The sequence below is a fragment of the Gymnogyps californianus genome, chromosome 2 (assembly GCF_018139145.2).
Source record: "Gymnogyps californianus isolate 813 chromosome 2, ASM1813914v2, whole genome shotgun sequence".
Lineage (NCBI taxonomy): Eukaryota > Metazoa > Chordata > Aves > Accipitriformes > Cathartidae > Gymnogyps > Gymnogyps californianus.
Window position 1 is genome coordinate 148,199,590 of NC_059472.1, and position 72,089 is coordinate 148,271,678.

Consider the following 72,089-nt stretch of genomic DNA (forward strand, 5'->3'; position numbering starts at 1 on the left):
TTCACTGTCCACTCAGGTGTATAGTGCTTTTTCTCTTCGTGCACAATACCAATCACTTACTTCCTGGAAACCTGAAACAGCTGTCTCCGCAGCAGAGCTTTACACATGGGTATGTGTGACCAGCAAGCCTGTACTTACAGCTTATACTTGTAATATACATATATATACAAAAGTAGCAAAGAATTCAAAAAGTTCTATATTTGAAAAAAGAAAAGGATACAGGTGAAGTGCAGGCAGGTGCATGAGCCGGAACCTGTCTAGGATAAAGACATTTAATACATCTCCTAAGCATTTATAAAATATTTTGTTTTGTGGGACATTAAACTAGAATATGATTTTCTCTTTTACCTTTAAAAAGGTTTAACATTAGACATCATAAATTTTAAATAAATTTGTATGGAAATAAAGAATCTATATTGAAGCTAATAAAGTGACAATTAGTTTTACTATAAATTCTGTTGTACTATTAAACTTGTATATGGAGGCAGACGATTGGGGGAAGGGATGCAGCACTTGAATCCCAAATTCAGGAACTTCAAGAATAGATAAAGTAAACCATTCACTTCCTAAAATGTACTTGATTTAGATTATCATACATTCCTAAGCCCCTGTTTTTTCACATCTTTGCTTAAGCAATTATTTATTTCATTAAATGTCAGCAAACTTATTCACAGAAAAAACTATGCATTAAAGCACTGTGTCATTTTCTTGTTTTAAGAACAATTTCCCAAGTTCCAAAAAATGAAAAAGTCCCAAACAGTGAACTCACCTGAGATTTACTGCAATTAATCCTACCTCAGTATACGCAATTCACTGGATTTATCCATGCGTGTGTGGATGCAATCAAGAGATGATTTCACTGGTGCTTTGACGTGGAGCACTGCAACTGTTCTCACCTCCATACTGTTTGCCAGTGTCATCAAAACGATGCATTTCACCATTTTAGAAAAGAAATTCACTTTCATTTCACTAAGTGAAAATTTATGAACTGATGTAAATAATCTTTCCATAAGTCGACAGCTTGCAATAAAATCAATCAAGGATATTTTAAATAAGAATCATATACCTGAAGCCTTTCTTTATGTTTGCACCAGTTATGAGGGCCTCAGTATCTTGAAGAGAAGTTCTAGCTTGTTATTCTTGACATAGAACTGATAATTTTTAAATCAATTGCATTTGTACCATATAGACATTTCTTTCTTGAACTGGGGTAGCAGTATTCCAAGTATATTTCCTTGGAAAGGTCGAACATACTATTTTCAGTTTGGAACTTACCAGAGCTTTTCTCCCTGAACATCTGATCAGATGATTTGAAGCAAATCAAGCGAATTTGTTCTGTTATTGGAAGAGTAAATCCTTGCCCAGTTTGGGACAGACTATCTACTGTGTTTGATAGTTTAAAAATCTTGTTTCAATAACCTCTGTTTTCTGACTGGTACTTCTTTATTGCTGCTGTTTGTTAAGATAGGCTGTCTCTCCGTTACTGTAGATATACAAACCCAAGAGCTCAAGACTGGGAATGTAGGGAAGCCCTTTCCTCTTCCTCAGCTCACACGTATCATAAGCTCTGGGAAAGAACATTCTGGTGGCTTTTTTGGGTTTTTTTGGAAAAGCCTTCAGAGGACTGAGAAGATGAGGCAGGAGGGCAGGTTGGACCACAGGGACCTGCATATGCACACACATGCAAGAAATTAATCTGAAGACAGAGAGTTACTGATAACTTTCTTCTTTTGGTGTGTGCTTATATGGTTTGTGACTCCAAGCAGTGCACCTCCTAGAACTCCATATATCCAGAGAAAGCTCATGCAGTCAATATTGAATAAGGACTCTGGGACTGTCCTCCCATATGCAGCATCATGTGTCAATTCTTCAGCAATAACATAGGTGGAAATGAGACATTCTGCAAAGAAGCAACTTAACACCACTTGAATTCTATCCGTACATACTATGACAGCTGAGTGTTCAAAATCTTCACAGAAAGCCTGTGGCAATAATCCCATGACAGAGGAAAGGTAAAGCATTTTGTAAGTGTATCTTGCAATTAAAGCTAGGTAGGTCAATACTCAAAATAGCGAAGAGGTGAGAGAGAGTTTTTTCTTCTTTAAAAATTGTTCATTTTCTTAGTACCTTTTGTGTCTTGTTCATTCCACCACCAGCAGTGTCCATGACAAGAGAAGGCATAGGGGCACAAAACAGAAAATCCATATGGCCAAATAGACTGAACACCTTCTAATAATTCACTCAGATATGGAAGCACGGATGAGGTTGGTTACTACCAACTATTCAACACAGAGTTTATAATTTGTCAAGAAGGGACTTCTCAGGGCAGAAGACTCATTGAAAATATCAAGGATTCCCGCAGAATATCCCATATCCTCTTTGAGGGGAACTTGTAGGGCAGACATCACCCAGCGGTACGAGTCTGTCCTGGTTTTGGCAGGGGTAGAGTTAATTTTCTTCCTAGTAGCTGGTATAGTGCAGTGTTTTGGATTTAGTAGGAAAAGAATGTTGATAACACACTGATGGTTTTAGTTGTTGCCAAGTAGTGTTTATACTAAGTCAAGGATTTTTCAGCTTCTCATGCCCAGCCAGCAAGAAGGCTGGAGGGGCACAAGAAGCTGGGAGGGGACACAGCCAGGACAGCTGACCAAACTGGCCAAAGGGATATTCCATACCATATGACGTCATGCCCAGTATATAAACTGGGGGGAGCTGGCTGGGAGGGGCGGATCGCTGCTTGGGAACTAACTGGGCATCAGTCAGCGAGTAGTGAGCAACTGCATTGTGCATCACTTGTTTCGTATATTCTAATGCTTTTAGTGTTATTATTGTCATTTTATTATTATTATTATCATTATTATTTTTTTTTCCTTTCTGTGCTATTAAACTGTCTTCATCTCAACCCACGAGTTTTTGTTTTTGTTTTTTTTTTTCTGGTTCTCTCCCCCGTCCCACTGGGTGGGGGAGTGAGTGAGCGGCTGTGTGGTGCTTAGTTGCTGGCTGGGGTTAAATCACAACAGGGTCTATAACTGGAATGACATTATATAGCACCAGTAATTAGAACAATTATTTCTGTATAGCTTCAATTATGCATGCAGACATTACACTCTACAATCTAATCAACTATTAATGAGAAAGATATCAAGCTCTATGCAGAAGACAAAAAATCACTATATGTTGGAGGAGTCTTCTGTTGAGCCACAGTTTTCAATATACTCCTTTGCATAACTGAACTGATAAATTTATTCTATTTTTCAATTGTTTTTAAGTATCAGGGTTAGGATTGCTTTAAAGGAAATTAATCAAGAACTTTGTTTCTAATAATTTTCTCTAGGTCAGGGAATATTTTTCTTTCAGTAAATCGATGCTGCAGTGAATATTCTTGTTTGGCTAACTAATGCCTTTTTTTTTTTTTCCCCAAAAGTGCTGAAAAGAAAACACAGTACCACATCAAAGAAAACCAGTCCCTGGGGTGGCATGTAGAAACTCAAAGTTTCTCAGACCTTAGAAGCATTTTCCAGTGAAAGAATTTGGGTTACAGGAACATTTCCCACTACTACTTAGTGAAAAATAGTTTGCTTCTTTAAAATAAAAAATCAGAGCAAGGCATACTAACATCTTATGTTCTAGACTGCTATGATGCCAGAGGTGGATCCTACAAACAGTGGGATCAATTCATCCGCTACCCCAGTTGGTCACCTTGTGTACTCCAGTAAGTTCCAAAAGTAACCTGAACTCTTAACTTTGAACCTTGCTACATATGAGGTCTAAAACAGCTTAGAGCAGCCATTTACAAAGTATCTATGAATGCTATAAATAGCTTCATATAATATAAACATTGAGCATCATCAGAACAGCATGAGCAGACAAGCTGGTCTTGTTAAGGAAACAATTGCTGAAGTATTTCAAAAATAGGAATATTCTTATTCGGATTATTTTCCTTTGTGCTCCACGTTGCCCCACTGAAGCTAGCAATGGTTCTTTCAAATCACCAGCAAAAACCAATAACCTTGTTGCTGAAAGTGGGGTTTCTTTCTAGTTCAACAGCCACAATTCAGCTGATCACCTTTCAGTATCTCAAAAAAAAATCTACATTTTTTTCTTCATTCAGCCAATATTCAGTAAGAGTGATGGGTTTGAAGAATTAAAACAAGTCCATATTACTATTCTGTAAGCTGAAACATGCTTCTGGCTTGTTAAAAGAGAATGGAGAAGATTTTCCATGAGTTCTCGATCACATTGAAATGCAATTACATTTATGTTTTGCTACGCTTTGTTTGAAGCCCCATAGCTTCCCTCTTCCCCTGAGACTTTGGCAAGCAAAAGACTGTGAAGACTAATAAATAACATTCGGCACCTAGATATGGGATGGAGTCGTAGACTGCACTTGGAAAAGCAAAGAATCACAGGCTCTGTTATGCCTGGTTTTCCTCTGCTCTTCATCTGTGAAAAACTCAGGTGGAAATTACTGTAGTAATGGTGGTAGAAAGAAGGTAATGGCCAGTCAAGAAACTCTCCAGATCAGTCTCAAAAGACTAGCAGTTTGCTGTACATATTAGAGGTTGAAGAAAGGAGAAAAGGAAGGAAGGCAGTTCAGAAGTCTTATCACATAGATGAACTTTTTTTTTTTTTTTTAAGAGGAAAAAATGATACAACATTTGGCTCAAATTCCCAGAAACATTGGCAGTTACCAAGAAACGTTAGTAACAGTGCCTAGTTGGACAAATTCCTGCTTGGTAGGTATCTGCAAGGCTTATGCATTTGTTAGACAGTCTTTGCAGAGTAAAGGAAACTGGAGTGAAACCTCCGGTCACTGAAGCAATCAGACTTTTATCTGCATATCAAAACCAGAAACCACCTCATTCGCAATGAGTCATAAACACTCAAACATCCCAAACATCCCCACTTACCCAGTCAAAATAAAATGTTCTCTTAGAGGCTGCCTCCAAGCCTTCTGATCCCATGTCTTGAACAACAGAATCATGTCTCTGAGACAATCATACTTTAACTTAAAATTTGGAAACAAAGAACTCTTTTCCCTGCTCCCCATAGACTCCTTTGCTTGAATTCTGGGTCAGATAAAATACTCGTCGACAGCACAAATGCCACCAAATGTAATAGATTCAAGTCCTTTTGAATGTAACCATCTCTGTTCTTTTTAATTTCTTTTCTTTCTTTGCCTTCTGCATGGGAAAAAATTTTACAGAGACAGTGTCCTGGTTTCAGCTAGGACAGAGTTAATTTTCTTCCTAGTAGCTGGTACAGTGCTGTGTTTTGGATTTAGTAGGAAAAGAATGTTGATAACACACTGATGGTTTTAGTTGTTGCTAAGTAGTGTTTATACTAAGTCAAGGATTTTTCAGCTTCTCATGCTCAGCCAGCAAGAAGGCTGGAGGGGCACAAGAAGCTGGGAGGGGACACAGCCAGGACAGCTGACCAAACTGGCCAAAGAGCTATTCCATACCATATGACATCATGCCCAGTATATAAACTGGGGGGAGTTGGCTGGGAGGGGTGGATCGCAGCTGGGCATCGGTCAACGAGTGGTGAGCAATTGCATTGTGCACCACTTGCTTTGTATAGTTTAATTCTTCTAGTATTACTATTGTCATATTATTATTATCTTTATCATTGTTTTTCATTCCTTTCTGTCCTATTAAACTGTCTTTATCTCAACTCACGATGGTTTTTTTTCCTGATTCTCTCCCCCATCCCAGGGGTGGGGGGGCAGTGAGCGAGCGGCTGCGTGGTGCTTAGCTGCCGGCTGGGGTTAAACCACGACAGTCAGACACGGAAATCATGCTCCAAAACCATACAGAGCTAACTTAGCTCTTTGTTCATAGCCTCAGCAAACAGCTGACTAGAAGAAGGAAAAAGAAGATGGTTAATCAGAATGGTAAAGTACTGTAACGTACAACGTATTATCTCTTTCTTCATGGTTGACCTTATCGCTATTATTTATCAATCACAGCACAGCCAATGCTATCTCAAAACCAGCAAAGACGACTAAATGTTTCCAGGATCAAGACTGTCCCAGGGACCGAGCCTGTCAGAACAAACACCATACCCATGCTATCTCTAACTCATTCCAAAATAAAAGTAGCTTTTACGTACAGAATGAGAAAAAGGTCTGGAGAAGAGCTACAGAAACAGAACGCAAGGAGTAGAGCAATGCCCAAGGAAAAGGCTTACATTGGTTAAAGTATATAACAAGACCAAAGAGAAATGTTTAAATGATATTCGTGCATTTAGAGATACAAATGTAGAAAAGGTAGCAATTCTCTACATTTATAAAGTCAGTGAGAAATACACATGTGAAGAATTACTTAAAACAAAACATTTAAGAGTGCATACTTGGTTTTAGCCGTAAGAATAGACACTGGACTAAAAGAGTGCTATCCACACGCCTGATATTAAGCAGATGTTTTTAAACATCTTGCTGGAGAAGGAATCATAAGGCTTGAGTAAAGAAACGGTGACATTGTATGTCAAAACAAAAAACCTGCTAACTAGCATTCTAAGAGACGCAGTGAACAGTGTTGGGCTTAATGGTTATTAAGCTTTTTATTTTTTAATAGTAGAGATATTGAAAAGAAGAGAGATTAGTATTACAGTTTTGATGCATTATTGTTGAAGTATGGCTTTGATACTTACCCCATAGCAAACAAAAGTAGAGGTTAAAAAAGTTCTCATAATGTTCTTCAAATACACAGTTTCATGATGATATTATTAGAATTCAGTATTGAAATGAAATTAAGTTCATCTGTGATTTCTCATGAAAAGGGATGACAATACATCAAACCCTTATAAAATCTTACAAGAAAGAGAGATCTGGAGAAATACTATCATGTTCAACTATATGCTAAGCAGTTAGAAAGAAATACTTAAATTGCAGAGTAAGTTACTACGCATCACAAATTTCAGACTCACCATCTTCAAACACTGTCCATTTTTGTTGCATTTGGAAGTCTAAGAAATTAACCTTTGTCTTCTTTCCGCTCTTCTGTAGACTGGGAATATATTGGGGGCTTGAGGAGAAATATTTTCTTATCAAGGTTGATTAGAAGCTATTGGTTGACTAAATAACTAGAAAGCCAAGTTACAGTTAAGTTCATCTGAAATCCAGGAAAAAGAAATAAAATTAAAACTTCTTAAAACAAAGAAACACTAAAACTCTATAAAATACAGAAATGCGACTTATATAAACAATTCTCATGCTTAGCTTAGTAATGAGTGCTTGAAGAAAACCCCCTGAGAGATATTTCAGCTACCAGCATTTAAGCCAAACCTAATATGGCCTTAATTCTTGAGAGACTATTTTAGGGCCTGACTCAATTTTAATTAAAATAAGCATAAATATTTCCACTGCGTTTTGAGAACCGGAATTGTTTCATACATGCCCTTTTTGCAGGATAGAACATGAGGAATTTAATATTTGCATGCATATTTACAGATGTATATATTTTTATGTATTTCAGACAAATATATACGGACAAGTCTGTATTTCTGTCTCTCTCTCTCTCTCCCTCTATCTACATGTATTTCTGACCGGCAATTTGTTATGACATGAATAAGGCACATTTCTATCATCTTGCTTAAGAAACTAGTTTTATTCAGTTCAATAGTTCAAAGAAGGTCATGTAATCATGGATACAGTGAATTCGACTGCTGTTAGAAAGAGACACACTAGCGTACTATGTAGACTATTAATACCCATAATTTTAAGCACTTAAGCATCTAATATTTGTTTTAAATCATTTCACTTTTTTTAAAGAATTGCTAAGGTTTTTTCATGTTCTTTTCTGAGAGAAGCATCTGGAAGTCAATTAATCCTTTGCTATTTGCAGAGACTTGTTTAGAGAATTGAAAAGTGATTCTTCAGGACGCTTTTCACTGAAAATTGTTCTTTATTAACTTTATGTGAATTGATGGTTAAAATGGAAAGCTCATTATTTTTGTAACCTTGGTATCTTTTCTGTAATTACCTATAGCAACCTGAACAATATCTTATTCTTCAGTAGCCTTTACTTAAATGTAATTTTTTTTCCACTTGAATATCTTCTGGCGCTATGTTGGTGCCTGGATCCCTGTCATTTTCTGTCATAAATAATTCTGTCATATAGGCCTTTATGTTCACATTACATTAGATCTCAGAATTTCAAACAATAATCCCAGTTGAGTGACATGTATTTCTCATAAAGATTCTACCTGTGCTCACAAACTGGGTATAGAATTCTCCATCCCCTGAAGTAATCTGATAATCTACCCACTGAGGTTGAGGTATTAGGCTTAAAAGGTAGCAAGGCAAATTAAACTCTTACCAGTTAGGCAACTGGTGGTGTTCATAACTTTAGAAACCCACTCATTTCTCATTTAAGTCATTTTCGTCTTCTCATTTATTTTAGTATTGGATGAATCAGGCTTACACTGGCCTTCCTAACCACTGAGACAATACTACTTCAGTTCATAAGCAGATGGTTACAATTGCAGCCACCTAATTTTTTTTTTTTTTTTTTCTAATATTGCAGCTGGCTTTAAAGCTGAAGCTGGCATGCTTTTCACAAATACTTGTTATTGCATGCATTTGAAAAGAAAAAACTCAGAAAATTTGAATAAGTTAAATATTTCAAAAATAAACAATAACATAAAATGCATGTAAATAATAATAATTCATATTGTAGAGAAATGGGAAATTCCATATATGTCTGCAGTAAGTCATTGTCTGACATTAAGAAACTCTCCCATTGAAACAATCTTCCATTATGCAAATGATAAATGTTGACTCTTGGATATATAAACGTTTTATCCTATGCTTCACAAAATTGTCAAAAATGTTAAGTACAGGACATATTTAAACATTTTAACATTTATGTTTAGAAAGAAAGAAGTTACATACCAAAGTTGAAGGCCAATATAACCCAGCTCTGAATCCCTTCATATCTCTTGTATCATTTTCAATACAAACAGGACAAGCCACCTGTAAGTAACATGCTAATCACATACTAAACACATTTCAAAAAAGTGTAGCTTAAGACATATAAGCTGATAGGTGAGAAATCAACATTAATAAAAGATTTTAAAAAGGACGTAACATTTTGTTGACTCTAATTGAATATGGAATTGCCATCACTATATAATAATTCTTAAATCAGGGGAATACGTTTTACCTTGACTGTACCTGAATTGTACATCTTTTACATTGAGAGTTGAATACATTTGCAACTAAATTTGATATATGACTTTAATCAGGAAAAAAAAATCAGTGGAAAGTACTATTCTAATGCAACTCTGTGTTTGAACATTCATTATGCTAGTGATGGTAAACTCAAAGTGTTGCTTTCAATTTCAATCACAAAAGGGGAAAAAACACAGGCAACTCTGTATGAAGGAAATGAAAGCAATTCTTCTGTTTAAGACCAACTGCCTTGCAATAAATGAATTTTAAGCATTTACACCTCTCAATTCTGTTCTGCCAAAAAAATTTTCTTAAATTCCTCCAAGCATGGTGTATTGTATGTCTAATTTGCAAGAACACAACCTGATGTGAGTTAGAGACAATATGAAGTTGTGCTAATCCACGTCCATCCAAAGGAGGGTTGACTGAAGATCTTTCTGAAATCTAGAGGATTTAAATTAAATCCCAAAGGACTCCGAGTTACTATGGAGCCTCCTCCCCTGATCCAGGGAGTAAGCAGTCTGTGCTAGTCCTCTACCTAGACTAGAATATATCTTCCCCTATTTAACTTCCCAGGAAAAAAGAAGGACCAAAATTTCACTCTTGCCTGCTGTGCCCACTTGCATAAGAGGAGGATAGGTGGCTTTTTAGGGGCGGCTATCCTTGCTGTGTTAGGACTTACAATGTGAGTAGCCCACAGAGTAATATGCCAAACCTCATAGTTCCTGGTTTCTCTACCTTCTATCAGGGGGCTACAAGGGGCAACCTACAGTCTGAGTCTGAATTCACAAACTAGCTGAAAAAGTTATCATTATGATTCATTCATGTACTGCAGATGGATGTTATGTTTACCTAGTGATGTATGCCAGCGAAGGCACAATTCATGTGTTATTTGTACACACAAATTATGTACACAAGATTGTACTGCATGCGGCTGAGCATACCCAGCTTTGACAATCTGCCTCTGTTGGACTTATCATTTCATAATTTTCACTATCAAATCTGTTTGACTTTATGGTATGAGCTGGCTTCTTTTTCAGGCCTCAGGGGAAATAACTAAGCAAACACAACCGATCAGCAAAATCAGAACAAATAACCAGTAAGCGTTCAGCAATCCATGGGACATACATACATTAAAATGCCATTAATATATTACATCAAATGTATGAGTAAAGTAACGGACCTTATGCAGTGGAAAAATCTGTGAGGAGTAGAATACACACTTTGAATTTAAAATACCATTCTTTTCCTCTCTGTAAATTTACTATAACTTTAACCACAGAGTGCTGATGTTTTATCTAATCAATGAAAATTGCTACCTGATTTCTCAAGGTCCAGTTCATGAGGTAATTTGAACAGTTGTAAAATTTTTCCTATTTCTTTACAAAGAAAAGTATTACACTGCAGAAACAGATCTTTTTAATGAAGGGAAGCAAAAAACCTCAAAAAAGATGAAAATTATTGTATCAGGTAATAAGAATTTTTCTTAAATAAGAATATGTAGTTCGGATGGTTTGGATTATTTTCTCTTGAACTTGTGACAAAAGAGTGATAAGTGGCAATGAAATATAGTCTTCTGCCTCAAAATCACCACAGAGTTCAGCTCCAGTTCAGTAATAACTAAAAGACAACTCTGACAAAGTCATGTTTGGTCCTATGACTCAAATCATTGATATGTATGAAGATTTTAAAGTAAAAAACCCCTGTATCGTAAAAAAGATCTTCACAAAACCCATTTTACATTAACTAGCACCTTTCACGGCAATTATACCAGAATGGACAAAGTTATTAGAAATCTTGGAGTTCTGCGTCCTGTTTGTGTCCTGGTTACAAGCCCAGAACTTCATGGGCATTTTAGCTACAAACAGTAAATTAAGAAAGATGTAAAGGAAAACTTAAATGGATTTAATTGTTATGAAAAATGAAGGAGAACTGACATTAGAAGTACTGACTAAACAAATTTACATTCAATGTTCTCTACATATTTTTCAGGCACTTCATTCACCAGGCTACACAGTCTTTGATGATTTCATAAGACACATAGAAGATATTTTGGCCACAAGAGGGCTCACATATTTTATAGTTATTTTAAAAAAAATACGAGTATAATAAAACTATAACAATATACAGGCTAAATTAAAGACAAATATCTGCTGCCCAGATAGTCACGCTGTCATGAAAAAATAATTTGCATGGTTCTTTAACAAACTATCAGACAAAAAATGAAGCAAAAATAAAGATGTTCCTATAGTCTATTTAGATCTCACCATTAATTGGCTTTTCATCAAAATGAATCTGTTTCTATGATGTTACAACAATCAGCTATGTATAAAATGACAAATTCATCTCTTATTTAAGCAAGTAATTTTAATGGTCTCTGTTAAAAAAACCCTCCAGTACCTACCTATTCAGGTAACACAGTGTATACTCATTAAAGTAGACCTGGTAAGAATAATATAGCTTTATTTTTCTACAGAGACTTGCACTATGGCTAAAAACACTGATAACACTGTCGTTATATTATCAGCATAGTCTATTCTCACCGTTTTCAGATGAGAAGATAACTTGGGGCCTATTTCAATGAATACTGAACTTAATGAGAAACTATCCATTGACCTTAGAGATATTGTATCAAACTAAACAAGCATGAAGTACAATACAGAGAGTTTGCTGTGCGATGGATGTACCTTCATTACAGTTCACCATTTGTAGGACAGGAATTACTGCATTTCCACACCTTTGACTGGTGCTGTGGAGATAAAAAAAATACAGGAAAAGAACTGTCTGAAATACAGTAGAATGTGCAGTTGGTGGGAAATTTTGTTCTTTAAAATTTGGTATCAGTCCAGATGGATTTGAAATAAACTTGAAATTCTGGGGGAAAAAAAAAATCTTGGAAAAAATGAAATATGATTGTTTACAAGATTAAATAGATTCCATCAGGGCTCCATAAATGTGAAATTAAAGTTTGTCTGATTCATCCCTACAACAGTAGCAAAGATACCACCGAGAACATATTAAAGTCATTTGGCATCTGCTAGGGCTCTCCTATCCTGCCATTCCAGGCAACACTCACATACAAACTACCTTTGGCTGTAAACCCTACAGTTTCCACATCTTGTCCCAGAGCTTTCAGACTGCATTTCCGAGGTTCATAGTACGGACTCTGGAAGCTCCAACAACCCCCGTTAGAATGGAGGCTACCGAGGTTTTCCACCCTATTTGCGTGCTGTGGAGTTCAGCCTTAGTACATCCTGCGTGTTTCTTCAGACAGTGACAATGCTGAGTGCACTACATAAGATATGCACTACTAAAATATTTTGCTGCAGGGAGAAAATCATAGACCTAAGACATGCTGCACAACTTGTTGTCCACACTGATCAGTACTAGTGACCTCTAGAGTGGACTGGTTGCATTCATACTGGGCCAGGTTGGGTCCCATGGGGCACATGTGTGGATTTTAGATATTTTTAGTCTGTAGTTTTCTACCTAAAATAGCACTGGGCTATGTCATGGCCTATGAGAGAGGTGTTTTTATAGCATGGTGCCAAACACATATGTTGCATGTTCTGAGATGTGGCCTGATGTTATGTGGGCGTGCCATCTCATCTGTAGTGCCTATAGGGAACAAACCAGCACCACAACTGCTCTAGGGTTTTGCCTTGAGGAATTGGTTGCTCTATTCCAAAAAAGAATATGAGTGAAGCCATAGAGACACACTGAGGCTGACAGAGAATGAAGACCCAAGGACAAATGTGAGTATCTACACCATTAAAAATTATTTGTCAGTATAGACATAGTCCTAGCACATCTGGCTGTCGAAGTGCTACTTGCCCAAGAAACAGCATAAGGCTTTTTCAATGGGTAAGATTTATACTAGGACCAGCTTTAGACCAAGGGAATTCATAGCTTTACATGGTTTTTGATCTCAGTCACAGCTTTATGGCAAATCAGAAAGCTATGTCCCGAGTAGTTGTGCTGGAGCTGTGTGACCTAGAAGCACTACAATTCTCAGCCAGTCTCTATGACTGAGCAGAGCTCCATGGGAACCTCCATGTTCTTTTACTGTAAGTTCATTGCATTTGAAGATTAGAGGCAATTTGTCGGTTTCAACAATCAGCATTTTTCAGCCAAAATGTTTCAGAATATAGAGAAGGAAGGTGAAGCTTCTAGAGAGGATGGATACAGAAGAGGAGAAAACTGGCAGAGTAAAAAAGTATGCATAAAGGAGAACTGTCATCACATGAAAAACAGAAGAAAGCACTATGATTCTGGGACAGAGAAAGTGTAGTGACAGAAAATGGTGCAGTATGAAACAAGGGAGATGAAAAAGAATTCTGGGAAAGAGGGGCATTAGGAAAGAAGATAAAGAGAAACAAATAGGCTAAAAAAAGACCATTAACAGCTTAAAATCTCGTTCAAGACTGCCATAAGAAAGACATTAAAGAAAATGTAGTGTAACAGCACACAAAACAAGTTTTGTTTTTAAGAACTCTGAGTACTGTTAACACAGTCGTACAAAATTACCTGTCTGAAGTGTTCATAATTGTTACAAGCAGGTTAACAATATATTATTCAGTCCATTAGTATTTAATTCCAATCTTTTAAACCTAGCTATTACATCCTCAAATGCTAATGAGTAGGTAACTGAATAATGTATATAACTACCTTAATTTTCACAAATACAATTTGCAAAATCTATAGACCTGAAGTATTTTATCAATGCCATCAATGCAATAATACTAAACCTGTTGTGTAGAATCTGGAATTTCTTTTTCCATATTATATTACTTTGCTCAGCTTCCTTTCTAAGAGAGAAAAAAAAAGTGTAAAGAGAAGTTAAATCAACACAGAGCCTTCTTAAATGTCTTCCAAGCACATCTTAAAAATTTTGGCCACTACCTTTCTGTGGTTTGCCTTTCCTGACCTTTATGTTTCTTCAGTTTCTCAGTTTCAGCAGTCAGGGTTCTTTCAGCAGCTTGCTGCTCAGGTACTACATACGTTATCTGAAAGTAAGTAAAGCACTGTTTGTTTTCTTCGCCAACTATGCAAAAACAAATACAAAGCTTTGCTTATACACAGTGCTATTCTTAGGACAAGTTTTCCTGTTTGGGGCTGTTAGATATTTCCAGTATCCTGTTAAAAATTGAAAGGTTTTGTAACCTAAGCCAGTAGTTCGAAGTCAGCTCATTTTTTTCTTTGTTTCTAAGGATTGTGACAGTATCCCGGTTTTGGCTGGGGTAGAGTTAATTTTCTTCCTAGTAGCTGGTATAGTGCAGTGTTTTGGATTTCGTAGGAAAATAATGTTGATAACACACTGATGGTTTTAGTTGTTGCCAAGTAGTGTTTATACTAAGTCAAGGATTTTTCAGCTTCTCATGCCCAGCCAGCAAGAAGGCTGGAGGGGGCACAAGAAGCTGGGAGGGAGCATAGCCAGGACAGCTGACCCAAACTAGCCAAAGGAATATTCCATACCATATGACATCATGCCCAGTATATAAACCGGGGGGAGTTGGCCGGGAGGGGCGGATCGCTGCTTGGGAACTAACTGGGCATCGGTCAGTGAGTGGTGAGCAACTGCATTGTGCATCACTTGTTTTGTATATTCTAATTCTTTTAGTATTATTATTGTCATTTTATTATTATTATTATCATTATTATTATTTTCTTCCTTTCTGTCCTATTAAACTGTCTTTATCTCAACCCATGAGTTTGTTGCTTTTTTTTTTTTTCTGGTTCTCTCCCCGATCCCACTGGGTGGGGGAGTGAGTGAGCGGCTGCGTGGTGCTCAGTTGCCGGCTGGGGTTAAACCACGACAGACGGTTAGGCAACATTTTGGCAACTATAATAAAAACAGTACTGCAGATAATTAAATGCAATCTTGTCCTATGTCTATGTGTCTGAACCTCATCTTACTGCTATCAGCGGTAAAATTGCCATTGCCTTAAACGGACGAGGACTCAAGACCTATCATTACAAATTTTGCCCCACGGCCAAACCAGTAGTTTGTGGGAAGTATATGGTCAAGTGATTAGAACAAAGAATTGAACTCCTGACTCAGGCCTAACCCTGATTTTCATGATTATGTCTATACTTGGGATCCAGGAATGCTTCCTAATCTTTGCTTTTGACTCAAATCAATCCCATGTCAAGTGTAAGAGCTAGGAAAGCCCAGGTACACAGACTAGAGGGGAGCAGTGGCACATTTCCAGTCTGGGTGATTGGATGGAAGTACCTATGCAGGTGCCCATGGAGCATCCATGCCATACAACTTAGACTCAGTCTGTGTGGCCTTGGATCTTCCCTCTCCTTTCTGGGAAGCTGATTCCTGTTTCTCTCAGAGAAATGTCATGAGAAATTCTGTAAGGTCCTGGGATCAAGCTGCTACATAAATGTCTACTAATACCATTACTTTAGCAACTAAAAAGCTAAAGACACAGTAGTTCTGTGCGATCCGTAGACTTTAAAAAGGTCTGTATATAAATATATATATAAAATATGTACCTAAATGTATTAGCTTGTTATAATTAAAAGATCACCTTGTTAGTAAGTTCTTTCTTTTGTTTTGTAAGATATTTCTGTTTCATAAGATGTTCCTTTTCCAATTCTCTTTTCTCCTCAAGCATTTTTCATTTCAGTTTCACTTTGCATTGGCAGATTGGTCATTATGACTTCTTTTTCTTCTACTTGCAGTGCTGAAAACTGATAAAGTCTAATGAGCACACAAACCTGTTTCAGTTCCCTGTAATACTTCTATCATTCAGGGAAAGAGAGCACCATTGGCCAGGCATGCCATATCAGAAATCTGAAACAAAATAAGTAACCTCAAATCTTCCATTCTTTCTCAGCAGGGTGTCATATATATTACTTTTCCAACTGTAAATTGTATTCTACATAGCACAGAGCAAATTCGGAAAAAAATAAAGATGAGATGCTTGTTCAGTCCTCTCCCCAGCCATCTCCTGCTTCTTCTTCACACCTCACACAAATACATATTCCCTCCCCAAAGAGACATTTCATCCCTGTTATATTTCCACAGGTCTCCACACAGACACACTGGACATGAGCCTGGTAAATCAAATACATTATCCCCCCGTCTGTTTGAACAGAACTTCCAAGCTTTCGGTGGTGTTTTGTATTAAACCCTAGCCCTATCCAGATCAAGTCATCATTTTGTTTTTTCAGCTGCAGATACATTCCACTTTCTCTCACATACACATGCTGGTAGCTATGTGGCCAGTTCAGAGGTGTAAACACCAGCGTGAAAGAACAGATAGTATTGCAGACACATTGCAGTATCAGGCCTTTTTAAACAAAGAAAAGTCATTTTATCTACATACTATGAAAGCTGCAAATGAAATTCACTGTAAATACTAATTATTACTAAATGACTGCAAAACCGATCACATGGTCAAATTCTCCTTTCACACATGGATTTTATACTGGTGTAACACCCTAGATTTCAGTGGCCATATAGTTGGGTAAATGGAGAGTTTGTAAAAGCAGATTCAGACCCACTGCAGCTATACACAAAAAAGGGCTAAATCTCAAGCCATGGGATAATGGTGCAAAGCAGCTCTAAAGCCACAAGATTTTATTCCCAGCTGATTCTTCTTATGGATTACAGCTGCTTGAAATACAAGCATAATAGGGCTTCCCTCAGTGACTGTTGGGACACAGCAGGGTAGAAAAGACCACGTCTAAGGACTTTCTACAATCTGAAGATCCCTAGCTCTTGGGATGGTTCCCTGATGAAGCAGTAGCACTTCCAAACTCCGGTTCAGTATGGCAGTCAAAAAGAAATGAATGACAGTTGCACCTGTGCTTCCTTTAACATTTTCTGTGAAAAGATGGTAAAAAACCCCACTTCAATGCTAATGGCAGCTACTTTCAAGGCTTCAACCAGTTCAATTTCAAACATATAAATTCCCTCCATTATATTTTTCCAGCTCACTTCTTTTCTTCTTTGCAAACCATTATCATGTTTCTCATTAGATCACTTTAATCCCTTCTGCGCTTGGATATTCTTTCTACTTTATTTTCTCCTCTGAAAGCTCTGTCATAACATGTATTTCTCAAAACTATACTCTTCCTGGCTGAAGAGCAAACCTCTTTTCAAATGTGGAAAGCAACCATAAACTGGATTAAAATTCAACTTTTGAAGACAAGTGAGACTCTTGCCCCTTTTCAACAGCATCTCCAGCTGATTGAAGCGTATTCTTAATACAGAAGGGGTCTTGATCAATCTCATGATCAGAAAAGTCTTTGCTCTTTAAACTGTATTTCATATCCTTCAATTTTAAAACCTCAGGCAGGCCTAATTAAGATTTTATTCAGATTTATACATAAAAGTGATAAGAAACACTAAACACTAACGTAACAACTATTAGTGCATTAGTGCATTTACATTTTTGCTTTTCAAAAGTTGGAAATGTAACATTGTAAGTATTTATTACTGTCACTCATTCAACTCACTGCAGAATGTCGGGACTAAAATTTATACCCTCTTTAAGCTGACTGAAGCTAATGAAACAAGTTTCGGCCCCGTATTGATCTATCCAGTGAAACCTGGGTGAAGGGCTAAGAAACTATTGCTTTCTTCCTTCCATTCAATTTAAGTTCTCATGGTTTTTCACATTAATGTTGTTCAGAGCAGGACACCGGGACACCCCATAACCGTAAGCCTACTGAATATTGTCCACTGTGAGCTTCAGCTCTCAACAACCACCCTTGGTACATATGCATGGTCTTTGGACTGCCTCAAAACATGACCATCTGTCGTGATTGCATGGTGCCTCTCCACAACTGGGTCGGATCCTTGCCTGAGGGCATTAGGTTCCAGACAATGCTGGTTTAGATGAACAGTTTGGTTAACACTACAAGGGCCATCTGTTCTACAGGAAATCCTTTCTCTGTGTCATTAATGAAGTGTTCCCAGCACTTAACTATATATTTGTATACTTATGTAAGCTTTTATGTAATAGGAATTAGAAGGGCACGTTATTTGCAAATGAATAGTTTGCAAAAATACCAAATTTCATTACATAGGTTTGTACATCTTAGTATAGATGAAAACTAACCACATATTTGGCAGAGGAAGTAATTGCTTAGCTAGTGTTTCAGCATGGTTACAACACCTCAGTACCTCAGGCAATGTAAAAGAACTGAACCTCCATCTAAACCTTGCAAATAAAGTCTATTGCCTGGAAATCAAAATACGAATCCTTGAAGAGGATTCTAAAATTTAACTTTGATAAGTCGAGCTCTTTGGTAGCATAAGTTAGGATGTTGCATATTAGCATGGTGATTATAAGAATTATATTTCAGGGAAGACCTTTCATATATTTCCCATATGTAATCAAATACATAATTAATTTTTAGCAAATTAAGCATGGCCAGAATCTAATAACTAAAGATTTTCATGTTCACTAAGCTTTTGATCCACTGTTCAAATAGACTTAACTTTCAGGCACTGGAACTGTAACTTACTGAGTAGGAAAGAGAACTCTGCAACTAGTCTTTTGGTAATACCTTCCTCTCCTCTCAATCTCATTTTCATCTTAAAAGGTGAAAGTTTGAAATATAACATATCCTACTTATCTCAGTACAAAAAGCTACTTATATTACTAAAAAGTATTACTATTGCATTTCAAAATATGATTAGATTTCACCCTCAACAAGACTCCCAATTGCCTAGAAGGTTCTAAAATGAAACACTGTTGGCTGAACAGCCACGAAGGCCTGGAGACAGATGAAGATACAACGGGTTTATAGACTTGCTCGGAAGGCTTGATAGGCTTTTGCTTTATGCCCAATGTAGAAGAGTGTTGTAAATATCAGACACAGTGACCTGACTGGGAATCTTCCATTTTGGGGAATTTCAGGAATACTCGTTCCTCTTTCCTAAGTCCTGAAATGACAAATACTTGAGCCATTTTATAAAAAAATCTAGAACCTTGAGATTTATGTGCTAGCCAAAGGTTACCGTCCTCGTTTTTGGGTATAGTTATAGCTTCCACTACTTGCAATACAAGTGGCATCAAAATGGTTTTATAAATATCTGTTAAGATCATATAGAAAATTCACTCCTTTCAGTCTACTTAAGTTCAGAAATATCTGGCAAACTTGAATGAGCCTCAACAGTACTAATAGGACAGATTTCAACCCTAATAAATATTTTTTCCCATTAATTATGATATTATTGTAAGGTTTTAGGATAACAAGCAGTAAACCTTGAAGAATATAAATACTAAGGAAGAAAACCATTCCGTATGTACTAAATATAAGGAGTTAAAGGATGAATTTAGGGAAGTTAGAAAACAGAACGAAACCAAGAAATTGAACTACAAATAAGAGACATGAGGCTATGAAACAGATTTCCGGGGAACTGTGGCAATCCCATTACCTGTGACACTATTTCTGCTCTATTATTACACCCTTCCCATCATGACATTACTTGGATATGAATTATTTGCTCTGAATGAAGAAAAGCATGAAAAACATTCAATAAGAAAAACCTCCCCATTGACGGGACTAGCTAGAATGATCTAATATACTTTTCCATCTCTAGTCTCCTGTTTCTGTAATAAACACTAATTCTTATTGCATGTATCTCCTATTTTATCAACAGTGCAGTATGCAGTCATCAGCTACCACTGAAACAGTATAAACAGATATCCTATTATTTTCAAAATCTTAATCTATAACAAAATGGATTTTCCAGTGTAAATATAATCCCTATCTAGTTACATAAAAATTTCTAGAGGTGAATGCAGGTGTCCCCTGCTCTATCTACAAAACAAAATTACACAACCAAATCTGCTACAGTACAAACACTGAGCAAAATATCAGCTAAGATCATATGTGTACTTAATAGTAATTGAACAGTAATTGAAAAGTAATTGAACTTTATTGAATGTGCTATTGTGTGTTCCTTCAACCCCCCATTCAAAAATTAAAAAACTATACAGCAGAACCTTACCAATATCATTTAGTCTTGCTCATTAACAGCAGATTGTATTTTGAAAGCACTTCAGGCTATGCCAAAGTCTACATGGTTTCCGAGAGGCACTGTCCTCCCAGAACTGTAGAGCTATGGGCAGAATGTCAGGTTAGGCCCGGACATCCCCACATCCCCCTTGTGATGGCCGGCGAGGAGTGGTCAGGTCTGGGCATTTATTGGCTTGTTTAAGAGACTGAAGGGAATAAATGTGCTTTGCTCTTTTCAGAAGGGTGCATGGAGGAGGAGGATTCATGTACTCTCTTGCAGGATCAATACAGTATTGATCAATATCAATACAAAACCACACAGCTCTGATAAATGAATTTTTAATTCACCGGGTTAAAATCCTATTATCTCTGATGTGTTTTAAAGCACAATAGCAATTATGAACGTTGTAGGCACTAGAAAGAACAACAATATGAGTATTAGTAAAAACATAACAGAGCTATGGTTATTATGGATGGGATATTCTTAGAAATTCAGCCAACAGGAAAAAAGATTGTGAAATAGCAGCAGTAAATTGGTCAAAAAATATTATACAGCCAAGGATGATGACAGATAAAACAGGAGAATCAGGTATTAAAGGAACACAGAAAAATGTTAGCAGTATTTCAAACTCCTCAAAACATTTCTGACAAGAGAAGAACTAGGCCAGGTCATTTTAAAGGTGAAACTATAACCAAGTGCTCCTTTGGTTCCTCAGGTATATTCAGACAGGTACAGACTTGGTCCATGGATAGTGGATTTTTGACACATTTATAACAGGAAAATTAACAAAATGCATCTTGAAAGATGCAAGAGGAAAAAAGCATTTGCAAGCACAAAAATTATACCTGATAGAATACTGGGAAAACTGAAATTCTTATTTTATCCAATTGTACTTGAATAAAAGATGAGATCTAAAGAATGATTCATGCACAAACGTTAAGTGCTATTTTTTTTTATATAAGCTGGAATTTTCTTTTAACTTTTCAGTTTCATATCTTTCCTTCCCTGCAACTGGCCACATTACCTTTAGCCTAAAGCTCTACTCTTTTCAAACAGACCGGCCCAACACTGGGAAAAGTTTGCTGGAAAACAGCCTTCAGTAACAACCCTTCAGTAAGAGTCTAGGCATGCAAAAACACTTGAATGTAGGCTTTTCAAGTACAGAAATGACGTAACTATTGCCTACAGCTCTTTATCCCCTATATCACTCAACATCACATCTGTATGAGCCAAATTTCTAGTGAAGACCTAGTTTTCAACCCCTACATAATGTTTAGGGGGTAGGATGCGCATCTGTGCAAGAACAGGGAAAATTCTGCAGCAAAACATAGTATCTAAGCATCTTTTTTGTCTTTGAACAAAAATCTCCACCTGCTTGAGGAAGATACTGTCCTTAAAAGGAGAGAAAAAGGTTTTAGAGATAGTGTGGAGGCTGATTTTCTGTTGAAATTTTACATTGTTGCTACTGAGATTGAAATTTTATGTTATTGCTGCTGAGAGTTTACTGTATGATTAAAGCATTAGGGCAAATAGACATCTGGGTAAGTGTCAAAGTAGTACTTAAATGATACTGAATCCATTAAACATGAATATAAATTAAATTCTTCAATAGAGGATATTCCTTCATGCCTATAACACTTTGAACCATAAGTCTAAGTAACAAATAGATAATTACCAACAGTATACCAATTTTTTGTTTTAATACAATCAAATACCACTTTCAAACATCACACATATTTCAACTAGCCTAGATGTGCTCCAGTTCAGTTTATCTCAGCATATGGCTTGTTCTCACCACATGCCATAGATTTCCAAATCTAACTATGATTAATAGGATATGTCAAATAACTGTTGAAGGAAATCCAGCTTCAAAAAGTGAGGCTGATTAATACATTGATTTAGATATTAACTTCTAAACATTGGCTTTTTTTTTTTTCTATTATTTGAAGTTTTAGGAAGATCAGGGATATCAACAACCTTTACTCAAATAAAGGCTTGAAACCTAAATTCAATCTAACTTTAAGAATAATAAGACCATAAAAAAATCCTTTGTTCTTATAATGGTTCACTACATTTATTCTGTATTATAAAAATATTCTGCAAAAGTTAGAGAGTGTCCACAAATATATATATACATTTTCCCAGCAATTATTTTTCTAAAATATTTAAAATATAATCCATAGCAAAGGAGAAATCCAAACAGCTTAACTTTCCTCATGCCTTTGGTAAATGACAGGAGGTAGTAATAGGTACAGATGACAAATTACATTTTTATTTGATTATGGTCACATTCAGAAACCTCATAGTAGAATGAGTTTTTAAATAGTTCAAACAACTAATGGAAATTGGTTATAGATTTGTAAGTGCTAATCATTCTTACAAAGGAGGAAAGAGCATTTTTTAAAGGAAAATCTTAAAATCCTATTAAAATATTAAAAGATTTTCCCTTATTACTCTTACATGTTTTTCTACTTAAAGGATTCAAAAGTTGGCAAGTGTGCAGAAGGACTTACAAGAGTAAGTCTTTGGAAAGGGAAGATGACTTATGTAAAGCAGATCACACTTTCTTTCTCTCCATAAATCAAAGTGGTTTTGGTCATTCAGCACAAAAAAAGGAAGCATAAATAGAGAGTTACTCCCTAAACATCCAGAATAACACAAAGACATATAGTTTTCTTGTAAAATGAGTTAGGCCACTGCCACTGGAATCCCCTCCCATGACATTTCAAATGAAGGTAGAATTTCATGAAGGACAAATGAATTGCCTGAATGAACTGCTTTGTCGAGTTAGTACATTTACTTGACCACGGGCATATTTTAAAGTGTTTGGGAGATAGATGACTATAGGCTTTTGAAAATTACACTAAGCATTAAAACCATTAAAAAATCTAGTTATGTATATATTTGCAGACTCTTGTATACTCCGATAACATTTCTTGTTTTGCAATAATCTTTACTTTCATCTCAAGAGAATTCAATGGTTTCTTAATAACCTGAAACAGCCTTTGAGTATGGACAGCTACAATGCAGTAAGATCACTTTATATATATTTATCTGTTTGTCAGATTTCCTTCAGCTGTATATATTTATGATGCATATATTATTGTTCCTTGAAGGCTGGGACAAATTAAGTGCATATGTTTGCAAGAATAAGCAACCATACCTCATATCAGATATAAAAATGTAGAGGAACTGGAGGACCTCCATGGCAGGTATTGTGGTCATTTCTCAAGAGCCTCCTAGCACCACTTAGGGCTTAGATACTTAGGATTTTCCTGCTAGTTACTAACTCAGCTGCCAGCTTTACCCAAATGCCCTAGCAGCATTTTAAATTCTGCTTCTATTTCCACAGTCCCTTCAGGATCACATCCTACTTAGTCAATCTTGATGAAGTAGAGGAAATATTTTTCACATGTGGATAAACAGGATTCTCAGCTTAAGCTTCAGAAATAAAAGTTTATTCAATACCTGGACTACCTTTTTTTAAACTTACTGTGTGAAGACACTGTTGTAGCACAGTAAGCTGTTGGTCTTCTGCAATACTATGGCATGCGCTTAAGGTAGAATTTGTGCTGCTTTTGGTGTTGAAATACGTAGGTATTTTGTCAAACAGCAAGCATCCCAGTTTTCTGTCCCTGTGCTTCATGGCATTGTATTTTTTGGTGCAGCATTACAGCCTGTGGACAAAACTAGTATTTGGGATCTAGTGTTTAAATGTTTTTCAGTATTTTTAGCTATCTATAAGGTACAATGCTAATAAAGGGATTTCTTGCACCAGACTCCTACCTTGTCAGTTGAACTGATTTCAGCTGGACAAACCCTGAGCTATGCTTACCCACTAATTATAGCTGTCAAACATCGTGCCCTGTGATCTGCCGTGCTCACTCTACATTAAAGGGCAAGGAACAGAAAGTGTATGTTTCAATTCAAAGGGGTAGTGAGTAGAAGATAAGGACCTAGTCTAGTAGTGATGTTACTTAACTCCATTTAGATTAAATGGAAAAAAAGACTGTTTAAAAGAGTATAGTTGTAATGAAAGTAGACTGTTACTAGTGCAGTGTAAGGAAAGTATTTCATTACACAGTTAAAACGTAGGTTTAAGAGAAACTAGACTAAGACAAATAAAATAGAGGTATAACACAAGCAAAACAGTTTGCAATATTTGCTAATAAAATCTATATTTTATGTAGGAAATAAAGTTAATTGCATACTTTTTTCTCTGCCACACCCAGGACACTTTGCACCTTTGTCTTGGTGTATTCTCTCTTCTGCTGCTGCTACTAAAAGGAACCACCAAGAAATATGAACAAAACTATAGGCATAAACTTTTGGAAAAAGCCTAATATTAACTAGCATTATAGTTTATTGAAAAATTGTATTAAAATGAGAAATGAAGACATCATCTGTAAATAGTATATTCAAAAGGCATACGGCTTTTTGCAGATTTAAAGCTAATTGTATTAGCACTTTGACCTATGACAGGGAAAAACTGTCTTTCAGTTCACCATCTGGGGACATAATAACTAGAGAGAAAAATACTTACACTTTTTCTTTGAAAACTCTGTTGAACATAAGCTGGGACTGTCAACAACATTAGAAAGTGACAGCAACTCCTTGGCTTGTACTGAGTTGTAACAAAGTCAGTTGTTTCTGTGTTGCTGCTCAGCATTGCTCATGAATTTGAACTATTCAAATGATGGGAAAGCAACAATATTCTTTATAGACAATGAAATGAAGCTGAATATTGATAGAATCATTAAAGATGACAAAAGGGGAACATTTAATCAATTGACATTTTTCCCCCTAAGATTTATTCCAGGATTTTACTATTGATTCAATTTTGAGTATTTTGCTACTGATTCTGCTTTGTAATTGTTTATTTTCAGCTAACATTGTTACATTTTCCAGGATTTAAACCATTAGGAAATGTCATTTTATATCACTAAAATTTTTATTTATTATGATAAAGTCAAAATATGCAGAATTGTAAGGTAATACAGAAAATATTATGTTTATATAATAATCTTCATGAAATAGCTTTAAAAACTTGTTAAAACTTAAGAGAAGATCTTTTGAGAGTGTAAATGCTTTATTCCAATCATATGTCATAGGATTTATATTTTCAGATTCAACGTTACTTACAAATTACTTTTTACATTCACTGTTCATTCCTCTTTCTCTTGAGCACTATGTACTCTGAGAGTGTTTCTGTTCTCTTGTCCATCTTTCATTTCCACATTTGTATGCACTCAGAGTACCAACAAGAAGTCTCAATGAGCAAAGCATTTAAGTTCTCACTGAGTCTACTCCTTCCTTGCTGTTTCCCAGAGGATAAGCATTCCACTTTAAATGTTATTTCCCATTCACTGTGCACATTACTGCTCTGATTTACCTGACTTAACCACATTACTGCTGTATTTCTTTTGTGCTTAATACTAATTTGTTTGATACTATGCAATGAAAAGATAAGGCCACAAAAAGTTGCATGCTAAATAATATTAGGTATTGCAGATTAGTCAAGATATCTTCATCACATTTCACAATTACTTGCGATGCATACTGTCTGCGTTTTGGGGCACTTAAAGACCTTAGAACCAGCCTCCCAAATATGTTCTAGATATTTGACAACTGTGTGCTTGATTTTAGAATTAGGAGGAGAGGGAAGAATGAGGCCAAATCTCACTCTCACCTTTGCAAAGGTTGGACTCCTATGTGCTCGTTTGTTTTGAACTCAGACTATTACTACATCTGCACAAAGAAAGGTTTGCCCAATTCATCCAAGAAGATCCCCTTAGATGAAGCATTTCTAGGTAAAAATTAGAACTAACTCTGGAATAATAATAAAAAAGAAGTAAACATGTCTAATAATCAATATTTTAAAAAATAATTTTTTGACAACTTATTTTTCTCCTGAATTAATAAAAGCTTTCTAACGTCTAGATTTTTTTAGATACATTAAGGATACATCAAACCTGACTACTTGAGCTTTGATGTTAAAGGTCTCACTGGAATTTCTAGAACTATCACAACTCAATTTGTGACTTAAACTGATTTTTCTAGGTGCCTCAGCTATGATCCAGAAGTCTGTCTGAGCTGTTTTCATGTTACATACCAGTTCACAAACAGACTATGAGGCCAAATCAACCCTCAGTTATATCATCTTACAATAATGCCTTCAAATGCATTTGGTAAATATACAAATCAGACTGTAATTTTTAGCATTAACTAGGATTCTCTGCTGGCACACTCTTATCCCAAAAGATTTTCCTTGAAAGAGCAAATTCTATACCCTGGCCTAAATTTAGACAATCAAATTTTAAAATCTTTTATTTTTAATTTCCTAATTCCAATACAGTCCTGCTGACGTCTTCAGGTTAAAGAAATTTTTAAAAAATGTGATGAGAATTATAAACCATTTTCATTATGAAGGCGCTTATTAAAATTTAATAGGCAACTTATTTTGTAGGTTTTTTTTAACCTTCACAAACTGATTTGAAAGACCTACTCTATAACACTATATTTTGTTTTTTCTCTAATTTTCAAAAAATGCAGTCCTACAGTACTTACCCAGACTCACTGAAACTGAAAACTGAGTAAGTACTGCAGGACTGGCCCCCTATTAAAAAAGCCCAAGACACATGGTGCTGAGATTAACAAAACAAAGTAAAGCAGCTATGACTTGGCACAAAGTTTGACAAGCTGCAGAAAAGCAAATGTTTAAATAACTGAAGTGGTACTGATTTTCTATTCACAACCTTTTCTCTTCTAAACAGTATCATATTCTTTTCCAGCACATTTAGATTGCAAGTCAAGCTGTGTTTTATTTTTTATTATAATAAACCCAGTCAGTTTACTGTAACAAAGACATACTAGTGGTGATCAGTGTGAAAGCCAGTACGAAATCAGGCTAGGAAAAAAAAAAAAGTCAAATGGTAAAATAAAGGACCAGCCGTCTGGAAAGTTCCTGGATCATGTAAAAAGAAAATAAAAGGCAGTGTTCTTATGAGACTAATGCAGAATACAAAAATATTTTAAGACAAAACTCTGTATCATTGCCTATGACATTTGTAAACAGCAGCAGCAAATCCTTTCAAATAATGTTGCATTTATTAAATATTTTCCAAGTCCTTCTAAAGCAAAATAGTAGCACTTAAAAAAAAATATTTCTAGTAGCATTGTTTACATCTGTTCCTCTGAAAATACGGTAAGAACAAAATAAAACTGTAAAGTATTTTTGCTATCTTTTTTCACACGTAAAACAACTTCCCTACTTAAAAAATAAGTTTATTCATTCTATGGAATATTAAAAGGGTTTTGCATATTTTATTAGATTTGCAATAAATGATGGTTTACAAAAAATAATGTATACATAAGTATCTTACCAGATTTTTAACTAATGGTCTTTCATTTTCAAGTTCTGCTTTCACTTGTTCTTGAATTTCAATCAACTAAAATATAAACATGTGAGAATTAATGTTGGATTTCGTACTACAAACAGGCATAATTCTCTAAAAATCCTTTCCAAGTACAGTCTCCCTGGTCAAGAGACTACATGTGGACACACACATATTTTTGTATTATAACTGGTAACAGATAGACATCTTCACTTAGAGCTAGATACTTTTATGTGGAGTTTAATAATATCACAAGAGTCACACATCTAAAGTTCTTTTGACATAAGCAAAATAGAGTGTGATGTCACAGGAGGTAGGAAGATGACAAAAACATTAGAAGTAGAGACTTCAATGACTTAAACTCTCAGAAAAGTGGATATTTGTGGAAACCTGTTACAGTCAAACAGCAGTGGCAGTTTGGAGCCGCAGGGGCCATTCCACTGTTCTATTGTAAATTTGTAGAAAGATCAGCAGACATCTATATCATTTGCAGCAAGTGCTAACGTATCCTCGGGAGACAAACATTGTCAGGCAAATTACACATCTAGTCTCACCGAGGACAAAGGATTGTGCCTAAAGAGCAATTTAAGCAGAATTCTTTAAGAATTCTTCAAGAATTCTTCAGAAGTTCCAGAATCAAACTCCCTTAACCAGTTACATCGCACGGCAAAGCTTCCTTGGTTCTGCTGGGTTTGAGCTGTCTGGGACTTCCGTCAGAGCTACTGTCACTTGGGACCTGTAAGTTAAACATCTATATTTCTCAGTGTCACCGGGAGCAGAGTTTGTTACTTACTGAATTTGCATTTTGAACATACTTAAAACCAGACGATGTTGAGTACAACACTGACATTCATTTTCTTTCATAAAAATGGAGAAATGCTCCCCTTCAGCATAATAACCTAGAAGCTAGAATGCTCAGCCACAAATCAGGGCAGCCGACATTGTATGCCACTGGGAGTTTTATGGGGCTTGATTACAATATCCCGAGTCATGGAAAAGTAGCCTAACTACCCCTCTATGATGAGAATAAGCCACCAGTTCTGTTCAAGCTGTGCCATTGGACACAAAGAATATGAAATTCATGAGACTAGATACAGAATACTCATGCACAAGCTTGATGACATACCAAAGCTGTGACTGCATGAGAAAAGGACAACCTTGTGTTTTGACTTGCTAGATCATTTTTGCATTTTATGTTAGACTATGAATTACAAGAAAACAATATACAAAACACGCCCCCCCCCCCCAAACCCAAGCAAAAATACTCAGCAAAAATCCAAAGAAAGAAAGAACAAATCTATAGAAAAGTCCCTTCCTCTATGCTGAGTATCCTATCATGTAGCCTAGAGATAATGGCTCTTCTGTGCTTGCTCTCCCTGTACCCAGCTTTAAAAAGAATATTTTCCCACCAAAACACAGTGTAAACTAGCAGTTAAATCACTGGTATATGAAGCTATGGGTTCAAAGGTCCTGAAGTTCAATGATCAGAACCCTGGGCAAGTGCTCCAGTCCTCACAAAAAACTTGGTCCTTGCCATCTCTTATGATGCTTTGAGAGAAATTAGAGAGGCAATTGCCCACAGCTAGTGCACAGCTTGGCTGCCTGGACACAGAAGGAAGATCCAGACTCCAAGTCCCACCTACAAGAAATCAATCAGTAATTTCTGGTTAGTCCAGGTAAGAGACAGTGCTTCCAACGTGTTTCATCATCACTTATTACTGACTGTGTCTGCTTTGAATCCCATTTTTAAGTGTTAACTTTTCCTTATACAGTGTATATTGGATACTGGTGTCTGTATCAACTTTGTGAACTCCATTTCTGGAGTGAAACATCCAACTGCTAGGCACTATAGCAGTGTGTGCCTTCATGTCCAGCTGCTCTTTTTAAAGATCAAAGCTTTTTACCCAAAGAAGAATTTATGCACATTCTGGCTATCGAGAGAACATCTTCCAATGGGATATGCAAAGGAGGGAGGGGAAAAAAGTCAGAAACTTCGATGTAGTTAATCTTTTAGAATTGTAGTTTTTCTTTCGGGAATGGAAATATAATTAGATTCATTATCAGAATTATAATGAGAAGAGAAGGACTGCTCCAAAGATTTCCCACAGCACTTCGGTCCTACAATTTAGCTCACTTGACCGACTACGCAGTGACTGTGAAGAGCTACCTGTACGGGTAGCTGTACTGGAGGCAGTTTGGGAGGAAGGCGCATGATCCAAATGTACACAAATGTAGCGCTTCCAAATCATGTGAGAGGCATACAGAAAAGAGTTCCTATGCTGTTGCTCAAATCCACCGACTGAGGTCGTATCTATGGGAAGATGCTAGATGTAAGACAATGTCCTCCATTGTATGAAGATGAAGGGAAGGAAAGGAAAATACAGAGTAAGTTTCAGGAAAAATTTCCTGTGAGTGAAAGGATGAAAAAAAAACCCCTATTAAAAATATTCTTTGGACTTTGCAAATGAACTAAGAAGAAACGTTCAGTATAGGAACAGATGACTGGCCTTTTTTTCCCAGCATAATGAGACTTCAAACCTAAGTGGGATTCCTGAGCACTGTCAGACCGAAATAGAAAAAGAGAAAAACTACCAGAAGACACATCCCTTCTTTGATAGACTAGTGCATTAGACAGACCGATTAATATTCCACTTCTGATTTTGGATTTCCTGTACAGAATCCTAATGAACTTACCCTTTCAATGCTCCTGTAAAGATCAGTAGGTATCACTACTTTCAGAGTGGGAAACTTGGTCATAGAAGAAAGATTCATCTAAGGTCAAAAGGAAAGGCAATGAAATGGATGATTTTAGAAATCCAGTGCCTCAGTCCCCACAAAATTTATTTTTTTTTAAACATGAATTTGCATGAGGATTTAGTAATCATGGAATTAGCATACAGAAGTATCTCTATTTCCCTTATATTTCACCACAAAGAAGTGAGTTATCTACAAAACATTTAGGAAACGTTTCACAGAAAGAATGTTTGTTATAGGAAGAAGTTCTGTGTCTATTTCTTAATTTTCAGAATGAGAACTATACACTGTAGAAAAAAGTCCTTTGAGAACTATCACAAGATAGGAAGCCCACTGGAAAGATATCTAGATGTTATACTGGGAAAACATTGAGAGCTGTCAACCTATTATTGAGATCACTTATTAATAAACATTGGCTTTAGAAAGTTTTTTTAAAATAGTTGACTTTTATACCTTGTTTAGCTATTGTTTTGCTCAGATAGCGTATAAATAATAATTCACATATACTAGCAGCTCTGTCCAGGAATAGTGGAATATTTAGCAAGTCACAGGTTACAAAAAATAACCATTTTTTTTTTTGAAGTTACTAGCTATTCACCTTTACAAATCTTCTTTCACTGCCTTCAAAAGCTTACTGAATGTGTTACTTTTTTTATTGAAGTATTCAATCATTTTACTGTAGTTTATTGAGGTTCAGAATTTTCACTGTGTTTTAACAACATTATGAAATATGACAGGATGAGAAAATCAAAATCATGATATTCATTAAAGGAATACCAATTAATTATTACTCTACCGTGAGTTATACTACCATAAACCAAAATGTAACATAATTCAAGTTAAAGTCAGCTTTCTAACATTATTTGGACTATACACTGCCAACAGTCCAAGCTTGTTACTGTTCTACAAAGAGTGTAGCTTACAAAAGTAAACATCACAGTACCTGTTGAGCAGTTTGCTCATCAGCTTCCATTTTTGATCGCATTCTTTGAACTTGCTTATCTGAAAACAAGAGGGGAAGGAGAAAACCCATGAAACTACATGTCTGCATTAATGTATTCAAAATGTTTGCTTCAGGTCAGTTCTCTAAACCCAGCGGAATGCACCGGGGATGAGAGTCCTGGCAGAACTGTGACCTTCACCACCGCCCTTGACATTCACAGCCTTCTTCCTGCTGTTCAGCCGGCTGGTCAGATAGAGATGAAGAAGTAAGTTCAAGAGCCAAGTGTGACTGAGTGCCCACAGCTTTTCATTAATACTAATTCTGGACATCCTTGCTGTTAGTCACAGCCAATACAAAGTGTTTTAGCAGGTGGTTCTTTATTGCTCACACAAAACTACCAAAAGATAAGAAGCATGATTGAATCGGATGATAAACAGGAATCAGGAATATTGTCTGTGTCAAATTCATCTTGCCGCTACTAAAGGTGATACTGGGTCTAATCTATATGGACATAACGAAGCTAAACAGCCAAATTCTACTATATTGCTGTAGTTTCTAGTCCCCCATTAAATATTTTACTCTGGCGATACATGAGAAGTAACCTGCAGGTAAAGACTGTACATTGTACTTACCAGGAAAACCCCCTCCTTTTAAGAACTGTAATAAAGCACAGGTATCAAAAGTAGTGATGGCTTATTTGAGAGAAACTGATTCTGTTAGAAACTTTCACAGAAACACAAAAGTAATTATATGAAGAAATGTACATTCAATATTTGCAGAAGCTCAAAAACTATTCTAGAGAGAGAGTAGGTTTTAATACAGTTCCCTTAAGATAAAATAGTAGACCGCCATTTAAAAATATAACTATCTACATACGACTTTCTTCTATTTCAATAACTTTACAGCGTGTATCTGTCACAAAATATGAACTCCAGCCACATTGCTAGGCAATATTAGAAGTCTCAAAAGCCACAGCAAATATTCCTTTGTCATAAATTAAAAATATGTAAATATATGCATTAAAATTAGAATAAATATGTATGAATTTCTCTACAAATACATACAAAATTAGCATTCAATACCAGAAAAAGACAACAGACGAGAAATAAGTCACCATCCTTCTGAAGCATGTTAACAATTAATTCCGAGTTTAATGGCATTTCTTACATGCTGCATTTAAATTAATCATCTTGATCTAACATCAGTTTAAAGTTTTACCTAATAAATATTTTTCTTTTTCAGAGCATTTCAGAGCATTTTCAAGATGAGAAATCTCATTGTGCAGTTTAAAAACCTCTTCTTTGAAATCCTCATTCTCTTTTTCAAGCATTTTTTTTTCATGGTCATCATCTTCAAAGACAATCTGAAAGATTGCGATGCCTTGAATTTATAAGTAAGGAATCAGGGATTTAAATATGCTGCACTGGTGTAATATTATACAACACAGTATCATATAATTTCTGAATTCTATTACAGAGTCATAATATGAATAGAAAAAAGTCGAGCCTCTAAATAGGTCCCCGCTAGAAGAAAGGCTGCAGTACATTATATACAAAGACCATAACACATGGGGACATTTTATTGACAGGAATAATGCATATCATACTGTTTGTGTGCCCTCATCATTCAGGTCAATTTATTATGGAGGCTGTGTCCAGGAAGGCAGCTGGGGCCTATCCACCCACTCTTCCCCCCGTGTTTATGAAGTGCTGTCCGTAACTAGGCAGGCAGGAGAGACCGTGGACAGGCAACACCAGGGGGTTGCAAAGTGCATGGCGAAGGAGGGGGGCTTGTTGCCTTTGTGCCATTTCTCAGTGACAGTGCTGCCAGTGTCATGAGGAGCACATCACATGTCAAAGCGGTGAAGTTTTCAGGCTGGGAGCCGCATGGAGTCCATCAGGCCTTCTGATATCAACACAGTTGGTTTTCTACTTGGTGTCGGAGCCACCCAGAGGCAATTCATATTCTGAACATTAACATGGCTTTGCATGCCTGTCACACATAGACCGTGCAGGGGTTTAATGCTATTGAAGACTACGGTTTAAATCTCTATGCAAACAGTGATTACCTTGTAAGAAGGTTCCAGGATAACATGCAACAAAAGACTTTAAAGTTATAGTTTTAGTAAAGCAAACTCATTTACATTTTTATTATGCGTGTCCTTTGTTTAAATCTTGCCACGTCCATTATGGAAAAGACTTCTTATGCAACTGAAGCTTATTGGGACAGCTACTCTTTTTTTCTTGTTGGTTTCAAAGCTATTGAAAACATTTGAATATATTGTCTTATGGCTGTCTAGATTTTACTGCCACATATTTCTTTTAAAATTATAGAAAAGCTTTCAGAGCTGGCACAGATCTTTATAGTAATACCAGAATATTAACTAACTCCTGAAACCATTTAAAATATTAACACAAAAGAGAAGACTCAGACAGCAGTTGTTTTGCTTACTAAAGAAAATTTAGGATATTATTTGCTTTGCTTGGTAAAAATATGAACTCTTTTTAAAAATTGCTTCAAAATAAAAATGTTTAAGACCTTTAAAAATTAAATTCCAAGGTTTTCAAATGGCATATAAACTTAAACTATATTGTAATGATGGGTAAAATTTAGTCCATAACTATTTGTTTTTCCTCAAAAAAGACATTTTTGATCTCCAATTTACCAGAACAAATCATCAATGTACATGAAGTTTTGGCCACAAAGTTTTCACTGATTTTATAAGAAATCATGTAAATAAAATGCCAAGTGCTTTGGACAGTAATTTGTATTAGTTTGTGCTTCCCCTTGCTTTACTGAAGAAACAGTAGCAGTTTACATGAAGACCAAGTATGATTAACAAAAATGTTACTTTTAATGATGTAAATTTTTTATAAATTCTAATGAAATACTTCAACAGTATTTCATTTTAAACAGTCTTTATGCAGTAACATATTTAAAATTAATCCTCTGAGATAATTATCAGGGTGCATGTTCTATTGTAAACTTTTACCAAATCCTGTAGACAGAGGAGCACGCTCTAGGGAAAACAGTAGCGTTAAGGAAACGGCACATGCAATATTTAAGTAATTAGCTGACACCCTACTCTGGCAGTGGTCAACTCTAAACCACTGCAAAACAAGCTTAGAATTTCAAAAGACCTTTTAAGTAACTGTTACAGCTCTTAATAGGCTTAAGTATTTGTTCCTTTGCTCTGGCTGTATTTGAGCATCAACAGCTGATGCTCAAAGAAGAACCTTTACATAAAATAAACAAAAAGATTTTAATTAATCCTGTGGCTAAGTTTTAAATGGTATCTCAGATATAAGTGTAATCATAATCTTTTACTGTTTTAAGGAAAGGATATAAAACCCACAAAAGACATTTTCTTCACAAACTTGTACTTTGCACATTACTCAGATAACCTTTAGCTCTAGCTCCACCATCTGCTAAAACCAAGAACTGCAAGTAATTAACTATTCAGTCTCCTGCTGCAATGAGGACACTCATTAGCAAAATGAACAAAGGGACAATTTTCTGTAGCTACAGTCATCTGTTACACTTTGAGTGGCAGGTTTTGTAGCAATGTTCTCTCTACCATCTGCCCACAGCGGTAGCGTTTGGCTTGCTTAAACTAGGGAACTTTTAAGTTGGAAGAAAAAAGGGCTAGAGGTTGGAAGGCGATTATAACACGGCTTATGTAGGAGGCTTCAATATTTCTCACCTTTTCTGTTTTATTGCCTTCATTCTAGCAGATTTATTACTTCAAGTAAAAAATATGCATATCTTAGCCTTAATAAATTCTACTATATATTTGCTAAGGTTATGTATTGTAGACTGTTATGATTGCTTTTCTAATAACACTAGACAGATATGCATACATAATTTTGGAATATAACAAACTTCAACTAGATTCATCCACCTATACTCATAGTATTCAAGCCAAATAGGTAAAGGTGAGAGAATATAGGTATTTATTATGCAGTTGAGAAATATGCATTTCCGTTTGGTACCCTGCAGTATTTAATATACACTCAAAATAATCATTTGGCCTTTTGAATAAAACAGCTATGATTTTTGCACTCTAATTGCAAAGAAATATGATGCAAATTACAGATGCTCTCCTATGACATGGAAGAAGAAAATATTTGAGCATATTCTAGTTAAAATTATAAACTGAAGTTGTTACTGTTGTTGATTTACTGGGAATTTGCCCTGAAAACAAATCCATTCTCTAAAATCTGTCATCCAAACCATTACATACCTTTCCATTTCCAAGCGCTACTTTAGGTATTTAAAGTCCACATTATGTACACCACAAGAGGGTGCAATTGTACAAGCTGTCATGAAAAACACTCATTTACAAATACAACCGCTTTGAGTTGCAAGAGAAACGATCGTTTCGATATTTATTTATATTTACTGTTATTACCCATAATATGTTACATTCGTATGTTTATAATTTTAATTCTTTCACAGTTCATATCTACACATTTCAAAGAAATGCACTTTAAGGTTGAATGTGGGAACCAGTATGGCCACTGGTTGAACATAAGCCTTTACATTTCAGTCCCTCACTCTATTATTACACCTGTATCTTCATTTCAGCTAATGCATATATTCTATAAGGGCTTCCAGTCTTGACAATTTCAGAAGACCAAGGTGCCATCATTCCTTTGACAGTATGCTCTAATCAGCAATCATTCTCATAGCGGTTTCATCTTGTAGCCGCTATATTGGATTTTGTCATCCATGGAGGTCTTTTAAATGTAACAAAAGGTAGACACCAGCCAGGAAGGGACTGACAAGTTGCTACTGGCCCAAATAGCTCCATTTACCTTTTCAAGGCATGTCAGAGCTGGAAAAAAGATTAAAGGCCGTGTAGCTTTGGAGGGAAAATAAGCATTTCATTGCAAACTCTTTGACAGAAGAAAACAGCAAACGGTTCTTGTTTCTGTTTTGTATAAATGCAGAACTCCTGGAGAAGCAGCTGGTGATGACAAACTTTTGCCTTATGGATCAGCTAAAGATTGCATAGATACTGAAGTAGTCCTTGAAGTGCAGCCTAAGGATGAAGGGTTAGCCAGCCAATTTGTTTATTCCAACCAGCCTCCTCTACTTTCCCATTTTTCATCCATTCAGAAACACGTCTGGGACAAAGATCAATTAAAGAATTTTTGTGAACTGTTGTTGGAATACTTCTTGTGACCTGGAGAGAGATTGAAGTTTTTGTGTACAGTACCTCTTAAGAGAATGCTGTATAGATCCCAAACCCTAGGCAAATATCCCTAAGTCCTCTCCTTGGCAAGATATTCAGATTCTGCAATCAAGTAATCTCAAACTATTTGACAAACAAATTTAAGCTGAGTTTTTCAACTTCAGGCGTTTTCTCCAGCTCTTAAAAATGTTTTGACTTTTTCTTGTTCACTTCCCTAACTGTGCAGACTAGGACTAGTACTCACAAGATTCCAGAGATCAAGTATCTCCTTACACTTATCTAATCATTGAAGGATTATATCAACCCTTTTAAAAACTGTTGTAAACTATGAGTCTGTGTTCAGTTGCCAGTGTACTCCAACTCCTCCGCCCCCTTTTTTTTTTTGGTAGATACTGAATTCCTGAAGATAGCTCCTCATTCTGTAGGTATGGGCTGCATTCCTTGCTTCTAGAGGTATAACTAATCATTTGTTTCAATGGACCGAGTGCACGACAGGTTGCAACAACTGCCATGTGCTGTCATTACTTACCTATCACTCTGTGTTGCCTACAAGTTTAATCAGCAGTGTTTTAATTTAATTCCAGGTCACCAATGAATAATGTGGAACCTTTATTAATTATTATAGACCTTTACTAGATAAGAAACAAACAAACAAACATGACCTATACAATGTTGATTCCTCATTTACAGGTATTTTTTGAAGTCTTTCATTGTTGAACTGGAGCTTTGCCCAAAGAAAATGTCTTTATCATCTGGTTCATATATTATGCAAAGTGCAGGACCTGGACAGCATCCCGTCTTATTGGAGTTAAAAGGACAAATGGCAACAGTAGATACTTACCCTACAAGCTCCACAGTCTATGTAATTAATGTAACTTTGACTGAAGTTCTTGAACTGAAGCGAAAACTTCACTGCTGTGCCTCCTGGTTTTGCCCTGTAGGCAAAGGGCCTCATCCATGTATGCCTACCTCTACCCTAGGTTTGAAACGACAGACTTTCAGGAGCTTCCCACCCCTTAGGGAAGATCACAAAACTAAATTTTAAGGCATGACATATCTTACCATAGCATATTGAATACTATATTTTAAACAGTGCTACTAAATAAAACACCTTGCAAAAGTCTTGTCTTCACAGGTACCATTCAACCAAACTTGTATTCTACTGAATAGTCAAATCAGCTTTGCTGGAAAATATCTATTTTGTACAAAGCCTTTAGTGCTGATTAGGAAAACCCATATTAAGTTTTCCATTATCTTAACATATCTGACATAAACAGGGCAGCAGTCTCTGGGGGACCCCTGGATCTAAGCTATCTGGGTTTCCTCATCTAGAAATATGTACTCTCCGTAAATATGTAAAATCCTTTCTGGAGGTTAATAAATCAGAAATTACTTTTTAACCTGGGATACAAGCACCTTATTCTGCCTCCTCCTATATACAGGACATCCTTTTTTAAATTGCCCCAGAATTTTCACGTTATTAATGATTCTATAATTTTTACCTAAGAGTAAAGTCATACAATTGCAGCCACTTCCTTTGCTCCCAATACATTAAGATTATTTTGTCCTTAATGGTGCCATTTATAGTTCTTTCCTTGATACACTGTCCATTTTATACCCTTCAAAACCTTCTAATTATATTAATTGCTATATTTTTTCCCTTTTCCCAGTTTTGTTATATCTTTATTTCTTATATAACAAATATAACATTTGTTATATGCTTTAATTTCTATCATTTGCTAATGTCATCTTGCCATGGAAATAAAATAGGACTTTAGTAAAAGCTGTTCTCTTCCCTGATTACGAGACTACGGCTTTTTGGTCACATAATACTTTTTTTCTTAGAGATTTCAGCTTTTTTGTTCATATTACTGCGTTCAGATTTTAAGCCTCAGTTAGTTTCCCTCACCAATGTAAATCAAGCTTTTGAAATATTGCATGTATGTGCATAAAAAACTGCTTGCATATGCAAATGTGTTCATATACTTATGGCATAAGTCATTAACTTATCATTCACCTTGGCCTCACCTTGAGTACTGTGTGCCATTCTGGGCCCCACAATTTAAGAAGGATGTGAAGGTACTCGAATGCGTCCAGAGGAGGGCAACAAAGCTGGTGAAAGGGCTGGAAGGCATGTCCTGTGAGGAGCGGCTAAGGACTTTGGGTTTGTCTAGTTTGGAGAAAAGGAGGCTGAGGGGCGACCTCATTGCTCTCTACAGCTTCCTGAGGAGGGGAAGTGGAGAGGGAGGTCCTGAGCTCTTCTGCCCAGTATCCAGTGATAGGACGTGTGGGAATGGTTCAAAGCTGCACCAGGGGAGGTTCAGACTGGACATTAGGAAGCATTTCTTTACTGAGAGGGTGGTCAAACACTGGAACAGGCCTCCTAGAGAGGTGGTTGATGCCCCAAGCCTGTCAGTGTTTAAGAGGTGCTTGGACAATGCCCTTAACAGCATGCTTTAACTTCTGGTCAGCCCTGAAGTGGTCAGACAGTTGGACTAGATGATCACTGTAGGTCCCCTCCAACTGAAAATACTCCTATTCTATTCTATTCATTCCTTAGAAAACTACTATCAGCAATAAATTAGGAGGTCAAAAGCAGCATTTGGTTATGCTAATTTAAAGTTTTGATAGAAAATTCTCATTTCCTGAATATATTTCAGGAAGAAAAAATTTCTAACATACCACCTGTGTCTTCACATGATATGAAGGAGTGCTTCAAGAGTTACTCGTCCTCTTCTCCAGTTTGCTGCTTGTAATAGAACCTCACCAGAGAGTTATGCTAGCACAAGTTCAGGATTACACGAGTCTTAATGTACCGTTACCAACAATTTAAAAACCAAATTGTTCTTTGATATTGAATACCACTCCTCTCATTTTTTATTTTTTTTTTTAACTACTTCATCTTTCCTATAAAGCTGTTTTAGTCAAAGATTTCAACTTTACAGGTACGGTTCTACCAGATTTCAATAATGTCCCTTACAACACATTTCTTGATGGGAGTATGACTATGCCCATTTCCCCTCCTCCTTGCTTAAATCCTATTATTAGTATATAGTCAATTAACATTTTGCTTCTCTCCACTTCCTCCGCCATTTCAAACCAACATCATTTGTTTGTAACATAAAAAGTTGGAATACTATTTACCTTCCCAGTTTATTTATTAGTGAGAATCTACAAGTATGATTTTTTTTTAAAGACAGAACTCAATGTTTCAAATACAATGCATGCATATATATCAGTATACTGTATCTGGCTCCAGAATGACCACCAGCTGACAGCTTGGGTGTCTTTACAGTGGGTTTTGCAGCCATTACAGTGGGTATACACATGCCATTTGGATAAGAGTCAGAGTCCAAAATCTGCATCAAAATCCCTGATGATGCACTAAAGAATTCTGCATTACAGGCACTAAAATCTACAACTACCTGAACTTGTACCACTAAAAGCTGCAAGACAGTTTAAGTACTGCTGCCAAACTATTTTGAACCCTAATAGCAACAAAAGGTTTAACATCTAATTTCCAGTGGAAGTTACAAACGTTTCTTTACAAGCTGCTTTCTGATCCAGCTAGGTGTTCTAAAAGTACTCCTGCCAACTGAGGAGGTGATTCTGTACCCCTAGAATTCCACAGCCTGCGGTTGTCATTATACTGTGATAATGACAACCCTTGTTCACATCCAGCCTCCTCCTCTTTTGGAGAAGAAATGTGAGCCATAAAGAATGCAATGACAGCCTCTTAGTATATTCACATGGGAGCCTGGATTGCAGTCTGCGCTACAGAGAACATTTAAATATACCTATTTTCATAAAGTAAAACAGCCTCACCAGGGCTGACCCAAATGAAGCAAGAGAGAAATAAGCCATATCACTGTTGACTGTTGTAGCTAACAGTTTGTTGCAAGAAGGAATTAGTATGACTTCCTTCCGTAGACAGGAATGACTGACCTGGCTTAACAATCCAGTTCTAGAACAGGTTGCGTAACTGTGAATTTCAACTGGCGAGAGATACCTAGTTTCCTCAGAGGGTACATCATAGACCCCATATTTCTCCTTTACAGGCCATACTGTCTACCTTAGGTGGCTGCCAGCACAGTTAGATGGCATTTTCAGATCTCATTAGTACTACACATCTCAATGATGCATAGAGAGCAGAGATGAAAAAGCATATGTGAAGTTTTGAAAAAGTGTTACAGATTTCTCACACTTCAGTGAACTGCAGATGAGTACAGTTAATCTGGGGAGAAGGACATGTTTATGTTATAAAAGGGATACAAAGATATGTATGGACATATGAGACTGAATTGTGTTTCCCATTTGAAGACTACAGACTGAATAAGCAGGACAGTTCTTAGCCACTATAACTAGCTATTTACATTTGCATTTGGGTGGGGAAAAAGATTCATAATTGAAAAGGGCTTCTCATGTCTATTAGTGGTTGTACCCAAGTAGCTGTCATACTCCATGAACTTCTATTGCAGGAGTTAAGAAAAATCAAACATGAGGGATTTTGTATTTTATTTTTATATTTTAAATGAAGATATATCTTCAGTGCATACTCGAAATGCTGATTTAAATGATTAACAACACAATTCTGAAGAAAAAAAAGAAAATATTTATTTTAGAAGTTATTTAGAGACAGCAGGAACAAAGAGAAACATGAGAAGATGTAAGTACTTCTGTAAGTAGCAGTAGAACAGAGGTGGACTTTTCTGTAACTGAGATATTCATGCATGGAGAAAGAATAGCACTGAGAGCAATACTTTATAAAAGTTTTATAAAACATTTTGAGTTGATTTTTTGGACTTTTTTTGTTAAGCTTTTACAAAAATATTTTATAAAACATTTTAATTTTCTTTTATTAAAAAAACCAGATCAAAAAAAGGTAGTACAGCTACCAACTCTTGGTCAGACTATCACCAGTATAAATTTGTGTGACATTAATAGAGTACTATAAATTATTTTAGTCAAAATACTTACAATAGCACAGGATAATCCCAAATAGTGTTCTAGTACCTTCCCAACCTAATGTTTCCTATAAAAATAACGGCACTAGAAATACACTTTGTTGAATATGTTTAAAGATTTCCACATTTGGATAATGAGTTTATGATCTTTTACAAAAACATACCAGTTTAGTCCTTCCTTTTTTTTCTCTCCAGATCTTCAGTTATGGACTCTTCCTCGTGCAGCTTGTTACGTAAAAGCTTCAAAAGTTTTCCTGGTGAAAATGCTGTGTCTTCTCCATTTATGTTGTAATACTTCTATTACAAGAAAAGATTCTTCAGTGAGACTCTTGCATAAACCCCATAACCCTTTTTGAAAACTACAGAATATTTTTTGTAATTTGAACACATCATTATACATATTTTAAAATAAAATTTTACTGTATCTGACATTTCAAATGCTTAAACAAAAAGTATGTTATATCTAATACATAATCTATAATACTAGAGAATTCAAATGCACAGCAAAGAAAAAGGAAATTTGGAAAAAATTTGCATATCCTATATATTTTAAAACTTTCAAAGAATGTATTTAAAACATGTAAGAAATAAAATAAGGAGAAAATACAGCATAAGTACAGAATAAACAAAGCAAACTATTAAAATGTTAACTTTGCATTACCAGTATTTATTTGTGCATCTCCTTAATTGCACAAGCAAAGTGTTTAAATTGCATTAAAGGATAAAAAAGAGCACCTACTATGGATGATTTACTTCTTACGTAGTCAAAAAATAAAAATAATACTTTCAAAGAGAAACAACATGTGCAGCTCCCATTATACAGAAATGTCTCTCCAAGGTGGTGTACTGCCAACAGCTGACCATTCGGAAACACTAAGCTCAAAAGTGTGTTTGAGCTCTTCCTTCAAGAGTACCTAGATACCTAGTTTAAGTTAATTTTCCAAGGTTAGGTGATTAAGTATTGGTCAACTTCTTTAAAATATTAATATTAGCAGAAATTACTCTCTCTTGTGTAATACATTAACATTTGTAGCACTCGCTGAGGAAGTGAAAGCAGTAGGGTTCAATCACTTCCTCAGCCCAGTGGCTGACAAACTCAGTTCTCCTTTCTCGGAGCGCCCTACCTACAAAGCTATACACATATCTGGGATGGGGCAAATCTCTACCTGGTTGCTGAAGCTGGAGCAGAAGAATCCAAGAGTAATGCAAGATCTTCCAAAGAGAAAGCAAAGCAAAGGGAACCTGACCCTGCAATCCCCTGGTGAGAACACTGCTATCATACACTCCATGGCATTCATGCACATTTTTTACCATGGAGTGATTACATGAGCCGGATTTGGGAAAGAAAACTTTTCACACACAAAATGAAGTTTGCATTATTCTAGATGGTCTGTGCAGCAGTACTTGATTGCGTGTATACACTCACATTTTAGCTAGTCACACTTTGCTTTTTTAATAGTCTGTGGAGATTTAGTTCCAAGTCAGATTAGTCCAGAGGACAACTGTATTCACCCTTAAGTAGGTATCTAAAATTGATCAGATGAACTGTTTCCTAAAAAATACCTATTTCTCTGCCTTGACTATCAAGAAAGCAAAGTCAGCACAGCTACATCATAAACATGACTACATTATTGATGAAGTGTTACAGGAGACAAATGCCACTCTTATTTTTTCTCAGAAGTGACTATTTCCCAAAAGGGGTGTTTCACTATCTAATTTTAAAAGGGAACATAGTTTTTCTTCAAATAGTCTATATAGTCTACAGCGCTCTTTTAAACCAACTCTGCTTAAAATGTTAAAGTCATTGCTAGGAAGATTCCACAATTCTCACGAAAAAAAACTATTTTACACTTGGTTTTGGAGCAGAAGTTCTTTCTTCAAGTGATGGTGCTACATATCATTATTCAGGAATGAAGAAGAACAAAAGTAAAAAATTAACATCTTTACTGTCTGTGAAGTCTTAATAAATCTTGTAGTTTCTTTCTTTACAGAAGCTACCCTTTCCTTCACTGCTAAAGCCCAGCTTTTGCCTTCTAATCACCCACTTTAAGCTATGCAACATCCTTGAAATGCGTATCAGCTTCTGTCACTTGCTCAGTGTTTTCAGCATTCTGACTTCCTCTCACATCTTTTTAAAATTCCTCAGCCTCACAGTTCCTTGTATGTTTTCTGTGAACTTTTCTCCTTTGCTTCACATTTCTCTATCCTATTCTCTGAAACATCCACATGATTAATGCTGGTTTGAACTCATTCACAAGTGCACCTGTTCTCCTGTCCCTTCACACGTCTAGGAGATCATTCATTCTGTAAAAACAACACATTCTTTTCTCCTTCCAGGATTCTCTATGATTTTCTACATACTGTATTATACAGTAGATGGTGTTAATATACTGTACGCACTTCCCACTATATATCTCCACTTGACTGTGCTATGTATAAACAACAGTAGACTAATCATAGCTAAATATTTTTACCCACTACCTTTCCCAACTATCCACATAAGTGGTTTATTTTTTCTTTTTTTTTTTTTTAATACTGACTTTCTTTTGTCAAGAAGTACAAACTTGCGTGCTCCATTTGCATGTGGGGGAAGAAAGATGAAATTTAAGCTCCTTACTTTCTAATTTGGATTCTTTTTACTGTTCCAATTACATCCTGAAACCTGTTAATAAGGAAGTTTGTGGCACAGTCCCTAGAGGGCAGCAGAAAGGCACCTGGGGTGCCCACGATTGGTCATCATTCTCTATTCTGTAGCCTAAGAGTTCAATTACCAAATTTATCAAGACATTTTCATTTTTTATTGAACCAAACAGCATGTTATGTGATTACTATGTTTCTACCTCCTAACAGACCCAATCACAGACTGTCAATTAAAGCAAGTTCCCTTCATTTGCTGTGAATTAAAGCATGCTCATCCCTTCATTTGATTTGACTACTCTCAATAACATGGAAAAGTAAGCACTGACTGCATATTTGGGTCTAATCCTACACTGCTTGAGTACTTTGTGGTCAATTCTTTTTCACTAGTCAAGAAATTAAAAACTCTGCAATTTTTGCTTTCTTCCACTGGTATCTACTAACATACCTCATTCATGTTGTAGTAACTATGATGTTACTCATCTAAAACTATACTCGAGTATGCTAAACTGCATAAGGGGGGAAAAACAATACTTGTAAAGACAATTATATTTTGCGTTAATTATTTTGTTTCTATTCAATATAGTTCAAATGCTTAGTCTTCATGAAAAATTCAAATACACCCTTCTCCAGGTTTTGAAGTGCAAAGCTATTCTCTGTAATTAGTTTATGACATATTAATACTCAGACCAGCAGTCTACTACCACATTAATGATTAAAACCCACCTCGATATTTGCTCTGAGAACAGCCAGTGCATCCCATAACTGTTGTCGGCAGCTTTGTCGAATTTGGACCTCTTTCTGCAATTCAGTTTGTAACAAATTACTGAGAACTTTGATGTGCAAGAAAAGGACACAAGTAATTACAAAACCAAACCAAACGAAACAACTTGTATATATTCCTTTTTTTCATTTAAGAAAATTAAATGCTATCCAAGCTCTTGAACTTAAAAAAAATAGTAAGCTCACGTTCCTTTTCTATCACTTTTTTTTGCTGCATGGATTTTTTTAGTATTTGGTTTTTTAATGTTCATATCAGAAGCTTGAAACTGAGGCTTTATGCATATTTCTCCCTTGTAGTGAGTGCTCACTAGTTGCAACATGATTGCCTTGGAGTGTTAATGCTGGCATGGACTGTGATTTACTACCTAAAGATCACTGACTGTATATTTTCAAAGAAATACATGGGAAAGGAACTGTAAATAATTTATACACACAGGAAGTGTGCTACGTTTCTTGCTTATTAAAATATTGTTATGAAGTATTTTACTAGAAATAACCACACTACAATTTAAGAAGTTTTCCTAGATATGGTTGTTAATATGCCAAGTACAATGTAATCCATGTTCTGTTAATTGCAAATTTGCAAAAGACACCTTAGACAGTCACTTTTAAATCTATATTAGCACTTTTCTTTATTTCCTTATTTTCAATACTTCTGTGGATTACTTTTCATTAAGTAAAATATTGTATCAATCTGCACAAAGAGCGTATATGAATGAGAACTGGCATCTAGTGAAAATTAACATGTAAGTGAACAAGAATTTTTCTCTTTACCTGTTTATGTAAAAACTCAATGTCTGTCAGTTGATCATTGTCCTGGTTTTGGCTGGGACAGAGTTAACTTTCTTTTTAGTAGCTGGTACAGTGCTGTGTTTTGGATTTAGTGTGAGAATGATGTTGATAACATGCTGATGTTTTAGTTGTTGCTAAGTAGCACTTATCTTAAGCCAAGGACTTTTCAGTTTTCCATGTTCTGCCAGCAAGCAGGTGTGCAAGAAGCTGGGAGGGAGCAGAGCCGGGGCAGCTGACCTGAACTAGCCAAAGGGGTATTCCATACCATGGAACGTCATGCCCAGTATATAAACAGGGGGGAGCTGGCCGGGAGGCGCAGATCGCGGTTCGGGAACTAACCGGGCATCGGTCAGCGGGTGGTGAGCAATTGCATTGTGCATCACTGGTTCCCCCCCCCCTTCCTTTTTTTTTTTGTTGCATTCCTTTTCATTACTTTTATTATTATATTTCATTATTACTATTGTTAGTATTATATTTTACTTTAGTTATTAAACTGTTCTTATCTCAACCCACGAGTTTTACTTTTTTTTCCTTTGCTTTCCTCCTCCCCACCCCACTGGGAGGGGGAGGGGGAAACGGCTGCGTGGTGCTGAGTTGCTGACTGGGGTTAAACCACGACAATCATTTATGTATTTACAAAGATTTGAAGCCTGCTCTTCAATTTTTTCTTCATATTGTGCTTGAATGATGCTTTTGTAGGTGAACAAATCTTGCTGGAGGGAGTGAACGAGCTAAAAATCAAAATCTTAGCATTATTTATTTTTATATAGAAAGTAAGCTAGTCAAAAGAAAAGTACTACTATTCTATTACTCTGTTCAAGATTGCTGCTGGCTAGATTCATTCACCTAAACACAAGCATCTCATGCATTTCTATGCCCTACGGTATCCTCTTTGGTCTACAACAGTCACTTGGGCATGGGTCTCTACACCTGTCAGAGCTCACAGCTTCACATCCATGCTTTGGACATCTTAGGCTGTCAGCAGGAGTTTCCATCTGCAGAGTAAACCACCTAAATTTAGGTGTCTACATAAGAACTAGGCGAGTAAGTTTCTGTTACAGGCAATGAAGTCAATGGAACTTGGCTCAGATGCTCATGCACACATGGTTTAGTGTCAGAAGAAATGAGGTATGAAAGACATCTTATGCAGGGCTGGCAGACATGACACAGGGCTAAAGGAAACCTGTCCCTTTCTGAAACCCGAGACAGAGGCCAAGTAGCATATCTTTAGACATCTCCACTGACTACAAAGACAGATCTGCACTGACTATATGGGAAGTTTAGATGCCCTGCTCAAAGATACTCCTATGAGACACCTAAATGTAGGTTTCTTAATCTGTGAGCTGATTCTCACGCCAAATAACAAATTTGACTGTTAAATAAAGTCAAATTTGGGGAGCCTTCTATAATGAAAATAAGAAATATTGCACCATAATGCTCTCTGATGAAATTAAAAAGTAATTATATGAAGAAAACTGTAATTACTTCTGCAGAACAAAACATAAATTGTAAAACTGTGCCAAAATGAACATATATTGCCATGTCAGAAGTATCAATGACATCTTTGTAATGTTTGTTGTAAGCACCACTCCATTGTATCCCTCCTATGGATGATAAAAATTTAAAACTGACATTAAGAAAACCATAACTTACGAAATGGAAGCTCTGAATATACAATATTAAGCACATATTTCAGTAGTCCTAGGCAAGGAAAGCATAAGGAGAACTGACCCTCAATATAAATATACTTTGTATCCAGATGTACCAAGTGTTCTCTGTTAAACCAAAAACTCCCCCTCCAAACCTTCAGTACTGCGTATTTTAAAGATAGATGGATTCAATATTTGACAGGCAGAGAATATTTATGCAGGAAAGCTATTTAGCTTTCTCAAAAAATAACTAATTTAGGAACACTCAAGTATCTGCCAGATGGTAACTAGTCAGATTCTGCACAGGAGACCCACACATATGTATCAATACAGATATCAAAATATAAGCCCAGAAAGCGGTCAAAACTTGTTTATAAATCCTAATTCAACACTCTGCAAAGTATTTCATGGTAAAAAGAATAAAAATATCTGCATTTTAGCAAGAATTGACAGAGGACGTGTTAAAGGAAATACATTCTGCTTGCCACTGGCTCAGATGAGCAAAGTACTCTGAAGTCTTTCAGGGATGTGAGGTAGAATGAGATATTGCTTCTAAAAATAGTACCAAAACCATTTGATTTTAGTTCTTATCTCTATATATACCATCTAAGAACTAAAAAGAAAAGGTTTTTTTCCTAGGAAACTAACCTTTTTGCACACATAATTATTTTATATCCTGAAGCACCTACCTTTGTAGTTTCTTACACAGTAAAGGGACAGATAGAAACACCTCATTTTGATGGAACAGATCTCCCTCTGCAGGTCTCTAGAGGCAGCTGTCTTCTATCACAAATTGCTTAGGCATTTATGTTAAGCAGACTGCAATGTGCCTCCTTATGGACTGCACCCTCCCTCCCAAGTCTAAGCATTAAATTTCAGTGAGACACTGCTTAAGATACACATATAATTGCGCAAGAGTAGATAATATGATTTAGATCTTTTTTAATTTGCTTTTGTATGTGATTCGCAGAAGCACTGCACTAGTTTATTTAATCGCCTTAATCAGATGTGTGAGGTCTCCTTAGCCATACTCATAACTGATATCAGGCAAGTACCAGTGGAACTGACAGGCCCATATTTATATCCAGACTCTTAGCCACTCTTAGATAGGTTTAAACCTTCAGAATTTTCACTTATGTTTATCTTTTTTTGTACATTAAACAATGTTAATCCCTACGTAATTTTCTCAGATTCAGACAGCCAAGTAATCCAGTCTCTAATTCATCTATCAATACTTGTATATTATTCTATTTTGAAAACAGAAATTTATACACTTTAGCTGAAATAGGTATATGAAGACAGAAGAAAAGCCAAAACAGATTCCTTAAGAATTACACAAACCAGAGATGACAGGGACAAAAGTACTATAAAAGTAAGTATAAAAGTTCTATAGCATGAGGAAGACTCTGTTATGATAATTTCCTAATTTACCTTGATTAAAGCTTGCGTAGCAATAGCTAGCTCCTTTAATTCTGGTATTTCTTTGATATCTGTTTGCATTGCATGATCTGTGCTGTAATATCCTATTTTTAAGTCATCTGAAATGCAAGGCCTGCAAAACCAGTCAGAATTGAAAAAACCACTTGCAATATTACAGTACTTGCATTAATCAAGTTAATCGATCTTCTGTTAATAGTGGAAATTCAGAGGCAAAGTGCCTATATTTTTTTTTATCATTTCACTTGTCTGACTTTTTTAAGATAGAGGGGAATTTAAGAGTGTAATAAACACATTAACAGTTTGTTTCTACATTTGTTTCATGAAGACAAGTTTTTTTATTAAAATAAATAACAAAAAGTTAAACAACACTAAACATTATGCTAAAGAACATAAAAGAAAATGCTAAAGAACATAAAAGAAAATGCTAAAGAAAAGAATGTGTTCTGTCAGTTGTCCTGGTTTCGGCTGGGAGTTAACTTTCTTTTTAGTAGCTGGTACAGTGCTGTGTTTTGGATTTAGTGTGAGAATGATGTTGATAACACGCTGATGTTTTAGTTGTTGCTAAGTAGCGCTTCTCTTAAGCCAAGGACTTTTCAGTTTCCCATGCTCTGCCAGCAAGCAGGTGTGCAAGAAGCTGGGAGGGAGCATAGCTGGGGCAGCTGACCCGAACTAGCCAAAGGGGTATTCCATACCATGGAACGTCATGCCCAGTATATAAACAGGGGGGAGTTGGCCGGGAGGGGGGATTGTGGCTCGGGAACTAACTGGGCATCGGTCAGCGGGTGGTGAGCAACTGCATTGTGCATCACTGGTTTTTCCCCCCCCCCCCCCCCTTCCTTTTTTTGTTGTATTCCTTTTCACTACCATTATTATATTTCATTATTACTATTGTTAGTATTATATTTTACTTTAGCTATTAAACTGGCTGCGTGGTGCTTAGTTGCTGACTGGGGTTAAACCACGACACAGTAAACAGATTATTTTCAGTGTTCTGTAGAGATATATATCAGTCCAGAAATCCTGGACTGTAGATTTGGTTAGGAGCTGGATTTTGTCTCACTCATAAATTTGATTGTTTTGATACTATTAACATAGTCTAAAAGACACTTAACGTGTTACATTTTTAATAACAAATTAGAACATTGGATTGTTAAAAACATAATATTTTGACTCTGTCAAAATTCCTTTCTGTTAGAAATGAATGGTGTCAGAAAACTCTTGCCCACATCTACCTAATTAACAGGTCATCACAACTGGGCAAATAGGTTTAAAATTTTAATAGCATTCAATTGGAGGTGTTCCGAAGACCTCTTTATTTTGTGAACATTCAGATACATTCCAAGTACTCACAGCCCAGAAAGCCAACCGTATCCTGGGCTGCATCAAAAGAAGCGTGGCCAGCAGCTCGAGGGAGGTGATTCTCTACTCTGCTCTGGTGAGACCCCACCTGGAGTACTGTGTCCAGCTCTGGGGCTCCGACCATAAGAAGGACATGGACCTGTTGGAGCGGATCCAGAAGAGGCCACAAAAATGATCAGGGGGATGAAACACCTCTCCTATGAAGAAAGGCTGGGAGAGTTGGAGTTATTCAGCCCGGAGAAGAGAAGGCTCCGGGGAGACCTTATTGCAGCCTTTCAGTACTTAAAAGGGGCAAAGTACTTAAAGTACTTATAAGAAAGATGGGGACAAACTTTTTAGCAGGGCCTGTTGCAATAGGACAAGGGGTAATGGTTTTAAACTAAAAGAGGGTAGATTCAGACTAGGTATAAGGAAGAAATTTTTTACGATGAGGGTGGTAAAACACTGGACAGGTTGCCCAGAGAGGTGGTAGATGCCCCATCCCTGGAAACATTCAAGGCCAGGTTGGACGGGGCTCTGAGCAACTTGATCCAGTTGAAGATGTCCCTGCTCATTGCAGGGGGGTTGGACTAGATGACCTTTCAAGGTCCCTTCCAACACAAACCATTCTATGATTCTATGTGAAACTCCTCACTGAAGCAGTTGCGATCCCAGCTGTAAGGCTGCCCTGTAAGATGCACAGTGCAGCCAAAAGGTCTGAATTACCATAGGCTATGTTAACTTTAATTTAGTGCACAAATAGATTACTTTAAATCAAAAGTACAAGTGGATTCTTCCAAAACAGAAGAGAGAAGTGTATACAAGATACAGTCTTATCCTTGTCAGTCCCTAGAACAGCAGCAAAGTACAGGGAACATCGTCAAATAATAAGACAGGTATTTAGGTGAAAGCTCGGAGTATAATCGCTCAAGGAGCATTACCAAGAGCAAAATTTAGGACATGTCCGGTTTCATGGTCAAAAGCACCGTGAAACGGAGTCCCGTTAATAACGTCTGGTGGCCCTCGAGACCGATTGGGAACCGCCCTCGGCCCCTGCAGGTGTAAAAACAGGCGGGATCTCCACGGAAAGCAATTGTACCCATACAAGCCAGGGCTCAGACAGCAACCCGCCGTCGCCGAGGGCTGCGTGCGGCGCAGCGGGACGCCAGGTCAGGCCCCGGGCCCCGCCGCCCGCCGCGCCTCAGCGCCCCGCCACCGCCCCTCACCGGCGCTCGGGCTCCGGCTCCTCCAGGCAGCACGGCAGCGCCAGCAGCTCCAGCGTCTGCGGGGCCAGGCGGAGGGCCCAGGGCCGCGGGCCGGCAGCCCCCGCCGGCGCGGCGCTCATGGCCGGCCGGGCCCGCCCTCCGCCGCGGCCGCGGCGCGACGCCGTCCCCGGAACCATGGCAACCGGGCCCCACCCGCGAGCCCTGCCCGCGGCGCAGGTCGGAGCGGCGAGGACGGCGACACTTCCGCCCGCGGGCGGCAGGAAGTGACGCGTGGCGCCGCGTTTGGCGCCGGGTGGCGGAGCTGGGGCCCGGTCCGGCGGCGGCTCCCCGGCCTCCCTTTCCCCCCGGCGTCTGCCGCAGAGGCACCGCCTCGTCCCGCCGGCCCCGCCAGCAGCCTCCGCCCCTCCACTGCCCCTCCGCGGCCCCCACCGGCGCTGCTGCCGTCAGCCGTTGCTGAGCAGGCCGCCCGCTTCGGGAGCAAACCCCGACGTCTGGTTCACCCTCGAAGACCTCCCCTAGGGGGCAGATTGGTCCAGCTCGAGCGTCCCGTCTCCCGCGGGGCAGAACGCTTTTCAGTATCCCTCCTGCTTGCTACCAGTCAACTGTTACTCCACAAATAATCTCACTCCCTTCTAGATGTTTTTCTCATTCAACACGCATTAATTACTTCAGTAACCTCTTCCCCACCTTCAGCCAACCTCCTCACAGTTACGAGTGTCTGGCTAGCTCAAGACTTCCTGTTTAAGCTAAAAGTGCTGTTAAGTTGAAAATATAAATGGTTAGGGCCTCACTGGAGAGTAATTACCTGAGGAGAGTTCATGCACTTCAGGGAAATTATTGTCAGGTCAAGAAACATTTTGCCCCCACATCATGGCATGTTTCAGAGAATACTGCATATAATGTGGCACCCAAATGCAGCGATTCCCACCTCACATTGACTATGCTGAACTTCATCCATCTCTCCCTCCTCCAGTCTGTTTGAAAATAGAGGTGAGAAGTTCAGATGGGCTTTCTAAGCTACATAAGAATGAGAAGAAAATGTGGAGGAGATACAGAATAGCGGCTTGGGTGCTGGAGGTAGAAGAAGAAGAAAAAATCTCAGGCAGCTTATGACTGCAGGCTGGAAGAAGGTGATGTCATACTTGAATATAAGCCATTATGAGTGGCCTGTTTGCTTTCATTGTAATAACAAACTTATGCTTTGAGATTCTAGTTTTCTCATGGTTAGGAGACAATAGTGTGATGACCAAAAGCTACGCATAATTTTCTCATCACTCTCCCTTGATAGAAGTCCATCAGAGAGTATGGGCTAGCTGGAAAAACTATAAAGTTACTAATCTGTGTTTGAATACACTATTTGATCTGTCGTGCTCTTTCATTTCAATAGTTATTAGCATTTGCACTAAAAATCACTTCAACTTTGCTTGAACTCAAGTTACACCTACAGAGATTGCAAGCATTTAATATCAAACATCACATCAACATGGCACAACTCCATAAATACAGAAGCAAAATAATGACTTATCTAATAGAAACTATAAGGATTTTTAAACAGGATGATTGCTTATAATGAGGTTGAATTTTGATAGGATTAACACCTATGTCTGTTCAATGTGATACATAATTTTTATGGACCAGGTTACAGACTCTGTTTCCTTTATCCGAAAGAATTAATCACCATTTGCAATATTTGGAGTGATTAGCATAGATAAAACCGTTTCAACTTCTGTGAATCCACAGAAGTGTCAGAGATTCATATGGCTTATAGAAAAAATGTGCCTTTATTTTCAAGAACGAAAATAATTGTATTAATTGCACCTTTTCTGCAAGCTCAGGGCGCTATCTCATTTCATCCACAGAAGAAATATGGAAAGCGATGCAAACTGCCAAGATAAAATTAAATGCTAGATTTGTTCTCTTCCTTGAGCTCAAGCCGAAAAAGGGATAAAACAGCGATCTCTTTATATTAGTGAAACATAATTGGTAAGAAATTTAAGAAGTTAGATATACTACAGGAGATAAGTCATCAATACATTCACAAACGTTACTTAAATGAATATAAAAAGGGAGATTTTATTATTGAGTCACATGTGCTGTGTAATAGTTTAAACTGATACTTGTAACTCAGGTATTCTTCTCAGACGTTTTCTTTCAGTTAGAAAAATGATAAGGGTAATTGAGTGAAAGGCAGAAATTGTTACTTGGCTTAAAAAGACCACTTGTAAAACCTGTCTTACTTTTAGGTCACCTTCCAACAATAATAATGTAGAGAAGAGTGCATTTTGGTTTGGGAAAAAGTCTAATTTGCCATTGGAAACAGAGAAAAAGTTTATTAACATAGGCTGTAGCGTGACGTGGCAAAAACTGCCAAAAAATTACATCAAAGTTTTTATGACATGTAGGAATCAGATTACAGGTTAAGAAAACTTGTTTTCTTAATCCCATATATTGCTTCCATATATATATATAGCTTGAAAGGAGCAAGTTGTATCCATTAGAGGATCTGATCAGAAGATTCACATTTAAATCACTGATCAGAAGATTCACATTTATTTATGAACACTGAAAAACACTGAAAAAATCAACCCTTTGTTTATGATATATTTCATCCTGTGTTGGTTGTTTTCTTATTTTTGATTACAGTCTGGCCTGAACTATTCTAACTACTATCTTTATGTTAAGTAGCTGATGCTTCACACCCTAATTACCTACTGCAGTCATAATAATGTTGTTTATTTAGAAATGTCTTTGCTGTCTAGCCTGGGCAAGGCCAGCTATTGATTCTTTTGAGATAATAATCAAAAGTTATTTGTTTATAGTCTTCATTCACCAATTCCCTGAAATGGATTTTATGATATTTTAACCCAGTTAGGAGCTGCTGAAAATGGATTTGGAATGGCACTGGCACCAAATCTTAAAGAATGGTATTTATGGCATAATAAAATTCTGGTTTTAACTTTGCAAAATGAGTTTAGTTGTTGTTCAGCTTAGATGAACTTGACCTCTAAGGAACTGATGTTTACAGTTGCACATAACATCTTTTTAAAACAAGATACCCTTTTATTGCTTAACTAAACCACAGTATTTAGGGTCCATTATGTTAGAATGGAACAACAAAGCTGCTGTGGCTGTTCGTGATGTGTCTGTTCGTCTCTCTGGCCTAGAAACGTTCATTTTCAGTGACGGGATGGAACTGGCAAAGCTCCTCTCCCCTTCCAGCTACCTCAGGTTTTTGCTTCAGATTCTAATTGTGATCATTTTACACATTCAGTCTCCTTTGACTGAAGTCATCAAGAGTTAATGTCGTCTCATTAATTTCTGACCGAGTGTCCAAGGTAACCAGGTTCATGTGCTAACAGTTCTTGATTTTTTTTTTACAACTCAAAATATCTTAGTCCTGTATTTCAGAGAAACAAATAATCTTCTAAGTTAGAGTGGGTCACAATACGATAGTTAAAACCATACACATTTCCTATTTTTCCTCATTATCTGAGCCATATTTGTTGACCTAAGAGAAATACAATATATCTATTTTATTCTCACTGGCTTTGTTGGAAAAAATGAACAGATCTTCAGGCATATAGATCCTTCTGCAAGTCTGATAAAGCAGCAGCAAACTTCATAAGAGAGAGTTGCTCTTTGTTTAAACTAATTACACTAATTCCTTGGACAATTTGGAAGAAAAAGTGTAGCAGCATTTTCAGAAGAGAGCTGTATTTGCAGGGGGAGAGAATGACAGATCATAAGCCCCCAGGAAACAGATAAATGGAACAAAGAAGTGGGATGAGATCTGATTGCACATTAAGATCGAAGTCTTTCCCAAGCTATTGCCCTACTGTTATCATTAAACCATAATGGTCCTCACATTCATAGGCCATCCTGATTTCACCATGCTGCTGCTAGTATTTTGTTACCAGGATCCTTTCATAAAATTCTTTGCAATTATGTCATATCTGAAAGCCAAGGCTGTGAGTGAAGACTAAATTTATTTATTGCCAATTTGTATCCATTTCTTTTTGGCCAACACTGTCCTTTAACTTAACGAGCTCTTCTCACTCCCTAGTATTTCTTCTGTGATGTATTTATAGAGATCCCTTCTCAACCTTCATTAGATAATGCAAGCCAAGAACAGTTAGTCTCCTCTTGTTAGACGGTCACCAGTGCCCTGATCATTTTAATTCCCCTTTGCTCACGATCCAGCCAAAATTCAGCATCCTTAAGCAATGTTGACCAGAAATGCACAAGGTATTCTAGATGAAGTATCACAAGACCTTTCTACAAGAAATACTTATTTATTTTGGATACGTTCTCACCTGCTGTGTTCTAGGATCCTATTTGTCCTTTTGAAAGTTACATTACATCAGAAACTAGTGATTCTGCAGTTGAATAGCATGTGTGGGTCTTTCTCCTGTCCTGATGGTTTCCCACAGATGAGATTCTGCTAATAAGAGAAATAGTGACATGCCACCAGGTGGATGATCTTTCATTTTTCACCGTTGAATTTCATCTAGTCACATAAGCAATTCCGTCTCTAGTCTTCAAAAGCTTCCCATATGATGTTTCAAAAATCTTCTTTATTGTAAAAATGCTGCTCAGCTCTGAGTCATTAGTGAAAGTCAGTAGCACACTAAGTGCCAGTGTAATTAATTTAAATATTAAAGTCAGTCCCAAGATGGATCTTTGAAGAACTCCACTAGCAAGTTTCTTTCAGTGTAACAATTCCTTTAAATTATCTTCAGTTGTCTCTCCCCTAGCCAGGCCCATTGCCACCTTTTATTTCTTGTTCTAATCCCTGTCTTCATGGGTTTGGTAATGCCTTGTACTATGCAGTATCAGAAACTTTATTTAGATACAGCAAGGTTAGATATACTAAATTTCCTATAGTAACTTTATATCAAATTCAGATAGACATGCACAAAAACCTCTGTTCAATTGAAGGGCCCAGGTCTGATACAGTAACCTGAGTATATCTGGGATTCTTACTCTGAATTACTAATTGATTAACACTTAATTTTCATAAAATTGTGCTTGCATATAAATCACAACTTGAAGAATGTTTATATTTTCATGTACAGATAACGTAACTCTTACAACTAGCACTTCTTTATAACAATTTTAATGTTTCAATTTCACTTGAATAAGTACTGAAACTCTCAGATTGCTAAAATATTATTTTAAAATTTCTATAGATACTCACTCAAAGCATCAGGAACACTACTTTGTATTTCAAGCTAACTAAATTAAGATTCCGTTCTGATTGGAGTTACCGGTATAAATCCACTAACTGGAGCATAGCTGTTCCTGACTTCCAGTGAAAATTACTTCAGATTTGGGCTCATTGTTATAAATGCTCTTTTAAATTATCCCTTGCTATATTAGAACTTTGAAAATCAGAAAAATAATTCCATATTGTACATTTAGATATCGTAAACTAGGTTAGGAAAGGTTTAATTATTTACACAGAGTAGGACATCAGTCAGGATGAATTGATGTCATCCCTCCTCTCTAATGGCTCTACCTGTGTTATTTTTTCTCTTTAGACAGTGGAGTTAAGTAGCTGTGATCTGACCTTGCCGTAACAGTTAGCTCTGTGCTACACAGATGGAAACAGAGCAGGTTTGTAATTGTGATGAGGTAAGTTCTCTCCCTACATTTCATCAGGGCTAGGACATGACTTGCTGAGCTGGTTATGTAGCACATAACCACAGCCCTTTCCCACAGGAAGGACTCGGCAGCAGAACAGCAAAGCTGGTTAATGTAATTACGTGCTATGCCATGACTCTCAAAGCATGACTGACGAAATGTGGTTTTCTACGACACTCGCCTCTCTGTGTGAAGTGATGATTCCTCCTTTTGCTGCTTACTGATGGCAGAAAGGTGGGGAAAGGTGTGCGCTGCAAGGCTGTGGAGGATAGGGGGGATGACGCTTCCTGTTGAATCAGTCTGTTTCCAAAGCCTTTCTGGTGCGAGGCCACACATGGAAGTGCTGGCTACTTGCTACCTCACCGGAGTATGTTTTCACTTCAAGAGTAGGCAGTATTGCACCTTCTTTTCTACCACAGTTATTTTATGCTTACAGTTTTTATCAAGATTAATCTATTAATAATATTTCCTGTAATTGTGAGTGGCAATTTCCTGCTTCTGGTATTTCTGTATTGCCCACTTCCCCTACCTCCTTCACAGTCTGTCCTTGTCAGAACTCTGTTCTGCTCTTGATATTAGCCAAAATACCTACTTTCCTCAACCCTAAATTTGCCATTAACCAACATGAAAGGGAGAGGTGGTGACTAATTTCCTATAACTGATAACAAAATACAGACATTGCAAACACTTTTATATCTTGTAAGGTTTATTAAAATAGAGAAGATAACCCTTTCTAAATGTCATACACATTATAAAGCTTGTTTACATCACATTATTACCACTAGTTTTTTTTCAGAGGAAACAGCATTGTAGATCCCTTTTTTTTCTGGTAGCATCTTAAGGCTCTATGCACAATGACCACCACAAATGCCATCTACACTTCTGAGTGGAAATGAGAGACTTGACCTGCGTCATCGCTCACATTTAGAGACTCACTTATCAAGTGGGATGCCACCTGAGACCTTGAGATATGAGCAAATGTCTATATTTATCACCAACAGCCCTTTTTCCACAAACTCCTGCCACATGATGTCATAGCATGGGTTACATCTCTAATGACTAGTGCACCCATACAGTGAATAAGATTTTAAAAAGATTTTAACATGACAGTATAGCAGAAGCTGAACAACAAATTGTAAGGCAAAGCTCTCCGAGACACAGCCCTTGTTTTATGCAGCATATTCACACCTCGGATGTAAGTGAGGATACATTTTCTCTCCTTTTTATGTTAGTGCTACATTTAGGGTTGAACGAAATAGTTAGTCTAGTTAATACCAATACTTAAGCCATCACAAAGCAGCTGGCATCAGAAGAAAAAAGAGACTGGGAGTCGGAAAGAGCAAATGGATTCTTTTGGCAGTGCTGTTGGCTCGTCACATCTTTACAGGTTCATTAACTATACCCTGAATAAGTTACCTGTAACTTGGTAATTTTATGAAAGGAATGATATGATATGATATGATCACCTGCAGGCAACAGAGGATAAAACTGATGATTCAGGAAGTTCCTTCTAGTTCCAGCTTATATGTATTTCTTCCCTGTATTGGAAGATCCTTGATATATATTTCTATTTTCTATTAATTTTAAAATTTTGTCCTTGATATACCACTTCAAATTATTAATAAAAATTAAACATTTCATTTTCCAATTACGTACACAGTGCTATTAATTAATTAAATACTTCAGCCAGAAATATTTTTGGCTGAAGGGCTGTTATGTTGGCATAAAAAAAATCATTCAATATATCATTTAAGCTAACCTCTCCTCCCTTCACTAACAAATGTTCCTGGTGATGTAATTAATTTGTTCCTTCTATGTCAATCATGTATCTACTACACATTAAAGTTAAAAGTAGTTCCACTCTCAAGCATCTAGTTTTACGTCAGTGAATACCACTGTTGTTCCACAGCTGTTTCTGTGATCGTGGTTTGCCTTCTAAACAATCTAAACAATTCCTGGAATGTGCAGTGTAACCAGTGATAACAGTCACGTCAGGAGAAACTTTAACCACAGGAGATGTTTATGCTTTATTACTACAGAGATTGTTTTGAGATCTATTCTGTATTAGCAAAGGACTGTACATTACCCTATAATGAGTGAACCAGAAGCCCAAGAACGTTAATCTACAGAAGGCAGTGAAAGGCAGCTCCATACTGTGTTCTCCTCGCTTTCCAAACCCCTCTAGTGCCTGTGAGGCCACAACAAGCAAGCAAAAGTGACAGAAGTGGCAAATGCGTGACAGAAGTGGCAAATGCATGACAGAAGTGGCAAATGCAGGAATATTCTGGAAGCAATCAATCTGTGTGTTGTGTTTTATCCAGGCCACACTAAAGCAAAGTTTAGTTTTTCCCTGGAATGAACAGCAGCTCTATATGCACCTCAGGGAACCAGCAAAAACCCATCTTCTGGTAGCGAAAGGCACTGAAGACACACCCACGTGCCCCGGGCTTTGATAGATACCCTTGCATTGAAGACGTTCAAATTCTTCCTTGAAACTTCTTTTTCACAAGAACTGTATTCATAGCACTTGAATATTCCTCTCTGGAGCAAGCCACAGTTTAGGACGTTATTGTTAAAACCAGATGTCAGACATCTAAGAAAATGACCTTTTAGGTAAGTGCTAATTTCTGGTAACTGCTGGTATGAAAGCTGAAAACCAGCCATGCAATGCTTGTGCTGCAGCGGTTCAATGGGATTTTTGTCACTGATCATCCAGAGAGACTGGATTCCTCCCAGGCCAAGTATGTGCTCAGTTATGGAAAATGTTGGTTATATTACATTGTCAGTATTTAATAACAACACAGGTAAAACACACCAAGGTGAGCTGCTCTTTCCATTTACTTCACATGGGAAGTAATAAATATGTTAAAAGTAGTATACTATTAACACTAAGACAGCGGTATAAATGTTGTGTCTCTCAGTTACCTAGTAACAGATTTTGATTGTATTTTAACCTCGTTAGCAAGCTTACTATGTGCATTTTAACTGAAAATACAGGAAAGACATTGTATCTGTTTATAAATGAAAAGAGAATGAAAGAACAATCTATCTGCTACCATTACCAAAAACTTCTGGCATATTTAGCATGTATTTCAGGATACTCCTTGGATTTTTGTTCAGAGATAAAGTTTTTTGTCCAGAATATGCTACAGTAGAGCATCAGAATACTAACATGGTGGTAATCTGGGCATACACAATACATCTGTTTCTTTCCTCAAATGAAGCACCACAAGCGCTGTACCTCATTGTAACTAACCATCAGAATTAAACAGCTGCCCATCCGTGAATGTACCACTATTCCGAATAACCTATGGTTTTGGAGAGGCAGAACAGTCATTAGCGGGAGTTGCTGTAATATCCTAGAAGAAAGAAAATTGCAGTACTGAGTATTCAAAATGCAGCACTCATTTATGACAGAAGTGCTCTTATTCTGCTGGATCCATTTAGTATTCTCTAACAGAAAGAGCTGCCTCTCTCTCTCCCCCCTCTCTGTTACCAGACTATTTAAGACATTAAACCCACCATCCTGTAGTCAGCTCTGGTATTTACTAGCAGACGGAGCAATTCACTAAGCAAAACCAGAGAGATACCTTTTTTAAACTAAAAAAACTAGGCAGAAGGGCTGGTGAGCATGAAGTAATGTACATCTTTATTACAATAACAATGAACAAACCCACAATGAACAGCTACTGGCACATTTAAAACCCCCTAGGAGAGGGCAACTTCCACTGACTTTACATTAAATCACCTATGAATATACTAGAACACATTTTAACTTGGAAATACACCTTGTCAAGTTTTGACTAAGAAGTAAAACTAAACAGGAATCTTTCCTTTGCTCCAAGCCTTCATTTCAAGGAGGGAAGATGTCAGTTTAGCACTATTTGATCAATATATATTCCTCTCTAAGCAATGATTAGTCCCGAAATAAAGACTCACTGACTGATCTCACAAGCTATATTTAAAACAAAGTTCTGAACATTCTGAAATACAAGAGTCGCTCTGTAATTTCAGAGCAGTTGTAATATCTTATCCCCCTGGAGCAGGCTGCCAGAAATGCTCCTGGCTAATGCACATCACCATTTGTTCTAAAGATATCAACTTTCTGGCTGTAGCAGGTAAGTCAGGACATTTGGGCTTTGATTCGTATCTGATAGACCTCTTACATTTCAACCTCAGAGGCAATAATTTTGGATATATATTGACTCTTTAAATTTTTATTACGAGGTTCCTGATAATGCATGGAATTAGCTGCTGTGTTTTATCCTGAATAAAAGAGTAAGGTGGATGTGAAAACTGTTCCCATAAATATCCACAGTTTTTAGCATGAAGGATTTCAGCATTTTTCCTTCAACACCTAAGTTAGCCGAGGGGATCAGAACATGTTTTCTGTGTAAAGGGAATGAAATTCCATATTGTGTTGCTGGTAGCCCTGGAATCAGCTGCAGAGATTGACGATCCCTGGACATGGATCCAAAAGACAACCAAGGCTCCAAAGAAACAATTATTTTCGACGTTGCAGTCTGTTGCACGTGATCCTCTTAGTGACGTCTTTTTAATTAATGTAAATGGGACAAGGAAAAGAAATTTTTCAGAGTATCTAAATAGAGGGGTTTTTGTTTGTTTTTTTAAAGTTCTGCAATCTGCTTGGATTACTAAAGCTTTTCCAAAGATATTTGAGACTGTGGGATGGAATCCAGAAATTTTTTTAAGTATCACTTTGAAATTACACATATCAATACCTTTTTCTTTTCCATTTCGGTAGGAATAAATGTCTGTGTTAACATTTGATCATAGGGTAAACTGGTGTTTCTTGGTCAGCATGCCTGTCAGAACATAATCAAATCCAGTGTGTACAGATAACGTCATCGTTCATGGACAAAGGGTTAGGTATGACTTTATTTATACCACAGCTAAGGCTAAAAGACATGGCTTAATTTTAAGACACTACAGGCATTAATAAACCAATTATCAATGATCTTTATGAGACCTATATTTTAAATCTGGTCTCTCCTGTTATTATGTGATGATTTCTATCATACTTTTTATGTATGCATGCACTACATATTCTGAAGTAGGATTGCAGGCGGACAAATAGCAGCTTGTGCCACTGACTGTCAGAAAACTAATGAATGAATATTATTCCTACCCCAGCTGCAAATTATGAATCATGACATTGATTACACGTAGGCAGAAGCATCATTTGTTTTCAACAGTAACATGGATACAACATAGCATCGGTCAACTGCAGGTAGAACATCTCCAATAATTTATACTTGATGGTCAAGTCTTAAAATCAAACTGCTTGGCTGACAAATTGTCTCATGAGAAACTGCTGTTGCTACCTTCTGTGGCGTTTCCCAGGTTGGCCCCCGAGAACACCCAATGCAGTGTTCCTCTCTGAAGTTTCCTCAACCCTTCCCATTACCAAGCGATTTCATAGTTAGTACCCAGCCCGGCACAGCAGAAGTTACGTGCCGACAGCCCGACACGGGAGAGCAGGCATTTCTCCCCGAACCGCTCCTCACACCGAGGCACCTGTTTCCATCAGCCTTCCCGCGCCTCCCTCCGCCAGCGGCCGGCGCGCACGACCCCGCCGCAGCCTCGGCTACGGAGCGCGGCTCCCCCGGCGCCGGCTCCCAGGCGGCGGGGCTGAAGGAGACCAGGGAACCGAGCCCAGGCCAGGCCAGGCCAGACAAGGCCAGCTCCACCACACACCGCTCGCCTCTCCCCGGGGAACAGGGGAGGGGACCCCCGTCAGGCCCAGACCCCCCAGAGGACACGGTAACGGACCCCCGTCAGGCCCGGACCCCCCAGAACACACGGTAACGGACCCCCGTCAGGCCCGGACCCCCCAGAGGACACGGTAACGGACCTCCGTCAGGCCCGGACCCCCCAGAACACACGGTAACGGACCCCCGTCAGGCCCGGACCCCCCAGAACACACGGTAACGGACCCCCGTCAGGCCCGCCCCCCCAGAACACACGGTAACGGACCCCCGTCAGGCCCGGACCCCCCAGAACACACGGTAACGGACCCCCGTCAGGCCCGGACCCCCAGAGGACACGCCTGCGCACCTCTCCTCACGCCCGGACCCCCTCAGGCCCCGCGCCGCTGAGGGGCGAACCGCCTCGCCCCTGCTGCGGCTCCGCGCCGCGCCACCTCCCCTTCCGCCAGGGGGCGGTGCGGTGCTCGGTGAGGTCACGCATTTCCACCCCGCCCCCCGCGCATTCCAACGTGCCTTGGCCCTGAGGTAAACACGGGCCGGCCCCGCCCCCGGCCCCGGCCTCCAGCAGCTTCCAGAAGGGCCGGAGCGCTGCAGGCGCGCGCGCCCGCGGAGGGGCCGGGCCGGGCCGGGCCGGGCGGCGGCGGGGCCGCGCGGCGCTGGTGGCGCAGTCGGAATTGCCGCCGCCGCGGGGCCCAGCCGGCAGCGGGCGCGCAGGGGCGGGGCGGCGGCGGCAGGGTGATGCCCTTGTTTATTTTTACCCGGGCGGCTCATCCTCTCCGGCAGCCCCAGCGCGGCCCCCGCCGCCGCTCCCCGCCCCGGCTCCGACGGCGCCGCCTATAAAGCGCCGCCCGCGGGGAGCCGAGGATGCAGCTCTACAGCTCCGTGATCACCCACTACCCGGCGGGCGGGACGGCCGCCGCAGCCGCCGCGGCCTCGCCGAGCGCCGCCGGTGTCTTCAAGGTCTCCCTGTCGCCGGGACCCCCCTCCGCGGAGGCACCGAGCGCCGCCGACGCCGCGGGCCCGAGCCCGGCCGCCGAGAGCTCCGCCAAGGACAGCTTCATTCCCGGGGGAAGCAGCAGCAGCAGCGCCGCCGCCGCCATGCCTGCCTTCTCCTCCTGCCTGGAGGTGATGCCGAGCGGCCCCGCGGCGGGCCCCGCCAGCCGGCCGGCGGGCGGCCCGCAGTACAGCTCCTGCGCGCAGGTCACCGTCAGCCGCCGGCGGCCGCTGGAGCGGATCGTGCCCATCCGCATCGTGCAGCGAGCCGAGGCCCCCGGCGAGCTGGTGCCGGCCTCGCCGCGCAGCCGCGCCTGGCTGGAGGGCATCCTGGAGAGCATGCGGCAGGCCGGGGGGGACGGCGAGGCCGCCGCCCTGCCGCCGCCCGCCGAGGAGCCCAGCAACCGCAGCCTGCGCCTCAGCGAGCACTGCCAGGCGCTGCAGGCGGCGGCCGCCGGCGCCCAGCCCGGGCTGGTCCCCGGCTGTCGCCCCGCGGAGAGGAGCGGCAGCCAGGCGCAGCCCGCCGCCGGCCCCTCGCCCGGGGAGGAGGAGGAGGAGGAGGAGGAGGGAGGGGGTCCCGATGTGCGCAGGGGGCCAGGCGGCAGGCCGGAGCGCAGCGAGAAGCTGGCGCTGTACCTGGCCGAGGTGGAGAAGCAGGACAAGTACCTGCGGCAGAAGGGCCGGTTCCGCTTCCACATCATCCCCGACGGGAACTGCCTCTACCGCGCCGTCTGCAAGGCGGTGTACGGGGACCAGCGGCTGCACAGCGAGCTCCGCGAGCAGACCGTGCACTACATCGCCGACCACCTGGACCACTTCAACCCTATCATCGAGGGCGACGTGGGAGAGTTCCTCATCGGTGCCGCCCAGGATGGGGCCTGGGCCGGCTACCCGGAGCTGCTGGCCATGGGGCAAATGCTGAACGTGAACATCCACCTCACCACAGGCGGCCGGCCCGAGAGCCCCACCGTTTCCACCATGGTTCACTACTTGGGGCCCGAGGACCCGACGCGGCCCAGTATCTGGCTGAGCTGGCTTAGCAATGGGCACTACGATGCTGTGCTGGACCGCATGTGCCCCAACCCAGAGTACGAGGCATGGTGCAGGCAGACTCAGGTACAGCGCAGACGGGATGAGGAGCTGGCCAAGTCCATGGCAGTGTCCTTGTCCAAGATGTACATTGAGCAGAATGCCTGCTCTTGAGACCACCTGGGCCGCAGGCTGGGAGCTTTGCTGCAGGGACTGAGACAGACAGAAGGTGTGCTGGCTGTGATGGTGATGCCTTAATCCTTAGTGAAGCAGCAGCACCCCAGACTGAGGACTGTAGATTGTGGGGGATAAATACAAATGTGTTTGTAATACTCTGTTGTAAAAACTTAGCCTCGGATTATTTGCAAGCAGATTCTCCGTGTATGTTTGTGTCTCCCCTCCCCACTGTCTCTCTATTTTCTCTAAGAATGTATTTTTTGCACAATATTTTTAAACTGTTACCTCCATCTTCTACATCTTACATTAGTATCTGGCTTTCAGCTGTACAGCCAAAAACGTTTGTAAACGGTTTTTGTAAATAAGGCTTATGATGTAGCAGCTATTTTTTGCTGTGTTTTTTACCCATAAACCTTATATTTTTACCAAATGAAGTTGATGTCAAACTGACCCTCCCTAATTGATGAAACCATCGTGGGTATTTTCTTGCAAAACTAAAACAATGTTTTTTGTAGAAGTGCAGCAAAGTATGAACAGACTGCTTTTCAGAACAGTTGCTTTCTCTGCCTGGAGTGCAGAACAGGTCCTTTGAGCCAGTTGGAACGCAGCTACACATGAACAGTACAGGGAGCAATTGACTCTTCTGTATTTAATTACTGTTTTGAGTAAACTGGCCTCTTGTTGCCTGGTTGGCTCGCCCTCTGCTCCATTTATATTATTTATCTGTAATAACAGAACATTAACTTGCAATAGAATGTTGTGACTAGATAATAGTCTCCCGCTTTGGCAGTAATTGCCTTGGCTGCACCTCGGTGTTTGTGTTCTTGTTTCTGGGGTTATGGTGTCTTTTGTATAAGCCCTGCTTCTTTTTTGGCACTGGTGTTGCACCAACAAATCGTTATCTGATCACAACATTTTATTCACTTGATGTTATTTTCTAATCAAGAAATCAGGAATGGTATTCTACGTTATGGTTTAAAAGAAAAAAAAGTATTTAAATTGAGGTTTGTATGGTTTGCTGGGTCAAACATTTAAATGTTTCCAATCTGAATTCTGTCTCTTCTACTTTCTGATTAACTTGTTAGATATATTTATTAAGTAATGCAGTTTGTACTTTTTTATTTTGTAATATATTGTGATTTTGGAATTTATACTGTATTTGTATAATAGGAATATTCACAGCTAAAATGGAATGAATAAAGAATATAATTTTACTTCGGCTCTTTTTTTCCACCCTTTGCATTCCTGGTGTGGTGAAGCACTGCAAGTGGGTTCCCAAGACCCTTTATTTAGCTTCTCTGCCTTAGTTTCCCCAATTAAGAGGCGGGAAGAAGGGGCATGGTACTTTACAAATGTGAACCACCGATAATTCTGGTGTCTGTGAATATGTGGAAAAAAATGCAAGCATTTAAAGACAATTAAGTATCTCTAATTCTTTTGTAACTCTGAAAGATCTTAGCATATCTCTTTGCCAATGAGAAACGTATATTAACATGCCTTAGAAGAGGGATTCTCAGGCATAGTACCCGGGCTGGTAATACCAGTGGTTGTGATGAACCAGTGCTCTGCCGTGCCGTGCGCACTTGGGCTTGGACTTCAGTAACTGGGAATCTCCATTCTGCAGCCAGTCCCAAACTTCTAGATTTGCCCTGTCACCAGTGATACCTTGGCAACCCTCTTGTTACTTGAATAGAGGTAACGTCATAAGGGAATACAGGTTCCCTTTACATAGAGGAATACATACATACATACAGGAATACTTTTTGTTTGCCTTACAAGATGCAAATGCCTTGCAAGTTGTTTACTCTGTGTGTATGCGTGTGTGCATGCATTTACAAATCTACCCCTGATCTCTACTAGAAGGTCATCCTTAAACGACAGAAGGGTACTGGGTTAAAATTAGGATTAAAAATGAACTAAATAGCTGAAGTGCAGCAGTCTTAATTGAGCACACTTATGATACAGAGCTGCAGGATTGATTGTGTGTATATTTGGTACTGTTTTATGTGATGCGCAGAGTAGATGGAAATAAATTTATTATGTTATTTCCAAAATGTTGGTAAATGCAGACTATGTTTTTCCCCATTTTCTTCGCACACGATCATGCTTTTTCTTTAAAGGTCAAATAATGGTGGAAAAAACCAGTCCTGCTAGTCCACTGTTGCTTAACTTTACTGAATCTCTGGAAAGCTGAGTTCTGAGGTGAGAGCAAAGCAGAGGTGCAGATGTGGATGTGTTCATGAGGATCAGAGATAGTTGATGAGGAAAATGGCTATTCAGGTGGCTGTAAACACAAAAATATTAATACAGCATCACTGAATATCGGTGATGTGCTTGACTGATTAAAAACTTTGTATCCAGACTGCTTAGGTTTTGGGCTGGATGTGATGAATTCATTCAAAGTTGTCAATATCTCAAACTTTTTGAAGAAACATTTCTTTCAGGTCTTTTAAAATTGCCATTTTCAGTTATATCATGAGTTGCGATTACACATTTTGTTTGTGTTTTGTGGCACAAACCTTAGAAACACTCATAGATTAAGCTAAGAAAAGAAGGATGCGTACACATATTGCATAGTGTTCACTCTGAGATATAATTTATATTAAAATATCAACAAAAAAGTAGTGTTAATAATGAACAGTGCAGAACCCTGGGATAAGTTTCCGCAGGGTTCCTTAGCAATTTTGATGCTACTGCATAGGTCACAGTGCCATGCAGATAACTTTAAGGAATTTGAAAAAACTAGGTGACTTCTTGAACTAGTTTGCAAAGACACCGCGGATGTATTGCTGAAGCATGTAACAAGGCACTTGTTTTTGCAGCTTGCATTACATACTGTGTCTACTCTAAAAAGAAATGGCAAAAATGGCATGTCAGGAAGGTGAAAACTTTTTTTTATAGCTCTGGTGTTTAAAGTTCAGCTGAGACACTGAGTTCAGATGCAAGCTAGTGGTGTCTTGCCTGAGTAGCAGTAGAGACAGTTTTATGGAGTAGTTTTATAGAGGCAGTGATCCTAATATGGACAAAGCTTTACAAAACTGCTTGTAATGTTGTAGCTTGCCCGCAGCAAAAGCACAAGCAGATGCAAGTTTTCCCTTACTGTCCCCTGTTCAACAATTCCAGTAATGAGGGAAGGACAAATATTGTCCTTGCTCATAATTTCAGTACCCAATTATTTTAACTTTGGCTAATCACTTGCATAACCCAACTAATCCTTAGACCTGTCTGGGGACGTTGGTCAACAGACTCTTTATTATGGACAATAAGTGAGAAGGAGAGCTTGATATTCAGTATTCGATTGCATGGTCCTTTAAGTCAGGTAGAAAATGCTTTAATTCTAAACTGAGTAAATGTGAACTGGAGTCTGTGGGAGTATAAACTTTGCGATGCCATCTTTGTTTGTATTATATAATACAATTGTGAATTAGTTGACATGTTGGATGCTTCATTTCAGGAGTTCCTTAGGTTGCCAAGACTATGGCATTCTGTCACTAAACGTGCCATGGATATGTTAGAATTTTCATGTGTATTGGACGGACTGTTACACAAAGCAAGGTTTGCAAGAACTGAATTGGTTTGTATGTGCAATGAATGCATCCCGAAATAAGGGTGGTGGGCAAGTGGGAAAGGGAAGATTTGTGTTAAATGTCATTGTACTTCATCTCAGTCAGTGGTTTTCTTTTCGGAAAGTTCAGTAGATCACTCTTTGTGCTTAGTAACTTACTCAGGATACATAAAACTTGCCTAATGCCAGCTACTGGGTTTATCTGCCCTGTTGTACTTGGCTGATACGTTACATGTCTACAAGATAAATCTGTTACATTAATGTCACTTGTAAATAAAGATGTATTTCAGTACTCTTTGTACATGTACAAAACCATGTGCATCCAAATATTTCTTCTGTCTGCTTTTGCTTTTATTATGTCAGAATTAGTTGATAGGATTTTTGAGAATAAAATTCTAATTTTGGTTTAGTGGTTTGTCAGTGCGCACGTACATGGCTTCTGAATCCAAGCAGAAAATGATGACAGGTATCTCGCAACAGGGACAACTACCTAACGTTAACCGTTTTTTGCTTATTTTTTGCTTATACTCTTTCACACATATTTACAGTTTACTGATATGCATTGATAAGTGTTCCCAGGATGTTGGTGCAAAATGGGGCAAAATGAAAAAAACCCTCAGCTTTGGTGTTAAAAAGATTGTCCCATTTCTGAATGGCATGGTTACATGGAAGTATGCAGCATGCAGAAAGGTTGTGAGTAACCGTATGAAAGGACATCAGCTCTGCCAAATGCAATTCTGCAGCCATCAGGACTCTTTTAAAGAAGCAGAAAAATTTAAACTTTGAACTTTTTAGTAATATACAGGCTGATTTATAACACATACACATGCATTTTAGTTGAAAAAAAGTGGCTTTCATATTTCCTGTTCAGTTTTAATTTATAATCTGTCTTTTTTAAAAGCAAATTTATAGTATTAATGGATAGAAAGATATAGCAATGCAGTAATATATTGTACTTCAGTCATTTTTTTCCAGATTAGTATTTAAAATCTTTTTATACAAGGAAACCCATTCATGGTATTCAGACTGCAAATTGATAGAAATAAAACACTAGCAAGTTCCAGGTTTCTGTTTCACGAGTGGTTATTATTCCGTCTCCTCATACATTTGTCCTAATTACTGAATAAGATCAGGCTTTTCTGGAGAAAATGTGAGTGTGCAATTTTACTAGCATGATGCATGTACACAGATAGAACTAATCTTTCCTGTGTGATGTTAAATTTGGCATTTCCTGCATTTTTAGTGTGTATTTTTAAACCATTATTCTTTTAATGCGTATTTGATTTCCTACAGTTTTTACTGGAAGTTGTAGAAAATAAACTGTTGTGTCCTTCCTATGAGGAATGGTTAATAGTGTTTGAACCTTCAGCACTGTAGCACAGGTAAGCTGTGTAAAGACTGGCATCTGCAGTGAAGAAGACTATTGTAGGAGGGGAAAGTCGGAGCTGGGAGATGGTTGTGAAGGAGCCCAGGTCATCTTCTATCCTTTTGTCTCCCGTGTTCACCCACATCCCAAGCACGGGGGGATCCCAACTCACTGTGATGGGCAGTGGGCCTGTGCTGCTGGTCTGGTGACACTCATTGGTGTTTAGCTACAAAGTTCTTATCCTGCCAAGCTTTTGGGGGGCTGCAAATGAAAGAAGGGATGCAACACTATCTCAGAAAAAACTGAACAGAATTTCACATGCAAAGATGCAGCATTTTTCTTGCCTGTGAACTTTTGTTGCTAAATATCAATGCGTTAAAGCGTGGTTGAATATCAAAACAGTTTGCAAAGACCAACATAATTTTAAAAATCACATAAAGCACATGTTAGCAGCTTTTTGAGGCTCCAATAATGCTTGAAATACCTTTTAAAAAAAAAAATCCGTAATTTCATTATCTAGACCATATTATTGTCACAGGTACAAGGATCCAGCATTTTTCCTGCACAAAACTTCTGTTTTTTGCTGAGAGTAAAAATTAATCTTTCAGCTATTCAACTAACCAACATTTCTGGGCAAGAAAACCCATGGTTTCAGATCCCTGGGTGGGATTTGGAACTTGGTAAACTCTGTCAATTTAACCTAATATGGCTAAAAGCAATACTTCTTCCCATTGCTGGTGCTGTACTCAAGTTTAAATGGCTGCTTTTGGAAATAACAACATCTTTGGAACTCCACCTGAGCTTCTGATATTTTTTTTAGAGAGAGCCTGTAGTCAAAATGTACTCTTTTCGTAAATAAATAATACAGTACATTTTATATCTAAATTGCCTGTCTTCCATACGACTTAAAGATTGAGCTTTGACTGAGCAATTAAGCAATTAACTAATGTGTTTATATGACTTGTTTGGTTTCCTACCAAACTTCAGCTCCGCTGGATTAGGTTACTCACAGGGACTGACCTTGCCTTTTGTGGCTTAAGGTAGGAGTCATGACAAAATTATTGTCTCATTAATTACCGACACAATTCCTATTACTCCTGCAAACCCTACCTGCAATCTTTTAATTTCTTTTCTTTTTAATTTTTGTTGAGTGTCAATTATTTGCCCATTCAAGTTTAACCTTGGAAACTAGTTATGCTGTAAACCAAAACCTAATTAAATAAGACATTTGAATGATTTTAGGAGTTGACAGCTGTTTTTTTGCTTATGTATAATTGAGGGAAAGGTGGTGCCCAAAATGAAGCAATTGTGAAAGGACTTGTTTTGCTCTGAAAGATGGTTATGTCATCTTATAGATCACCATTGTGACTACTTTAAAAGCTTTAATGCACTTAATAAACGTTTATTATATCTTAATAAGTTTTCCATTTTTCAGCTAGTATTTTACAGCAGTTGCCCTGAAGAGGCCCTGTAACATCTGAAATTGCTAGAAATGATATCAAACAGTAAAAAATTCAGTTATTTGATTATGTATTTGATAGCATTTGTGTAGTCAGTTTCCTCTCCTTGTAGAAGAGTTTTATATAGCTCTGGCCAGAGGCAAACATGTTGCAAAATGGACAAATAGGACAAATCTGGGATCTGTTAGGTAAATCAAAGAATCTTTTAATGAGAAGTAGTTATTTTGGAAAGCTTCACCAAATACGTTATTGCAAAGGGGGCTGTTGGTATACCCTACTACTTATGTTCTTCAAAACACTTTATTGTCACACTGAAATTGTTTCAACAAAAACCCAAAAGAATGTAATCTTTTACAACAAAATGTTGCCTAAAATGACTGGACAGGATTGCAATAATTCTCTAACCGTTCTATCCTGTATGGCATTGTCACAACAAATTTCCTGCTATATTTGCTTCCAGGAGTCCTTGAAATTATCAGTTAAGTGATAATTAACACATAGGATAACATTTTTCTTTAACCTTGTCAGGCTTGGTGTGTGGAAGTGAGGGGGCAATATGGTTCCTGAACTGACTAGCGCTTGTTTGCCCATACATTAGCTTCCTCTGGCTAACATCACCAACACGTTCTGCATTAACCATTGTCCAAAAGCTCAGTGACACTTAGGTTTACATACCTATCACAAAAGCCTCCATAATTTCAATTAAGAAACTTGGCAGAGATGCATGACTAGACTAGACCACCACCTAACCGATGCAGGTTATATACCACATTGGGTAGTAGTTGTATGCTCACACTTGAAGTTGCAATATGTACCTGAAATACACTTTGATTGCATGTAAGAAT

General features: G+C 38.3%; 2 protein-coding genes across 2 annotated transcripts; one reads left to right on the top strand and one right to left on the bottom strand.

The window, feature by feature from the left end:
* Positions 1 to 6,977: 6,977 nt before the first annotated feature.
* On the bottom strand, positions 6,978 to 51,458 carry C2H10orf67 (chromosome 2 C10orf67 homolog). The gene is made up of 13 exons (XM_050890930.1): positions 51,283 to 51,458; positions 48,710 to 48,830; positions 46,232 to 46,360; positions 45,612 to 45,653; positions 44,781 to 44,855; positions 41,588 to 41,714; positions 32,475 to 32,636; positions 31,257 to 31,315; positions 27,548 to 27,613; positions 14,078 to 14,181; positions 13,902 to 13,983; positions 8,897 to 8,977; positions 6,978 to 7,028 (listed from the first exon to the last, which is right to left on the bottom strand). Exons 1-13 carry the CDS (start codon positions 51,456 to 51,458, stop codon positions 6,978 to 6,980), a joined length of 1,275 nt encoding a protein of 424 aa, XP_050746887.1.
* A 12,026-nt stretch (positions 51,459 to 63,484) lies between these two features.
* OTUD1 (OTU deubiquitinase 1) lies at positions 63,485 to 66,067 on the top strand. The gene has a single exon (XM_050891260.1). The coding sequence runs from the start codon at positions 63,519 to 63,521 to the stop codon at positions 64,848 to 64,850; it is 1,332 nt and encodes a 443-aa protein (XP_050747217.1). The 5' UTR covers positions 63,485 to 63,518; the 3' UTR covers positions 64,851 to 66,067.
* Positions 66,068 to 72,089: the final 6,022 nt, after the last annotated feature.

Bases quoted from the DNA above. Each gene is read 5' to 3' on its own strand.
- OTUD1 (XM_050891260.1), top strand. From the start codon at position 63,519: ATGCAGCTCTACAGCTCCGTGATCACCCACTACCCGGCGGGCGGGACG.
- C2H10orf67 (XM_050890930.1), bottom strand. From the start codon at position 51,458: ATGGTTCCGGGGACGGCGTCGCGCCGCGGCCGCGGCGGAGGGCGGGCC. The intron at 13,984-14,077 runs GTAGTGGCCAAA...TTTCTCTCTTAG, and splicing joins GAAAGGCAAACCACAGAAAG to AAAGGAAGCTGAGCAAAGTA. The intron at 8,978-13,901 runs GCATTGATAAAA...TGTTACTTACAG, and splicing joins TTAGTATTATTGCATTGATG to GTGGCTTGTCCTGTTTGTAT.